Source organism: Scyliorhinus canicula, chromosome 13 (assembly GCF_902713615.1).
Source record: "Scyliorhinus canicula chromosome 13, sScyCan1.1, whole genome shotgun sequence".
In the NCBI taxonomy this organism is placed as follows: domain Eukaryota; kingdom Metazoa; phylum Chordata; class Chondrichthyes; order Carcharhiniformes; family Scyliorhinidae; genus Scyliorhinus; species Scyliorhinus canicula.
Window position 1 is genome coordinate 115,662,532 of NC_052158.1, and position 72,089 is coordinate 115,734,620.

Here is a 72,089-nt window from a genome sequence, read left to right on the forward strand (position 1 = left end):
GGGGTTATGGGGATAAGGCAGGGGCGTGGGCCTGGGTGGAGTGTTAGAGCAGACTTTATGGGCCAAATGGCTTTTTTCTGAGCTGCAGTGATTCTATAAACACTAATCAAAAACAAAATCAGATGTTACAAGGACAGCAATAAGTCTTGGGGTGCTTATGACCAAAATCTAAATTAAAACAAATAAACATTTTAGGCATGCCACATGTAAAATTGTATAATAATCTTGTGCAGATTTAAATAGTTTCACAAATTTAAAACAAATAACTAAGCTTATGTTCACATATATAATCACCTTTAATCATAAAAAATAAAATTAAAAATTATTTTAAAAGAATTAACAACAATAGTAATGCTTGTTTAAAAAAAGGAGCAAAAAAACTGTTTAAAAAGTCTACATACCTTCAAAGCACTTGTTAAATTAGTTGCTTGTTGTTTTCTATCTAAATCTATATTTTAAATGCCTACCCTCAATGAGCGTTCCCAAGCTGGCCCATGTCATAAGGGGGTGGGGCTGTATTTCTCCTGCACTGCGCTGGAGCCTGCGCAGACCAGGGTGCTTGAGGGTCCAGGCTGCCAGAGAGAAAGGAAGGTTGGACGCATGATTGGATCTCCAGTGAGTGTGCATATTCCTCTACTAAAATCGATGACCTGTGGCTTCCCAATGCAAGCAGGAAGTGACGGACCACTAGACTCCTGCTAATCTTGTTACTTGTTTGTTATTTTATTTTGATCTCAAACTGTTAATCTCTTTACCTCCCACAGTTCTGACACAAAACAGAAAGGAAAAACATCAGCAGGCAATGGGCCAAGGAGTAGCTTTCAGGCAGAGCAGTGCATCTTGACGCAGTAAAATCAGGTCAGTGGTGTGATGAACTTAAGATATTGTTATATCATATATTTTGTATTTATTTGTAATAATGGTATTAAAACCCCTGGGTTCAAATACCTGAAGGCTATAGGTCAGCTAAAGCTGTGATTAAGGAGTCATAAATGTGAAGAAATAATTGATTCTAACCATCTACTTGTTTACATATAGATGGCTAATGGAATATTATTTATATAAACGAGACTCCCTGGAGTGCTGGTAATTTATGAAGGATTGGTGTGTAGTTCTAGCTGAGCAGGCCATGGGACATCTTAGTGGGAAAATGATGATGTAATTAATGGAAAGAGCCAAGTCTGTCTGCAGTTTTGGCAGTTTTGCCATAGAATTTGAGTCTGATAAGACAGAAGAATTTTAAGGTTGTTCCTGAAAGGGTCTCTTTCCAAAGGTCTGCACAGAGAACAGCAAGTAACCATAATTTTCAACTTTATTAGAGCGTGGTCTTTGAACTGCATTGGGTTGCTTAGTTCGAATATATATAGTGGCAGGTGAAAACAGTGAGTTAAATATTTTCCTTTCATTTCAGAAATGTTTAGCTGTTTGTTGTAAAATGACTTTTTGATATTAATGTGGATAATTCTGTGTTTAAATGCAAGTTTATTTTAACATAAAAGATACCTATTGGTCATAGTCATCAGTCCTGGAATATCCTTTCCTCGGTTTGACAAATTGAAAATTATTTGGGTTTTCCCATCCAGTGTCCTGACAAAAATTGGGGCCTGGATTGGTGTCCGAACAATGGGAAAATAATGCTTTCACTCATATAAGAATCCAAAATAAATCTAAAGAACATTTCTTCTCAATGGCCATGGGTAGAATGTGGAATGGTGGCATGTTTGATGCAAAAAGCTGTGATGCTGTTCAAGAAAATGTAGTGATAAAAGGGAAAGAATGATATGCTGATTGGCTGAGATTATATTGATAGAATGGGAGTATAGAATCATAGGATTTACAGTGCATAAGGAAGCCATTCAGCCCATCGGGTCTGCATCGACTCTTGGAAAGAACACCCTCCTTAAGCCCACGCCTCCACCCTACCCCAATAACCCCACCTAACCGTTTGGAAACTAAGGAGCAAATTAGCATGGCCAACCCACCTAACCTGCACAACTTTGGACTGTGGGAGGAAACAGGAGCACTCGGAGAGAACCCATGCAGACACAGGGAGAAAGTGCAAACTCCACACAGACAGTCACCTGAGGCCAGAATTGAACCCGGGACCCTGGCGCTGTGAGGCAGCAGCGCTAACCACTGTGCCACCGTGCTGCCCATGTGAAGTATAAATACCAACATAGATTCATTTGGATGAATAGCCAGCTCCTACACTGTTAGTTTATGTTTTGGAAATGGCAAAAGAAGTGCAGAATGTAAATATAGAGGGTGGGATTCTCCGTTGCCTGCCGCCAATATTGTTATCGACGATCGGGCGGAGAATCCATTCTGACGGCCAAATTGGGGCCGGCGGCGGTTTGACGCCAGTTTGCGAGTGTCCGACTCCTCCAAAATGGCGTTATCGTGTCATGCACCGCACTCTGCCGCAGCAGTGTTGGCGTGTCATCAGCATGATGCTCTGCCCCTGATCGGCCGAGTTCCCGACCACATGGTTGACGTGTGGTCTGAGCGGTCGGGAACCAAGTGTGCCGGCTTCAGACTGTGTCCAGCGCCACCTTACTCGGCCAGGATCCATGCCGTTGGCTGGGGCAGCTTCCTCGAGGGCTGGGGGGACTGGTGGCGGGTGGCCAGGGGTTATCTTGTGGGGTCGCAGATGATGGGTCGGGTCCCCGCACGGCTGCCGCCATGTTGTACTGCATTGTACCACTGCAGGTTGCCGTGCTTATGCTCGACCAGGGACCCGGCCATTCTCTGGCTGTTTTTGGCACGGGAGCCGGAGGTTTCACCATGTGCCACTGCTAACCCCTCAACGGTCCCGGAATCGGTGAGAGTTCGACGTTGATTTTGGCATCGTGAAACGCCTGCAAATTCTCTGTTTCAGCCGGCACTGAGCCGCTAAATCGCAGAATCCAGCCCCATACTTTCACCTTATTCCCCAAAATATTAAGAAAAGCAAACTTGTTTTTTTTTCAGTAAAATAAAAGAGAGCTTGTTGTCTGATGGAAGAGTTTGAACCCCAAGTTTGTAATGGAAAAAAATGAAAAGAAATTTAAAGATTATTAAATAATCTGTTTTGTTATTATCTTTTTGAAAATCTGATTAATTTAATTTGGAGATTATTTTTCATTCCATTGCAAAGGGAACAGTATATGCTGCATACATACCACAGCAGAATTGTTGTGAAGAATATTTGGAGCAGTAGTAGTATTAGATATAACTGTGCAATTAACTTGCAATTTCCTCTTCCATAGCTAACCAATCCTTCTATTGCAGAAGGTGTTGGGATTTTATTTTCCACACTAGATGTCCAGGCAGGCCGCAAACTGAAAACTGAACTTGAGGTGATTCTTGCCTGCATTGATTCATAGTCAGTTGATCTTTCTGGAGGGTATGTAGTAAGAGTCATTGGAATGAAAGTCGTAGATGTGTCATCCTGTGGAACTAATGTAGGGTAATATGTTATAATAGCATTGGCGGGTGATTCCATTTCTTGTGCATCCAGTGATGAGGTCCAGGGCATTGTGTATGACCAAGGTGTACGAAGCACAAAAATTAACGATTGCTTGGATGTTACGGTGGGAGTTGTAAAAATCTTTGTCGATGGTGTACTCAGGATTTCTACAGCAGAAGTTGAAAATTCTGGAGTAGTGGTGTGTCCTGTTGTCCTTGTTGTATTTGGAGTCATGAATGGTGTAGTCACAATCGGAGTTGAAATATCTGTGGTAGTTGGGTCTGTTGTCCTTGTCGTACTTGGAGTCATGAATGGTGTAGTCACAATCGGAGTTGAGATATCTGTGGTAGTTGGTAGTTCTGTTGTCATTGTTGTGCCTGGTGTTGAGAATGGTGTAGTCACAATCGGAGTTGAGATATCTGTGGTAGTTGGTAATTCTGTTGTCATTATTGTACTTGGTGTTGAGAATGGTGTAGTCACAATCGGAGTTGAGATGACTGTGGTAGTTGGTAGTTCTGTTGTCATTGTTGTGCCTGGTGTTGAGAATGGTGTACTCACAATCGGAGTTGAGATATCTGTGGTAGTTGGTAGTTCTGTTGTCATTGTTGTGCCTGGTGTTGAGAATGATGTAGTCACAATCGGAGTTGAGATATCTGTGGTAGTTGGTAATTCTGTTGTCATTGTTGTGCCTGGTGTTGAGAATGGTGTACTCACAATCGGAGGTGAGATATCTGTGGTAGTTGGTAATTCTGTTGTCATTGTTGTGCCTGGTGTTGAGAATGGTGTACTCACAATCGGAGTTGAGATATCTGTGGTAGTTGGTAGTTCTGTTGTCATTGTTGTGCCTGGTGTTGAGAATGTTGTAGTCACAATCGGAGTTGAGATATCTGTGGTAGTTGGTAGTTCTGTTGTCATTGTTGTGCCTGGTGTTGAGAATGGTGTACTCACAATCGGAGTTGAGATATCTGTGGTAGTTGGTAATTCTGTTGTCCTTGTTGTACTTGGTGTTGAGAATGGTGTAGTCACAATCGGAGTTGAAATGTCAGATGTAGTTGGTAATTTTGTCGTCCTTGTTGTACTTGGTGTTGAGAATGGTGTAGTCACAATCGGAGTTGAAATGCCTGTGGTAGTTGGTGGTTCTGTTGTCCTTGTTGTACTTGGAGTCGTGAATGGTGTAGTCACAATCGGAGTTGAGATATCTGTGGTAGTTGGTGGTTTTGTTGTGAATTCAGTTGTAATTCTAGGAAGAGTTGTTGACGTGGTCATGGGTGAAGTTGAAGCCACTGGAGTGATGATATGCTCTGTTGTTATCCCTGTTGTTGTTGTGGAAATCGGAGTGGACCCCCAAATGAACATTGTAGAAGTTGAAATTTCTGTGGTGCTGAGCTGTTCTGTTGTCAATTCTGTTATAATTGTGGGGAATGCAATTGATTTGATAGTCCCCAAAGTTGAAATTTGTGGAGTAGTAGACTGCCGTGTTATAACTGTGCTAACAGCAGCAGATGTCAACACGGTCGGGGTAGAAGTTGAACCTTCTGCTGTTGTGCTTTTCTCAGTTGTGGTTAAGCAGATTAATTCATCTTCTCCTAAATTCTCAATAACCTGTCCAGTGGGATCACCAGGATGGTGACATTTAACCTCAGAAGATGATTTCACTTTAATCTTATTAGACTTCATCCAATTTTTGAGATACAATAATTGACAGTCACATACGAAAGGGTTATCCTTCAGATTGAGTCCACTTGAAATCAGAGACATCAAATTATCAAACGTTCCATTAGGTATATTAGATAATAGGTTGTTAGCAAGATTAAGCCTTTTCAACTGGGGCACATGTTTAAAAATGTCTTTTTCTAAGGTAGTCAGATCGTTTTCTTGCAATTGAAGATCACTCAATTTCTTAAGTCCATTGAAAGCTCCCTTTGTGAGATGAGTAATCTTGTTCTTGCTCAATATCAGTTTTTTCAGATTAGGCAGAGTATTGAACACATCATCAGGAATAGTGGTGAGTCTGTTTTCAGTCAATGAAAGTTCAGTGAGACCAGGCATTGATCCAAATAAACTGGCAGGAAGACTTGCGAGCATGTTAGAATACAGCCTCAATTTTGTTATTTTTGTCAAATTATGGAAAAATCCAAATGGAAGCTCTGTGATGTTGTTGTTCTCCAAATATAATTTCTCTAATTTAAGGAGTTTGGAAAAAATTCTCGTTGGGAGATGTGTTATGTTGTTATTTCCCAAAGAAAGCTCTGTTAATTCTGGGAGATTATCAAAAATACCTTCGGGGAGGTCAGTAATCTGATTTTGGTAAAGTCTGAGGACTTTGAGTTCGGAAAGTTTTGCAAATACTTCCCGAGAAAGATTGCTTATCTGATTTATTGCCAAGTGCAGTCTTTTAAGGTGCATAAGTTTGTCAAATATCTGATCAGGAAGGGTCTTTATTTGATTACCAAACAACCGCATGTCAGTTAAATTGGAAAGTTTATCAAATAATCCATTCTCTAAGTTATTGATCTTGTTATCAGACAGATAAAGAATATTCAGGTGGCCAAGTTTGTCAAAAATTCCTACACTCAATCTTTTCAATAAACTTTTTGTTACCTCAAGATGTATGAGATTAGTGAGAGCATCCAGAGCCCCAATTTGTATTGTACTTATTGGATTACTCAGAAATACAAGCTCTGTCAGTGATGCAGGATAAATTTGAAAGTCTCCTTGTCTTATTGCAGAAATGTTAGTTTGGAAAATCGTAATTCGAGTTGTATTGGATGGTATAATCGCTGGAATTTCTGTCATTGTGCTGGTACAGAACAAAGTTTCTTCTTTAAACTCACAGTCAGAAGTGGAAATGACAAAACCACCCAACTGTGCAACAAATAGCAAGGCCAAGAAATGTGTGCAAGTCATTTTCCTGTAAAACAAAATGATGAAAAGAATATTTAGAGAATAAATACTTTGGATTGAAAGACCAAACTGCTAATTGAATGAAGCATTATTTAAGACGTAAATCGGGACAGGATTCTTCGACCCCCGCCAGGTCAGAGAATCGGCGGGGGGGGGGCACGCGAATCGCACCACGTCTCCCCGAGCGGAGAATCGGCGGCATTGGGGCTGGTGTGGTCGGCGCGGCGCCGGTCGGGGGCCTTTCTATGTGGCCCCCTAGCGAGTCTCCAGCCCGGATGTGCCACGTGGCCGTATAGAAAAAACCTTGATTCCCGCCGATGCCGTTCTATCCTGCTCTGAGCCGGCAGGAGCTCGGCTTTGAAGGGTCAGGTGTGGGGGGAGGGGGGGGCGTGGGGTCCGACCTCGGGGGTTGGGCCTCCGATGTGGCCTGGCCTGCAATCGGGACTCACCGATCGACAGGCGGTCCTCTTTGTCTCCCGGCCTCCTTTCTTCCGTGCAGTGCCTGTACCCCTGCGCCATGTTGGGTCGGGGCCGGTGCGGACAATGGACACACTGCGCATGCGCGCATCCACCGGCGCCCATTCCACAGCCGGATCAGCAGCTGGAGTGGCGTGAATCTTGCTGGATCCCTGCAGGGGTCAGATTTGCTGATCCTGGGGCCGTTTTGACGGCGCCAAGAAACACAACGGCGTTTCCAACAGCGTCAACACTTAGCCTCAGGATCAGAGACTCCTGCCCCAGATTTCTATCAAGTTTAAGTAGTAAGTAATGCCATACATGATTATTTGAAAAGACTTGCCAGCTTTGGACTGCAAACTTTGGCTCAAATTGCCCACTATTACAGTGTTGTTACCAAAAAGGCAACCACATTGGACACGCAAGCAAAACCAGTCAACGTGTAATGCAGATATGCTATTAGCAATGTTATTTTGCATTTAGCACCCCAGCTGACACCTGCCCTTAAACATGTAGAGCTGATCATGCATTCAGCCACAAAAAGGGCCCTCCCCCCATCAGCACCGTTTAAACAGAGGTTTGCCAATAATTGAACAGTGTTCAGTTCTATTCACAACTCCTCAGATACTGAAGAAACCTACATCTGCACATAGCAGTGTGGAACCAGTCAGACTTGGGGTGATAAGTAACATGCAGTGTCAATAATGACCATTTCCTCTTGACATCCAACGGCATTGTTATATTTTTATGTTTTCTGAATATAATCTTATTAATTTCAGACCGGGATAGAAAACTAAACGCAGGTTCAAGAATGAAGATCACCACCACGGGTAATTTGGGATTGTGAATAAATGCTGGCCAAGCCAGCGATGCCCACTTCCCATGCAAGACTTAAAAAAGAAACAATTGACTACAAAGGTCGCTGTTGCAATTAATTTCTACAGGTTATAATTTGTTCAGGCTGAAGCAAGTGCAAACGGGGACCGGGCGCCATGGTTGCTGAGCCTCGACCCACATCCCGGCACGCACGTCCCCTCCCAGCTCCTCCTCCCACTTGTGCTTAAGCTCCTAAGCAGTGGCATAGTGGTATTGTCACTGGACTAGTAATTCAGTGACCCAGGCTAATGATCTGGGGACCTGGGTTCGAATCCCACCACGGCAGGTGGTGAAATTTAAACTTAATACAATATCTGAAATTTAAAAACTGTGAAACCATTGTCGATTGGCATAAAAACCAACATGGTTCTCTTTTGCGCTTTAGGGAAGGACATCTGCCACCTTTATCTGGACTACCTTACATGTGACGCCAGACCCACAGAAATGTCGTCTGAAATGGGCTGGCAAGCCACTCAGTTATACTCAGCCGCTCCAACAACTAAAAAAAAAGAGAAAGGAAACCGGACGGATCACCCAGCGTGGAATCAGGCACCGGAAACAACAACGGCAGACCAGCACTGTCGATCCTGGGGACTCGTGCCAAAGTTAAGGGAACGATCTCGCTGACCGAGTTAAGCATGAGCCTCACAGAATCATACTTTGTATGACAAAATTCGGCAGGAGCTAGGGAATGTGGATTGGGAGAAGCTGTTTTAGGGTAAATCCACATTTGAAATGTGGGAGTCTTTTAAGGAAAAGTTGATTCGAGTGCAGGACAGATATGTCCATGTGAAAATGAGGGATAGAAATGGCAAGGTTAGGGAACCATGGATGCCGGGTGGAATTGTGAGACTAGCTAAGATGAAAAAGGAAGCAGACATAAGATCGAGGCGACTCAAAACTGATGAAGCTTTGGAGGAATATCAGGAAAGTAGGACAAATCTCAAACGCGCAATACAGTGGGCTAAAAGGGGTCATGAAATACCTTTGGTTAACAGGGTTAAGGAAAATCCCAAAGCCTTTAATTCATTTATAAGGAGCAAGAGAGTAACTAGAGAAAGGATTTGCCCACTCAAAGACAAAATGGGGAATTTATGCATGGAGTCAGAGGAAATGAGTGAGAATCTTAATGAGTACTTTCCATCGGTATTCACCAAGGAGAGGGACATGACGGATGTTGAGGCTAGGAATGGATGTTTAAATACTCTAGGTCATGTTGGCATAAGGAAGGGGGACATTAAGGTGGACAAGTCCCCAGGACCGGATGGGATCTATCCCAGGTTACTGAGGGAAACGAGGGATGAAATAGCTGAGGCCTTAACAGATATCTTTGCAGCATCCTTGAGCACGGGTGAGGTCCTGGACGACTGGAGAAGTGCTAATGTTGTCCCTTTGTTTAAGAAGGGTAGCAGGGATAATCCAGGGAATTATAGACCGGTGAGTTTGATGTCAGTGGTAGGCAAACTGTTGGAGAAGATACTGAGGGATGGGATCTATTCACATTTGTAAGAAAATAGACTTATTGGTGATCGGCAGCATGGTTTTGTGCGGGTAAGGTCATGTCTTACAAACCTAATAGAATTCTTTGAGGAAGTGACAAAGTGAATTGATGAGGGAAGGGCTGTAGATGTCATGTACATGGACTTCAGTAAGGCTTTTCATAAAGTTTCCCATGGCAGGTTGATGGAAAAAGTGAAGTCGTATGGGGTTCAGGGTGTACAAGATAGATGGATAAAGAACTGGCTGGGCAACAGGAGACAGAGAGTAGTGGTGGAAGGGAGTGTCTCAAAATGGAGAAAGGTGACTAGTCGTGTTCCACAGGGATCCGTGCTCGGACCACTGTTGTTTGTGATATACATAAATGATCTGGACGAAGGTATAGGTGGTCTGATGAGCAAGTTTGCAAATGATACTAAGATTGGTGGAGTTGCAAAAAGCGAGGAGGACTGTCAGAGAATACAGCAAAATATAGATAGATTGGAGAGCTGTGCAATAAAATGGCAGATGGAGTTCAATCCAGGCAAATGCGAGGTGATGCATTTTGGAAGATCTAATTCAAGAGCGGACTATATGGTCAATGGAAGAGTCCTGGGGAAAATTGATGTACAGAGAGATCTGGGAGGTTAGGTATTGTACCCTGAAGGTGGCAACGCAGGTCAATAGAGTCGTCAAGAAGACATACAGCATGCTTGCCTTCATCGGACAGGGTATTGAGTACAAGAGTCGGCAGGTCATGTTACAGTTGTATAGGACTTTGGTTCAGCCACATTTGGAATGCTGCGTGCAGTTCTGGTCGCCACATTACCAGACGGATGTGGATGCTTTAGAGAGGGTGCAGAGGAGGTTCACCAGGATGTTGCCTGGTATGGAGGGTGCTAGCTATGCTTTGCAGGTAATTAAGTCTTTACAGGTCCAGATGGAGCAACTGGAGAGAGGGATAATCACAGGTTAAAGAGGTGTGAATTGTCTCTAGCTAGGACAGTAGGATTTTGCAAGCCCAGGCCCATAGAATCATAAAATTTACGATGCGGAATTGGCCATTTGGCCCATCGAGTCTGCACCGGCCCTTGGAAAGAGCACCCTACTTAAGCTCACACCTTCACCTGATTCCCGTAATCCAGCAATGCACCTTACCTTTTTGGATACTAAGGGCAATTTTAGCCTGGCCAATCTACCTAATCTCCACATCCTTGGACTATGGGAGGAAACCGGAGCACCCAGAGGAAACCCACACACACATGGGGAGAACATGCAGACTCCGCACAGACAGTGACCCAAGCTGGGAATCAAACCTGGGTCCCTGGAGCTCTGAAGAAACTGTGCTAACCACTGTGCTACCATATCTTAGTAAATTTGTTTTTTCAAAACTCCACCAGCTGCTCCATTGAGCACTGGGTTGACAGCGATCCCTGCTTGCCCTCCGCCATCTTCACCTGTGTCACACCACAGAAACTTTCCTGCTCCAGCTGCTCTCTCTCTCTCATGGTACTTCTTGCCCACTGATCTACACACCGGCCTTCAGGCATGGAGGCAGGCTACTGTGTATCTCACCCTCTGACCTCAGGTGCATTTGTCAGCAATCCTCTGGAGGTCCTGGCTGAGCCCTGCCAACATTCGGGTGTCACAGGTGAGGAAGTGCCAGCTTGTTCTGCCCACTGCCCATGAGATGTGCCAGTGTCAGGTGGGGGGGAGATTCAGAAGCATTGAGGTGTTCCAGCACGTCATCTGTGGGAGACAGTGGCACGGCCTCCATCACTTCCTCCTCCCTCATGGGGTCGACGGCCCCCAGGCTAATCCATGGGACTGAGGTGAGGCCGGAGGGAGGGAAGGCGGTGAGGCTGGAGTGAGCTCCGTAGGCTCCACCATCACCTGACACTGTCAGTCCTGGAGACCCGCTCTCATCTCAACCAGAGTCTCGATGACCTCAGCTATGTTTCATAGATAGAATTTACAGTGCAGAAGGAGGCTATTCGGCCCATCGAGTCTGCACCGGCTCCTGGAAAGAGCACCATACCCAAGGTCAACACCTCCACCCTATCCCCATAACCAAGTAACCCCACCCAACACTAAGGGCAATTTTGGACACTAAGGGCAATTTATCATGGCCAATCCACCTAACCTGCACATCTTTGGACTGTGTGAGGAAACCGGAGCACATTGAGGAAACCCACGCACACACGGGGAGGATGTGCAGACTCCGCACAGTGACCCAAGCTGGAATCGTACCTGGGACCCTGTAGCTGTGAAGCAATTGTGCTATCCACAATGCTACCGTGCTGCCCAAGGCTATGTAGTACAGAGATTGGGGGTCACGCCCCTCAGCAAGTGAGTCATTTTGCTCTGCACCACGGTCATGTACCTCAGGGCCTGGCCCAGGTCAGTCAGTGTTTGGCCAGTGCTCTCGATTGCACAGTGTGCCTTGGATTAAAATAAATGCCATCCAGCCTTGCCATACCTCCTTGTGCCTTAACATGTCCATCTTCGCTTTGTCATCCACACGGACTTGGTTTTTCTTCTATATTTGGCTGTGCATCACTGTCCACTCCCTAATCCATTCCCAATACTAAATTAATTAAATGCCCCACAAGGACGTTGGTCCATTCTGTTTCACGTGTGACTTGTCCGACTTGTACAGGTCCTACCTTACCCTGAAACAGACCCAGTGATCCAGAAAGCTGAAACCCTTCCTTCTGCTCCATCTCTTCAGCCACGCATTCATCTGCTCTATTCTCCTATTCCTGTACCAATTACCATGTGGCAAGAGGAGCAATCCAGGGATTGCAACCACTGAGGTGCTGCTTTCCAATCGCTACCTAGCTCCCTAAAGTTTTGTTGCAGGACCTAATCCCCGTTTTTAACTATGTCGACAGTACCAATGTGAACTATGACCTCTGACTGTTCACCCTCCCCCTTCAGAATGCCCTGCCACCATTCAGTATCAGCCTTGACCCTGGCACCAGAGAGGAAACATACCATCCTGGAGTCACGTCTATAGTTGCAGGAATCCCTGTTTGCACCCCTCACTATTGAGTCTCTGACCATTATCACTCTTCCACTCTTACTCCTCCCTCATTGTGCAGCTGAGACACCCACAGTGCTGTGCTTGGCTCTGGCTGCATTCCCCAGAGGAACTGTCACTCTCACCATTTTTGAACACAGGAAAACAGTCCATGAGAGGCATCTGGTGCTTTCTTGACTATGTACCCGCCCCCTTCTTCTGACTGGTGGGCATCCATTCCCTCATTCACTGCATATCCTTAAGCTGCGGGTTGACCACGTCTCAAAATGTGCTGTCCGCAAACCTCTCAACGTTGCAGATGTGCCTCCAGTCAACGCTCAAGGTCCAAAAGGTGGCTATCAGGCTGGTCAGACTGGTGGTACTCCCTCAAAATATGGTCATTCAGTCTGCAAGCAGTGACTAAGAATTCCCACATATTGCAGGTTGTGCAAAACAGGGGACTGAGCTCCCCAGTCATACTTTTAGTTGCAAGACTCTTAGCTTAAATTTATGCCAATTAAAAAATTATTTAAGTTATGTTTTAAAATGCTAGAACTCTGGCCTTTCCTTAACATAGTTTTAACAATTTCTGGACTTGCTCCAGACGTGTGGAGTACTGGACAGCCTTCTTTGAGGCAATGTTCAAAATGGTGGGGGTGAGGGTGGAGCCATGCCCGATAGTGGCGGTCTTCGGGGTCTCAGACCAGCCAGATCTATTCCTAGGGAGGAAGGCGGACACCCTTGCCTTTGCCTCCCTGATCGCCCGCCGTAGAATCCTGTTTGGCTGGCGATCAGCAGCACCGCCCAGAGCTGCAGACTGGCTGTCCGACCTCTCGAAATCTCTCCAAATGGAGAAAATTAAATTCGCCATCTGAGGGTCAGACGACGGCTTCCACAGAACATGGGAGACATTCACACGATTGTTCCGGCACCTGTTTGTGGCCAACGAGCAAGAGGAAGAATAGCCAGGTAGTGATAAATCAGGGGAAAGTAATCAAGATTCAGGGGAAAGTAGCCAAGGCATGAAAGGGAGAGATAGACCGGGAGGGAGGGAGAGGGGGTGGGGTGGGGTGGGGTGGGGGGGGGGGGGGGGGGACAGCTAAACCTGAGGAAAGAAAGGTGAACCACGGGGAGGGCGGGGGGCGGAAGGAGACAGCTAAACCTGAGGAAAGAAAGACGAACCGTGGGGGGGGGGGGGGGGGGGGGGGGGACAAGAGAGGAGAACCAGCGAGGTGGGTGGGGGGGAGGGGCAGGGAAATGGGAGCCGGAAGAAAGGCACGGGATACCAAAACGTGCATGACATCTCCAGGAGCGGGGAACGAGAAAAATAAAGACAGAGGACGGGAGGAGCAGCAGAAGCGGAGGTGAGCGCGAGACGGCAGAGAGATCCGTCCGGGAGAAGCAGGCGACAACAACACGACACACAGCCAAGTATCGCACACTGTAATTACCTCCCCGGCACCCAAATGTATATTTGCCTCCCCATCCCCCAACAACAGTCGCCTACTTACGTGGTGTAAATAATTTTGCCAGGTGTACAGAGCTGCCGCTGTTGAGCTGGTGCACAATACCCTACCAGTTATTCTATTTCATTTTTTTGTGGTATTTCTTTTTTTTTTACTATGTATTATTTTCTTCTCTTTGGTATGTTCGGGTGTGCCCTTCTCTTCTATATATGTGTGTATATATATATATATATACATATGTTTCTTATCTTGTGTACGTAACGGTAATTATACCTTGTTCAAAAACCCAATAAAAAACATTTATAAATAAAATGTACAAGATAATTTTGGCTGTAATGTAATTGTAACTAATAATTTATCTCAATGTCATGTCTAAATAAGTAACTTACCTCGTACCTTATTCACAACTGTTCCCTTCCCTTTATGTTGAGCTCCTTTTCTCTTGTGTCTGTTACAGCTGTAATACATTTGGCAGCTCAGAAGCCATGTGTTCTGTTCTCACTGTGACCCTCAATCGTTATGTTCCCTTTTGTCAACATCAAAATAAACTTTAGTGTAATATTTTCTCTGAAATTTTAATAAATATTGAATGAAAAATAAAAAACATAGTTTTAAAATAGAGAAAACAACTTACCCACTACCTACCAATTAGCTCTCTCTCACGTAGCCTCTACTCATGCAGCAGGGTTAGACAACTCTCTGAAGATGAACAAGTTAGAAAGCAGAGAAGCCAAAGAGCACCTCCTTCCCTTCCCCAACAAATTCTCACTTTCCTCAAATTCCCAAATATACTCACTCTGACTGTGTTTCACACAGATGATATCTCTTCCAACTGCTCGTGAGCCCACTTACTGACCAACTGCTCAATGGGACGTGCCTTGTTAGTGAGAAGTGTCTGCAAAAGGTGATTCAGGCAGACTTGTCATAAATTACTGTCAGCACTGAAAATAACAGCGCAAAACAAGTCTGAAATCTTTTGATAAGGTTGTTTACTTCATTTACAGCATATGCAGCCCCACAGCTTAGCTTGATAAACACTTTGGCAATTAAAGATATCACAAGTTAGTCTAATCATATACATCATTAGTTGCACCTTACAACTGGGTGCATGAACCACAGAACCATAAAATCATTAGATCATAAGAAATAGGAGCTCATTTAGGCCACTCAGATCTGGTCTGCTATTCAATGAGATCATGGCTGATCTGATTGTGGCGTTATCTTTTCCACCAACCCCCCATCACCCACGACACCTTTGTGGATCCAAAAACTATCCAACTCAACCTTGAACATATTCAATTCTAAAGACAAATGCCTCTCTGGGAGAATAAATTCCTCCTCATCTCTCTCAACTCAGAGAAACGTGTCCCCAGTTCTGGGCTTCCCCACGAGAGAAAACATTCTCTCAGGTGTACAAACTTATCAAATTCTTCCTCTCTAATGATTTTAAATAATAAAACCTTGATGGAAGATCAAAGCTCCCAAGATTGGCATGTAGAAGCTATGCTGTGATGTTTGGCAACGTCACACTGAGAACAGTCAGGTCGTCCAGCTTTGGGGTTTCATGTTAAACATTCATAACTAATGAGTTTAATATCCAGGATTTGTTTTGTATCTTTAACAACACCATTTTGCTACAGTTTATTATTCATTCTCATCATGTAGGTGTCACGGGAAAGGACAACACTTATAGCTTAAACATAGTTCCCATGAGATGGTGTTCTTGACCTTCATCTGTGGGCAAGAGGTTGGTGCTTGGTTGATCAGTATTACCATTGTGTTTTCTTTTCTCTAAATTTGGACAGAGGGTTAAATTATGTATTATTTCTGGTCTGTTTATATAGTAGTTCAATAAACAAAGACAAGGCAGGACCCATCAGTCCAATTGTGTTGTAATTCCAGGAGATAATGTCATCTGGAGGAACCCTGGCTCTGGGTTTCAGACTGAGTGACAAGGTTGGCTGATCCCAGGCTCAGCCAGAGCAAATACTCAAATTGATTCACAGTGTAGATACCTGGGGAGGCCACGCCCCGTGAACACTTTGCAAAGAATGCTGGGAAAACAAACAATGCTGAGAAAGCAAGCAGGTGCAAGGTTTGTCTGTTGATTGGAGCTGTAGCTCCCAGATAAGACCGATACTGCAAAGCCATTACCATATTAATGAGCCATCTCCGGGGACAAAAGAGTAACATTTAGGTAAACGATACTAAAGCAGACACTAAGCCAGAGGAGACTAGAACAAAGCAGGCCAACGGCCACCTAGGACCCTTTATTGGAGGAAATCGATACCAATGATCAAGATACGGTCCAATTAATTGGGACCAAGTTCAAGGCCCACCCAAAAGCGCGCAAAGCTCCTTTTGGGGCAGCATGGTGGTTAGCATAAATGCTTCACAGCTCCAGGGTCCCAGGTTCGATTCCCGGCTGGGTCACTGTCTGTGCGGAGTCTGCACGTCCTCCCCATGTGTGCATGGGTTTCCTCCGGGTGCTCCGGTTTCCTCCCACAGTCCAACGATGTGTGGGTTAGGTGGATTGGCCATGCTAAATTGCCCATAGAGTCCTAAAAAGTAAGGTTAAGGTTGTTGGGTTACGGGTATAGGGTGGATACGTGGGTTTGAGTAGGGTGATCATTGCTCGGCACAACATCGAGGGCCGAAGGGCCTGTTCTGTGCTGTACTGTTCTATGTTCTATATCTATGTCTATAAGAAGAAGCCCCCAAGAGAGAATAGCTCTCCTGGCCTTGGCTCTCAGCGAGGAGAGACCTGCCTAGCAGCTGCACCAGAACAAGTAAGTCCAAAGTCAACGCACGCTACGAGACAGACGCTTCTAGCTACTATTCTGTACCAGCTCGACCCCAGCAGCCTCAGAACCGGACAACGGCCATTGTTCCTCTGACTGAGTGGGCGCCTGAAGCTAAGTATAGGCTTTAGTAGTAGTGATAGATTAGTTGGTAGAGTTTTGTACATGAGTATATTTGAATGTGTGTGTAAATAAATGAGCATTGATTTCGAACTTACTAACTGTTGTATCGAGTCTTTGATCAGTATTCGGATTCGAACCTTGTGGCGGTATCGAAAGATACCTGGCGACGTAATAAGATTTAAGGAAGATGACCATATTAACCACCATAAACAGCCAATTTAAGAGAGAACACAACGAGCAAGAATGATCTGAGAGGTGAGTAGGAACTGCTAAATAAAATGTAAAGAATGATTTACATGGTTGACCCCAGAACTGAGAGAAAATAATGAACTGACTGCGGCTACTTTCTGCAGCAAAGTGAAGGTGGAGGGATGCCATGACGGAGGCCATCGAGATTATGAAAGGCTTTGAGAAAGTAAACACAGAGAAGATTTTTCCACTTGCATTTGAAGTCAGATCAAGGGGCATTCATTAAATGCAAGATAGTGTAAGTATCCTTTCTGTTTATTCTCTTTTGTTATCCTTTCTTTTATTTTGCTGTTATTATTTTTGATCCAGGGATGAATAGTGGATGCGCGTCTTTAAATTAAACTGCAGAGAGGAGTGAGGAATTCAGAAGTTACAAAAGAAAACACTCTGAAAGTTGTTGCTAGTTTGAACAGGAGACGTCAGACATTTCAGCACCAGAGAGAGAGAGATGGGGTGGGACTTGGTTTGATTAATTGGCTGGTGGCCAATGAATTGGCGAAAAGGCTGTACTCTGCATAGTAACAAGTAGTGATTGGATCCCAGAATAATTCTCAGATACCTCAGGGAGCAGTTGAGTCTTAGAAACACAAAGACAAGGACCTGCTCTCTCTCTCTATTTATCTCACTCCAGAAAGGTTGTGAGTACTGTATTTCTGAAGCTGCAGATAACCTGAATGAATGAATCCACAGGGAAATATTTACAGGCTGCAAATAAAGACAAGGGCTTGCTCTCTCTCACTCTCTAGAAAGGTTGTGAGGGCTATATTTCAGCATTAATCACAGAGACCTGGAGAAATCTACAGTAAAAAGTTTGAGGAGGAGTAAGGTGCTAGAAACAACCACCTGAAACAAAGACTATTTTTCCTTTTACTTATGATTTTCACCCCTCCTCTCCCTCTGTGTTTGTTTGTCTTCTGGGTTTGTAGAGGGGGAAGCAAGTTAAAGTGGAGAATTGGGAATTATATATTAGTTAACCAGTATTTTCTGCATATTTAATTATAATCCTTATTAAAAATTAAGAGTAATTGTGTTTACATTTTTAAAAATTGTATTTTACAATTTAACGTGGCCAGTCCACGTAACCTGCACATAATTGGGTTGTGGGGGTGAGACCCACGCAGACATGGGGAGAATGTGCAAACTCCATGCAAACAGTGACCCGGGGCTGGGATCAAATCCGGGTCATCAGCGCCGTGAGGCAGGAGTGCTAACCACTGCACCAATGTTTACATTTTCAAACCAGGTGACTGTAATTAATGGGCAGCCAAGGGTCAAAGACATCGGGATTTTGTTTCTAAGAATTATTGGTTGATTCAGTTGAGTTGGGACTCCGGGAAAAGTGGGGCTGTAATTGACGGCCCACTACCCACTAGCTGTCATAAGAATAATCACCAGTAATCCAACAGGGAATTGGAGGGAAACGTATTTGTCCAAATGTTCAAACACATTTTGCTGAAACAAAACCCGACAACGGCAGTAATAATCTGACATTCTAATCAGAGGGACATAACGCAGCTGGTGGTGTATGGTTTATTTTGCTGACCGTGTGCCATTAATATTTGTGTAGGCACCAAGATCTTTTGGATGGTATTTCTGTCAGTTCAGAAAAAAGGATGCATATGTGAGGTACAGGCAACTAAAAACAGAGAAAGCACTTGAGGAATACAAGGAAAATAGAAAAGAGCTCCAGCAGGGAGGTAGGAGGGCAAAAAGGATCACAAAATGTCCTTGGCAGAACCCTTAAGGAGAATCCCAAGCCATTTTATATGTATATTAGGAACAAGAGGGTAGGTAGAGAAAAAGTTGGTCCACTCAAGGACAAAGGAGGGAAATTATATGCAGAACCAGAGGAAGTAGGTGAAGTCCTTAATGAATCTTTTACATCGGAACTCACAAAGGAGAGGAACACGTTGATTAGTGGTATCTCCGAGGGATGTGTAAACACTTTAGAACAGGTTATTATTATGCGGAAGGAAGTGGTAGGTGTGTTAAAAAGCATTAAAAAATTCCCAGGGCCAGATGGCATCTATCCCAGAATACTGAGTGAGACAAGAGGTGAAATCGCTGGGCATCTGACAGAAATCTTTGTGTCCTCGTTGGCCACAGGTGAGATCACAGAGGATTGGAGGATATCCAATGCTGTACCATTATTTAAGAAGGGTTGCAAGGATAATCCGGGTAATTATAGGCCAGTGAGCGTCAGTGATAGTGAAATTGTTGGAAATGATTCTCAGAGGTAGGGGGCTGGATGCTCCGATTTGGAGACTATGGGTTGGATTCTCCGCAGCCCGGTGCCGCAATCATGGCCTCCGTGGGGGCGGAGAATCTACTTTCACACCGTGACCGGGCCTGGTGCTCTCCGGCGATTCTCCGGGCCCCGAAAACCGGCGTGACCGCGGAGTATGCCGCGCTGCCACGGGGGCCACGGCAGAGGCCCGCCCAGCAATCCTTCTCACCCGACCGGCCGAGTACCCGACGGCGTGGAACTAACCACCTATTGCCGATCAGAATGCTGGCAGTGTGAGGCCGCCCTGGTTGAGGGCGGGTGAATCGGAGACCAGGAAGGCCCTTCTTGGCAGCCGGTGATTAACTGTGCGGGGGTTGAGGCTCGTGTGCATGCGTAGACTCCGAACCGGAAGTCCCGTATCCGCAGCTAAAGCTGCAATATTCATTCCAGGTCCCTGCCAGCCCCCTGCAGGGCATGAAATTCGTCCAACTTTGTAGAAGGAATTTCTGAGGTAAAACTCCACCGTTTTTACGCTGGCGTGGGGATATAGTCTCATTTTGGGAGAATACAGCCCTACGCCCCCACGCTGGCACTGCCCCCAATTTCGGCATCATTGGGCTTTCTCCACACCGTCGCCAAATGCAATTTCGGTGTTGGGGATCGGAGAATACAGACACGGACCTATGCACATTTGCAAGTGAATGGTCTTATGAGCGACAAGCAGGATGGTTTTGTACGAGGGTGGCAATGTCGCACTAATATAATTACATTTTTTGAGGAGGTGACAAAAACGATGGACGAGGGAAGGGCTGTGGATGTTGTCTACGTGGACTTTAGTGAAGCATTTGGTAAGGTCCCTCATGTCAGGCTGGTGTAAAAGATTAGATGACATGGGGATCAGGGGTGAACTAGCTGGATGGATCCAGAATTGGCTTGGCCATAGAAGACAGAGGGTAGCAGTGGAAGGATGTTTTTCCTATTGGTGGTCTGTAACTCGTGGTGTTCCGCAGGGATCAGTACTGGGTGCTCCGCTCTCTGTAGTATATATAAAGACTTGGAAGAAAATGTAGGGGGTCTGACCAGCAAGTTTGCAGACGATACTAAGATTGCAGGATTTGCGGATAGTGATGAAGATTGTCAGAGAATATAACCGGATATAGAAAGGCTGCAAAATTGGGCAGAGAAATGGCAGATGGAATTTAGCCCAGACAAATGCGAGATGATGCATTTAGGTAGATCCAATTCAGGTGGGAGCTATAAAATAGATGACAGACCCATCAAGAGCATAGAGACACAGAGAGATCTGGGAATGCAGGTTCACAGATCTTTAAAAGTGGCAGCACAGGTGGAAAAGGTGGTAAAGAAAGCATATGTCATGTTGCCGTCATAGGACGGGGTATCATGTATAAAAGCTTAAAGATTATGTTCCAGTTATATAGAACGTTGGTTGGGCCACATTTGGAATACTGTGTCCAATTCTGGTCACCGCACTACCAGACTATGACCCCCACGCCGGCGTGAAAATGGTGGTGGAAAACGGGCGCAAAACGGCCACTAATTTCCCGTTTTGCTGGGGGCGAGCATGGAGGCAGCATGGAGGCACTGATACGGCCTGGGGAATTGCCGGGTCCATGGCCATGCATGCGCACGCCAGCGGCCTGCTGCGGCCGTGCCGTGCTTCATGGCAGATGCCGCTCGCAGACCCGGCCCGCGAAATAGTTGCCCACTTCAGCCAACCCGCGCGCCCCTGACAACCCCACCACAGTGCCCCCAGCCTCGAATATGTCCAGCCCTACCCGCGGAGCGACCCTCCCCCGACTGTGGCGGTGCTGGACTGAATCCGCAGCCACCACGCTGAGTTCCCAACGGGTGAGACCATGAGAGACCAATGCCATCGGGAACTCGGCCGGGGACGGAGCATCGTGTGACAGGCCTCAGCCACCATACAGAGGCCGTGGATACGGCATGCACCGTTTTTGTCAGGGAGCAGAGCATCATGAAAGCGGCGCTGCCCCCGATTTCGGTGTCATCGGGGATTCTCCGCCCCATCGCCGAATGCGATTTCAGCGTCAAGGATTGGAGAATTGTGAAGGGGCTGTTGTCAAGTGAAAATTAAACCCGAAACACTTCCTCATTGTTTCCCTCCCTACCCCCTCCTCTAACCAAAAATAAACAACCGTGGTTGTCGGGAAAGTATGTTTATCTCTTTAAAAGCTTACCTTGAAGGGTGACATCACAGCAAAGCAGTGACCTGATTGGCTGGTAAGGAAAGTGCTCCGATTAGCAGTTGCTGGGAGAAATTTAACTCTTTGTGTGTTGGTGAGTATTGTGATTGGTAAGTAAAATCTTTATTCCTTTCACTTATTAATTATTTGATACTATATTTGCAATCAGTTAAGGTAAAGGGTAAAAATGGCAGGAGATCCCAGACCAGTGTTATGCTCCTCGTGCGCAATGTGGGAGTTCAGGGACGCGGCCGATGCCCCTGACTCCTTTATGTGCGGGAAGTGTGTCCAGCTGCAGCTCCTGTTAGACCGCATGACGGCTCTGGTGCTGCGGATGGACTCACTTTGGAGCATCCACGATGCTGAGGAGGTCGTGGATAGCACATTCAGTGAGTTGGTCACACCGCAGATTAGAATTGGTGATGGAGACAGGGAATGGGTGACCAAAAGGGAGCCAATTGATGTGGTATATCTGGATTTCCAGAAAGACTTTGACAAGGTGCCATACAAAAGGTTGCTGCATAAGATAAAGATGCATGGCATTAAGGGTAAAGTAGTAGCATGGATAGAGGATTGGTTAATTAATAGAAAGCAAAGAGTGGGGATTAATGGGTGTTTCTCTGGTTGGCAATCAGTAGCTAGTGGTGTCCCTCAGGGATCCGTGTTGGGCCCACAATTGTTCACAATTTACATAGATGATTTGGAGTTGGGGACCAAGGGCAATGTGTCCAAGTTTGCAGATGACACTAAGATGAGTGGTAAAGCAAAAAGTGCAGAGGATACTGGAAGTCTGGAGAGGGATTTGGATAGGTTAAGTGAATGAGCTAGGGTCTGGCAGATGGAATACAATGTTGACAAATGTGAGGTTATCCATTTTGGTAGGAATAACAGCAAGCGGGATTATTAATTAAACGATAAAATATTAAAGCATGCCGCTGTGCAGAGAGACCTGGGTGTGCAAGTGCATGAGTCACAGAAAGTTGGTTTACAGGTGCAACAGGTGATTGAAGGCAAATGGAATTTTGTCCTTCATTGCTAGAGGGATGGAGTTTAAGACTAGGGAGGTTATGTTGCAATTGTACAGGGTGTTAGTGAGGCCATACCTGGTGTATTGTGTTCAGTTTTGGTCTCCTTACTTGAGAAAGGACATACTGGCACTGGAGGGTGTGCAGAGGAGATTCACTAGGTTAATCCCAGAGCTGAAGGGGTTGGACTATGAGAAGAGGTTGAGTAGACTGGGACTGTACTCGTTGGAATTTAGAAGGATGAGGGCGGATCTTATAGAAACATTTAAAATTATGAAGGGAATAGATAGGATAGATGCGGGCAGGTTGTTTCCACTGGCGGGTGAAAGCAGAACTAGGGGACATAGCCTCAAAATAAGGGGAAGTAGATTTAGGACTGAGTTTAGGAGGAACTTCTTCACCCAAAGGGTTGTGAATCTATGGAATTCCTTGCCCAGTGAAGCAGTTGAGGCTCCTTCATTACATGTTTTTAAGGTAAAGATAGATATTTTTTGAAGAATAAAGGGATTAAGGGTTATGGTGTTCGGGCCGGAAAGTGGAGCTGAGTCCACAAAAGATCAGCCATGATCTCATTGAAAAGCGGAGCAGGCTCGAGATGCCAGATGGCCTACTCCTGCTCCTAGTTCTTATGTTCTTATATATTTGCAGCATCCTTGAGCACGGGTGAGGTCTTGGACGACTGGAGAATTGCTAATATTGTGCCTTTGTTTAAGAAGGGTAGCAGGGATAATCCAGGGAATTATAGACCGGTGAGTTTGATGTCAGTGGTAGGCAAACTGTTGGAGAAGATACTGAGGGATAGGATCTATTCACATCTGGAAGAAAATAGACTTATCAGTGAAAGGCAGCATGGTTTTCTGCAGGGAAGGTTATGTCTTACAAATCTAATAGAATTCTTTGAGGAAGTGACAAAGTTAATTGATGAGGGAAGGGCTGTAGATGTCATATACATGGACTTTAGTAAGGCGTTTGATAAGGTTTCCCATGGCAGGTTGATGGAAAAAGTGAAGTCGAATGAGGTTCAGGGTGTACTAGCTAGATGGATAAAGTACTGGCTGGGCAACAGGAGACAGAGAGTAGTGGTGGAAGGGAGTGTCTCAAAATGGAGAAGGGTGACTAGTGGTGTTCCACAGGGATCCGTGCTCGGACCACTGTTGTTTGTGATCTACATAAATGACCTGGAAGAAGGTATAGGTGGTCTGATTACCAAGTTTGCAGATGATACTAAGATTGGTGGAGTTGCAGATAGCGAGGAGGACTGTCAGAGAATACAACAAAATATAGATAGATTGGAGAGTTGGGCAGATGGAGTTCAATCCAGGCAAATGCGAGGTGATGCATTTTGGAAGATCAAATTCAAGAGCGGACTATATGGTCAATGGAAGGGTCTTGGGGAAAATTGATGTACAGAGAGATCTGGGAGTTCAGGTCCATTGTACCCTGAAGGAGGCAACGCAGGTGGATAGAGTGGTCAAGAAGGCATACAGCATGCTTGCCTTCATCGACAAGGTATTGAGTACAAGAGTTGGCAGGTCATGTTACAGTTGTATAGGACTTTGGTTCGTCCACATTTGGAATACTGCGAGCAGTTCTGGTCGCCACATTACCAGAAGGATGTGGATGCTTTAGAGACGGTGCAGAGGAGGTTCACCAGGATGGTGCCTGGTATGGAGGGTGCTAGATATGAAGAAAGGTTGAGTAGATTAGGATTGTTTTTGTTGGAAAGACGGAGGTTGTGGGGGGACCTGATTGAGGTCTACATAATTATGAGAGGTATGGACAGAGTGGATAGCGACAAGCTTTTTCCAAGAATGGGGGTGTCAATTACAAGGGAGTCACGATTTCAAGGTGAGAGGGGGAAAGTTTAAGGTAGATATGCGTGGAAAGTTTTTTACGCAGAGGGTGGTGGGTGCCTGGAACGCTTTACCAGCAGAGGTTGTAGAGGCGGGGACGATAGCATCATTTAAGATGCATCTGGACAGGTATATGAACGGGCGGGAACAGAGGGAAGTAGACCTTGGAAAATAGGAGATAGGTTTAGATAAAGGATCTGGATCGGCGCCGGCTGGGAGGGCCGAAGTGCCTGTTCCTGTGCTGTAATTTTCTTTGTTCTTTGGTTGTTCTTTGTTCTAATCCAGCCCCCAGTTTCTGAAACCTCTTGATAAACTTGTTTACTTCATTTACAGACATTCTTTCATAGGTCTTAGTTTGATAAACACATTTGCGACTAAAGATATCACCCTTTACTCTAAGTATGTTCCTCTATGGTGGCACGGTGGTGTAGTGATTAGCTCTACTTCCTCAGACGCCGAGGACCCGGGTTCAATCCCAGCCCTGGGTCACTCTCTGTGTGGAGTTTGCACGTTCTCCCAGTGACTGCATGGGTCTCACCCCCACATTCCAAAGATGTACAGGTTAGGTGGATTGGTCACGCGAACTTGCCCCTTAATTGGAAAAAAATAATTGGGCACTCTAAATTTATAAAATAAATCAATGAATATGTTCACCTATGGCTTTTAAAAGTTGTCGTCTTTTCTCTCCCTCCTGCCCTCTTGATATTAACTGGTTTTGTTGATTGGTTCTGTGTATTTGTCACCTTCGTGTACATTGCCCATGATCATTTTTGCATGTGATTCTTTAAATATTGACACAGAAACAGGCTGTCGCGTGATGCACTATCAACTACGACGAGACAAGAGTAGAATGTAATCGAGGCTTTATTACAAAGAGATGTGCGGCCTCCTACAGCAGCTGCCGAAATGGCTGCTGTTCGGAGAGCACACACATTTGTACTCCACCTACTGGGTGGAGCCAGCAGGCAGGGATCTACCCCCGTACCTGTAGTACAGGGGCCTTACCGTAATACCAATATATACAAAATAATACAACAATGGTGACTACCACATTCACCCCCTGTTAAAAATGAGTCCAGTGGTGGTGGTGGAAAATTATATATATACAGATTGGTTTTAAAGTTACAGAGAAGGTTACGAATTTAGATGATCGGGCGCCTTGATCTGTCATTGAGAGCGTCGCAGAGCTGGTGGCGACTCAGGCGTCGGTTTGGTCGCCGGTGACTCTGGGAGTGTGTTGAAATCCTCTTCATCCCCGGGTGGGAGCAAGGGTAGGACGGATTGTCCAGGAGCAGGGGTTGCGGTGGGGTTCTCTGAGGGGAGGAAGGGAGGCGCCAGGGCAGAAGTGAGGTGTGTGGGGACCCAGCTGATGCCAGGTCCCTGAGGGAGACTGTGCCTTGGCGGCCGTCAGGGCACGCTACGTAGGCGTACTGCGGGTTCGCGTGGAGTAGCTGTACTCTCTCAACCAACAGGTCCGCCTTGTGGAGCTGCACGTGCTTGCGGAGGAGAACAGGTCCTGGAGCTGCCAGCCACGGTGGGAGCCAAACCCCGGAGGTGGGCTTCCTGGGGAACGCAAAGAGACGTTCATGGGGGGGGGTTCGTTAGTCGCGGTGCACAGGAGCGACCGAATGCAATGAAGTGCGTCGGGGAGGACCTCCTGCCAGCGGGAGGCCGGGAGATTTCTGGACCGTAGGGCCAGCTGGACGGCCCTCCAGACCGTCCCATTCTCCCGCTCCTCCTGCCCATTTCCCCTGGGGTTGTAGTTGGTCGTCCTGCGTGAGGCAATGCCCCTGTTGAGCAGGTTCTGGTGCAGCTCATCACTCATAAATGAGAATCCCCGTCGCTGTGGACGTAGGCGGGGAAACAGAACAAAGCGAAGATGGTGTTGAGGGCTTTGATGACAGTGGCAGACGTCATATCAGGGCATGGGATGGCGAAGGGGAATCGGGAGTACCGTTAAAGAGACCTCAGATCAATATCAGGTGCCCTGTGGTTTTATAAATCACACTCCAGGGATCATTCCCTGTGCCCAGTTTAAGCCAGTTTGCTGAGTAATTTATAGGTCTTAGGCTTGCTGTCATAAAAGAAAACATCTGAGAGGTAATCCCATATATAGGATCATTAAGGGCGAGTGAAAATATTAACTCAGCAAGCTGAGGAAGAGGAGTACAGCTCCAAGTAACCAAAAGTTAATTTTACTGTCCTGTCTGGAAATTCTTCACAAAGCAATTGAAATGTAGAGTTAGCGTTCGACTGGTCAGTGGCAGAAAAATCCTTGGAATTATTTTAAAATAAATTGGATAATAATAATCGCTTATTGTCACAAGTAGGCTTCAATTAAGTTACTGTGAAAAGCCCCTAGTCGCCACATTCCGGTGCCTGTTTGGGGATGCTGGTATGGGAATTTAACCCGCGCTGCTGGCCTTGCTCAGCATTACAAGCCAGCTGTTTAGCCCACTGTGCTAAACCAGCCCCTGCAACATAAGGCGATATTGAAATGTTTGAACTATCATGAGCCACATGGTCTTCTTCATCCATTGCATCGTGAACAGAAGGCATGAATGGGGCATATGAAAAGAAAGAGAGAAAGACGCAAGTTCACAGAGGAGAACCTTTGGGGAAGTTTGACATGGTGTAAAAGGGGAAAGATGGAATGTGACAGAGGCAATTGAACAGATGGTTTCAATCTGAGTGATGAAGAGTTCCAAGAGCTCCTCACACATGCAGTTAATTTCCCTGATACTGTCAATAAACCAAAATATGTGCAGTTAATTTCCAAATAAAAATCTTCCCAATTCCACGAACCAAGCTGAGTGGCCAATGTAGGTGGCACGGCAACACATCAGGTCACTCCTTTTCTAGCTTTGGCACTTCGCTAACAAAGGACTTCAGAAAAGATAGCGGGGTGCATTATCCACTTTCCCAGTCGGGTGCTCCTCGGCGGAGTCTCCGTTCCCGCCACCAGCCAATCTGCTTTCCCATTGTGGCCGCCCCATGCCGTTGGGAAACCCGCGGGTGTGGGTGTGCTGCCGGTGGAACGGTGAATCCTGCCGGCGGAGAATTCACCCCAGCATATATTTACATTCCCCTTAATGAGCCCACTCTTAGTCTGTGGTCTTAAAGCATCTTCTGTCCTTGGTAATGAATGTTTAATTTGTGTGACCCTTCAAATATTTCCTTTTTATCATTCAATCATGTAGCACATTTAAAGCAATTCTTAGAGCATTTCTTCTGGAACTGTGGTTATGGAAATCTCGGTCCCAGTTTGATGGAGCACATGCTGTACTGTACTCCTGGTCCCAAATAATGTGTGAGGATTTTAATCCAACTATGAAATTAACAATCTAAATCATCAACATGGCTGGTTTCAGATTTGAAAATCTTATGCTTTCAGTGCACTAAAACCAAAAGCGTGTGTTTTTACATCTGCTTCTGGATTTTGAAGTTTAAAAAGTTGAATGTGACCTGTTTAAAATGCTGCTCAATCCTAGTGCTGTTTGGCTGACAAAGTGTCAATGGGGTAGAGTTTCTATTTGTTTACAATAGTATATCAGCACAATCTAGTCGTCATATGTATATAGGCTGGTGTATGAAGGGTTAACAACTGAGTCATAGAATAAGATAACCATGAGATGGCAGCACTAGATTCATGTATAAATATGTGATTCTGAAAGATCCTCCCTCTCTTCGAACCAAGAGTGACTGGACAGCAGTTAGAGAGATATATACTTCAGTTTATTCTTATTGTTAAATACAGTTAATCCTTCTTCTGCTTTACTTTATTATCAGTGTAAGTTCTGAAGAGTGAACAAACTCGTTATTCTTTACCTCGTTATTCATTCAACCTATTTTGCTTTGAATTGAAGATTGGTAGTTTCTGTGAAATCTTTTTTTAAATAAACATTTTATTGAGGTATTTATGGTTTTATACCAACAACATAAGAAACAGTGTACGTACAAATATAAACATAGTACAAAAGCCGTCATCCTCCCTCACAGGTCCCACCTTTTCTAACACACTACTCTAAACTAAACTAAACCCCAACCCAACCGCCCCCCCCCCCTCTCACCACCCCCCCCCCCCCCCCCCCCCCCCCCCCCCCCAACCCCTTCTGCTGATGGTTAATTTTCCCCAACGAAGTCGACGAACGGCTGCCACCTCCGGCCGAACCCTAACAGTGACCCTCTCAGGGCAAACTTGATTTTCTCCAGACAGAGAAAGCTAGCCATGTCAGTTAGCCAGGTCTCCGACTTAGGGGGTTGGAGTCCCTCCAAACTAATAATATCCGTCTCCAGGCTACCAGGGAGGCAAAGACCAGAACATCTACCTCTTTCTCCTCCTGGATTCCCAGATCTTCCGACGCTCCGCAAATCGCCACCTCTGGACTCGGTGCCACCCTTGTTTTCAACACCTTGGACATAACATCTGCAAACCACTGCCAAAATCCCCTAACCTTCGGGCATGCCCAGAACATATGGACATGGTTCGCTGGTCCTCCGCACACCTTGCGCACCTATCTTCTACCCAAAAAAACCTGCTCATCCGGGCCACTGTCATGTGAGCCCGGTGAATGACTTTAAACTGTATCAGGCTGAGCCTGGCACATGTTGTGGACGCGTTGAGTCTACTCAACGCATCTGCCCATAGACCATCCTCTAGCTCTCCTCCTAACTCCTCTTCCCATTTGTGTTTCCGCTCCTCAGTCTGCATTTCCTCTGACCTCATGAATTCCTCATAAATGTCCGAAACCCTCCCTTCTCCCACCCACATTCTGGAAAATACCCTGTCCTGTATCCCCCTTGGTGGTAGGAGCGGGAAGATTGAGACCTGCCTGCATAGGAAGTCCCGCAGAATCGCCATTACCAATGCCCCCAAACTAGGGCCCTTGCATGATGCCGCCTCTAACGCTCACACATCGACCCCCCCCCCCCCCCCTCTATGGTCCACTTCCTAATCATTGCTACATTCGCCACGCAATCATAATTGCTAAAGTTCAGCAGCACCAGCCCGCCCTCCCCCCGGCTACACTCCAGCATCCCCTTTTTAACTCATGGGGATTTCTGTGAAATCTAACCATCAGATTATTCTGGAAGGAAAGCAATGAGTAACAATATATTACAAAAAGTATTATAACATGGTACCAGGTTTTGGCTTCAGCAAACTAGCTAGAATAGTATAGATATATCAGAAAAACAAGAAAACATAAACAGCTATTCAACTCGAGAAGCTTTGCAGCAAACAAAAACCTTCGAAGACAAATGCCTCGATGGACCACGCTCAAGCTCCTCGACACCTAAGGATAACTGGTAATTTGAATGCAAACTGGAAGATGATTAAACAGCAATTTCAAATATATCTGGAAGCAACTTATTTAACGAACACAACCGTTGCTCGCAAAATTACATTGCTTTTATCTATGGCTGGTCAAAACGCGATAGAATTATATAACGCTTTTCAATATTCTACTGCTCGGACAAAACAAAATTTGAAGTGATTCTTAGTAAATTCGACGACCACTGTAAGATTCGAACAAATGAGACATTTGAACGTTTCATCTTTCATAAAAGACTACAAAAAAACAGGGGAATCATTTAATAGTTTTGTCACAGATTAAAGAATTCTATCACTATCCTGTAATTTTTCAGCCCTCAGGATTCTTTAATTCTGGACCAAATTATGTTTGGTATCAATGATGAGCACCTCAGGGAAAGGCTTTTGAGACAAAAGGATTTGACGTTAGAAATAGCAATCGAAATCAAACAAAAAAGAAGATAACTTATCATCCGATACAGATACCGTCTCAATGGAGAACGCATTCTTTGTTGGAATAATTGAGAAATATGAAGAATCCAATGAAGTTAAACAAAATCCTCAACCAATTAATTCTGTAAATTCTGATAATGAATGGAACACAGTTGTAAAAGTTAATAACTGTCCAATTCTGTTTAAATTGGATACTGGCGCTTCAGCAAACCTGCTCTCAAGGCTGGATCTCAACAAGCTTCAACACGCACCTGAGATTCTTCCAGCTGCTTGTAGACTGAACGGAAAATTAATTTCTTCAACAGGATCATGCCACCTGAAGGTTTCAAATAAGAAGATTGAATAAAATTTCAAGATTTGAGATTGTCAAAACAGACAAATTGTCACTCTTAGGTGCACAAGTCTGTAAGGATTTACACCTAATACGTAGCATTTATACTGCAACTTCGTCTCAACCAATATTGGATGACGATATCCAGAGCATTTTGAATCAATATCCAGATGTTTTCAGAGACATGGGTACATTGCCATTCCAATATCAAATCCTCTTAAGGAAGGATGCCAAGCCAGTGGTACATCGACCTCGGAGAATTCCTGCTCCTTTACGAGAAAGGTTGAAGCAAGAATTAGAGTGACTTTAGAACCAAGGGATAATCTCATGAGTCACTAAGCCAACTGACTGGGTCAGTTCGATGGTCTGCATGAAGAAACCATCAGGTGATCTACGCATCTGTATTGATCCCAACAATCTCAATAAAAACATCAGGAGGGAATACTATCCCATTCCGAAACGAGAGGAGATCACCAGCGAGATGGCAAATGCACGCATATTCACAAAGTTAGATGCATCACAAGGATTTTGGCAAATGCAACTTGATGACTCAAGCAGACAACTCTGCACATTCAACGCACACTTTGAAAGATTTGGTTTCAATCATATGCCTTTCGGTATCATATCTGCATCTGAGATGTTCCACAGGATCATAGAACAAATGACGGAAGGAATAGAATGTGTTAGGGTATACGTTGATGACGCAAGAAGAAAATATTGAGCGACTAAAGCAAGTGTTTAAGCGCGTCAAGAAATATAGCCTCAAACTTAACCAATTTAAGTGTTCTTTCGGAACGTCAAGAACTCAAATTCTTGGGAGACACGATATCTAAACATGGTGTGCAACCAGATGATGAGAAAATTTCAGCTATTCAGGACATGAAAGTACCTGAAGATAAAAGCAGTGCTAAGATCCTGATGCAAGTCAGGATGGGATAGGCGCAGTACTCTTCCAGAGAGACGACAATTCATCTTGGGTTCGTGTGGCATATGCATCCAGAGCGATGACACTGACAGAATGTCGATAGGCCCAAATCGAGAAATAATGTCTGGAACTATTGACAGCGATACTCAAATTCCATGATTATGTCTATGGACTTCCCACTTTCACGGTAGAGACGGATCACAGACCGTTGGTACACATTATCAACAAGGATCTCAATGACATGACGCCACAACTGCAAAGAACCATGATGAAGCTACGTAGGCATGATTTTAATCTCATTTACACGTCAGGCAAAGTTTTAATCATAGCTGATGCACTATCACAAACAACATCACGCTCTGTTACGAATACACATGAACCATTCAAATTCATACGTGATGTGGAAGCTCAGGCACAGCTCTGTGCAGAAAACGTACGTACAACAAATCAAAAACTAAACTTTATCAGAACTGAAACAAAGAAGGATGCTGTGCTGCACTGTGTCATTCACCATCTTCAGAATGGGTGGCCGAAAGGGCAGTGCCCTCAGTACAAAAACGATCAGGCAGATCTGACGATCGTGGATGGACTACTTCTAATACTCGACCGGATAGGAATTCCACAATGTCTTCATTCCATGATACTTGATCAGATTCGTGAGGGTCACCTCTGGATTGAAAAGTGTTAAAGAAGAGAGAGGCAGGCAGTCTATTGGCCAGGAATAAACAAAGACATAGCTGACGTGGTAATCACCTGTGAGACGTGTCAGAAACATCAACCTGCACAATCCAAGGAGATTCTGAAACAACATGAGTTAGTCACCTCTCCTTGGGCCAAAGTAGGTATTGACCTATTTCACTCGACTAGCCCTGACTATGTCTTAATTATTGATTACTACTCCAACTCTCCACAGGTCATGAAGCTACCAGATTTAACGTCCAAATCAGTCATTAAAGCCTGCAAGGAAACGTTTTCAAGATGTGGGATATCCACCACTGCCATGTCAGACAATGGACCATGTGTTGACAGCAACGAATGGACTGAGTTTTCAAAACAGTACAATTTCACACATGTGACATCGAGTCCTCACTACTCACAGTCCAACAGTAAGGTAGAGAAGGGTGTTCACATCAACAAGCAATTGATGTAAAGCTGTGAATTCTGCATCAGACATCCATCTTGCGCTTTTATGTTTGGACTTTCACCAACACAAATGTTGATGAATCGGGATCTCAGAACTACACTACCATCCATACAGCTGCAGAATCCAGATCACTTGCTAGTGTTAAAGAAAATAGAAAGCAACGTACTCGTCAACAGACATATTATGACATGCATGCAACTCAAATGGAATCATTAAATCCAGACGACCTTGTTAGAATTAAAATACCGGATGGAGGTTGGTCTGCTCCTGTAACAATCATAAGACAAGCAGTACCACGTTCATACATTCTGAAAACAGCAGAAGGTACAATTCTAAGAAGAAATCAACGTGCACTACTAAAAATTCAACTACAAAACGATATTTTTCCTGATTTCAATTTCAATGAATCAATATTTCATGACACTTTACTCGATACCAGAAATAATTATGACATGCTCAAAACAGTCAAGACATCATCATCACCTCCTTGTCAACTCAGAAGATCGACAAGACGTTGAAAAAATACCAAAGATTGAACTTGTAAAATATTCACTGTTGCTTGTATAATCATTACTCATTTTGCTTTGTATAGATGTACATATCAGGTTTATTGTATTATAGTTATACATTTTTATTTGCTACACCTCAGAAAATATGTCGTGGCACAGCTGCTTGCCCTCCACCAGGCAGACAATCAGTGTTAGGGCAGCGGCGACTTTTTGGTCATAAGACCAGGCACGTGCTCCGGATATATCCTCAAAATCAGAGAATCCAGCCCCATGCTTTATATCAAAAGATTGTTTTTGAACTTACTGGTTGTAACCCCGAAAATACTTTGTAATAAAAAAGGTTAAAACCATTGTAATGATGCACGTTCACAGACTTCATTAGTAACATGAAAGGTATTTATTAATAAATGAACTGTACAGAGGCCAGCAGCCCACAGCTGCCCCAGTCTCTCCATGTCTTCTGACTGTCTTCTGCCCAAGAAAGGTGACCCTCTTCTGATGCGCTGCCATTAAAGTGGCAATTACCACAGCCATATTCCAGTGATGGGATGTCAGTCAAAGGTCGCGACATATTAGCATCAGTGTTCCTTCAACATTCTAAAATAATTGGCAATGGGTGGAATTCTCTCATCCTGCCCACACTGGGTTTGGTGGTGGGTGGGGATGGAGAATCCCGTGGGAGCCAAACAATTGGCAGCCCGCAATCGCCAAAACAGTTTGCAATTCTCCCAGTGGCAGGTTAATGGCAGGTCAGTTCTTCCACTGCCAGGTGGCATGAATACATCTGCATGAATTTGCATCTTGCACAGGTTCATTAAAAATCTGATTGCCAAAATCTCATCAGGCCTTCCAATCTTGCGTCACGCCAGTGGGGAATCTTGGCGTCAATCCCGTTTGAAAAAGAGTGCACAAGGAAGAACTAAGTTCACTTGAGACTTTGAGGTGAGTGGAACATACAGAGCCTACCTGCCATAATGTTGCACCACACCTGTTGCACCACTCCTCAGCACCGAATGCTATAGCAGACTGGTTTGCACTTCTAGCTCCATGCTGAGCTGTCTTTATGGACAGCACTGTGCTCTGGGCCTCATGGACCCTCGACTCCAATGGACTGGCGGGGTGTCAGGTAAGAGGTGTGTTGATGAAGACAAAGGGGGTTAATGTGGAAGGAGGACTGTGCAAAGGTGGGGAGGTGGAAGACTTTGAGAGTTGCATCAAGGTACAGACTTCTTCTTGAAGATGCTAGCCTTTTTTCCTCTGAGATCTGGGTATCTTATATGGTCTTGTGAGGGCACATAAGCTGGAGAGAGATTGATATCAGTGTGCTGAAGTGGTGTTTACTTATGGCTACCAGACCTTCAAACCCGCTAGCTTTGATGGCTGGACAAATCAGCTCCTGACCTGCCAGGTAATTCAGAAAGATGCTCACTCATGCATAATTAAAGAGGCTGCAAACACAGAATCAGATGTGAATTCACGTCATTTCAGCCATGGGAAGAGCCCGCCACCGCATTTAGAAAATAAAATGGTCTGCAAAGCCACACCAGGAACAATGAAAGAGGTGAATGTAGGTCATCATCTATCCTAATAGCAAATAATCCAGATGACCACCTGGGTACTTAACTGACTGTAGAAATCCCATTAGGCACAATCGCTTGGACAATAAGATGCTGGCTGAGAGAGGAATTCCCAAATAAGATCTAATCAAGGTAACTAACACTAGCCACAACTATATTTAGGTAACTTGACTGTCGGAGAGAGAAGGTCATGTGACAAGCCACTCCTTGTGTGTTTAAGCACCTGTTTTCTCTGCAGAATAATACAAGTAATTGTGACAAAGAAGGAACAAGACCCGAGTGGGTTCCTTGCCTTTCTCTCTCTCTCACTCTCTTTCTCTGTCTCTCTCGCCATCCAACTGGTATGTTGAACCTATCTTCTGAGTTTGACTATCCAGCTGTCACATGCAGAGGTTTTAAAAGTAGCCCAACCCAGCTCTGTAATTTTGAGAAGAACAGATAAATCATCTATCTACATCTTTAAGCTGCCTCAGGACCAGACGCAGGAGGACCACAGATTTCAACCTGCGGCCAGTGAATCACCTGCCTTAAAAATCAATATACTCATTTAATTTTACTGGACTCTAAATTATTTACTCTCCGAACTCTGAGGGGTGTGTGCATGTGTTTATGCATGCCTGCATGTGTTAATTTGTTGGGGTATTTTTATTACTTCACTTAGACTGGGTTAAGAATAATTAAAACATTTTAAAACTCAACAAAAACTGTCTATTTGTGCCTTTTATGGGCATTTTAGGAAAACAAAGGTGGTTTAATGGAGATTAGATTAGTATTGGCAAGCATTAGAAATAAGGTAGAGTTTTAAGTGGGTTTAATGCTTCTGCACCTTGACGAGTAAAACCTATGGTTTGGTTCATGCTGGACAAAGATGTTTTTACGCGTAGGGATTGCTTAAGTTCCAACTGTGCATCTATTTTGCTTAAAGAGAGCTATGGCATGAAGAATAAATAAGAAGCTTAATCATGTGGATGTTGCTTAGTGTTATAGAGTGTCACTTGGTGTTCTTAAAACCCTTTCTCCTACCTAATTGTTTTACTGGCATCTTTTGAGGGGTTTGAGCATATCCGAGTTTTGGATGAGCTTTTTCAGTCTATAAGAGGTGACATGTTTTACTAGTGCTCCTGGTTTTTTTAGTTATTACTGTCACAACAGTTCTGCTGAGTTACTGTTATTGTTAAACTTCATTATTTATTTGTATAAATAAGTTCCTTATTTTAAAAAATGCATTCAACTACTTACTTTGTGGTCTCTAAGTTACTTACTAAGTCGTTACCACACTTAACAACTGGGGCGCCGTAGGGTAGAGAAGCTTTTAAGTTTCAGTTTAGATCATTTGATTGAAGTTGGAGATAGGTAGTGAGAGAGAAGGCAATTCACATAGATCTACTAGAAGTAGTTGGTTATAGAAGATTAAAGACGGAACATCTCACTCAGCCTTGCTAGAAGAAAGGCCATACTATTGGAGTAATGGTTATGAAAACAGATCCTGGAAAACTAAAGTCCAGCCAGTTAAGGAAAGAGAAGTGTCTAAGTGGCCTGGAGTTCAGTAGCCAGAGACAAAGGTATTGTTCAGAAAAATTCGAGGAAGAGTAAATAAAGTATTCTGAGTTAAGGAGACACTCACAATTATTAAATTTAAAGTGGGACAGCAGACTTCAGAGGTGGATGAAATCTTTGATGTCTTTTTTATACAGTCTGGGAATTGAGAGTTAAAGTAATTGTGAGCAGTTTGCACAGCATTCAAGACAAATAAATCCTATCAGGGTTGGTGTAAATTCCTGGCCTAGATTCGCTATTAAAAATGAAGTGGGCGTTATGTTTAAAAGTGGCATTTTTAAAACCTCGACTGGATATCAGAATGCAAATCTCCAAGGGAAAACATTATTCTGAGAGAAGATCTTAAAGCGTGATTTTGAGAGAAGAGCTTTGAAATTCTCAGGTGATAATCATCTGGGGGGATTCTGAAGAGAAATCCATAGACACTAACGTGGGTTCAGAGTGGTGCGTGTTTTTGAACATAGTCATCTTCTGTGCTTAAAAAAGGACTTTTGAGTCAATGGGATCATTGAAGATCAAGATGCACTTTGCCATCCATGGTAATCAGTAAAACTGTGTGGAACAGTTAAGTTAAGGGGGAGTAAAGGAGCATTGTATAATAATACAACATTACATGTTTAAGAAATGATTTACTGGTTGTTAAAACTAAATAGCGGTCCTGTGGGCAGCATGGTGGCACAGTAATTATCACTGAATCAGCGATCCAGGTTCAATTCTGGACTGGCAATTCCACACTGGGTCACTGTCTGTATGGAGTTTGCACATTCTCCCTGTGTCTGTGTGAGTTTGCTCCGGTTTTCTCCCACAGTCCAAAGATGTGGAGGTTAGGTGGATTGGCCGTGGTAAAATTGCCCCTTAGTGTCTCTGTTCCATTTCTTCAGATAAGCTTTCAGGGTGTCTTTGAAGAGTTTCCTTATCCCTCCTCTTGTGTGGGATTCTTCTTTCAGCTGGGTGAAGACGATTTGCTTCAGAAGTCTGGACTCTGAGATCGAAGCATATGGGTGGCCGAGGGGAGTTGGCTTTGGCTGATAATGGCCTTGATGCTGGTGCTATTGACACCTTCAAGGACACTAATGTTAGCACGCCTGTCGTCCCAGCTGATTCAGAGCTAAAGTACATTTGCATTTTGCAATGTATTGTAAGCTGCGTTGTTTAAGTCTCCTGATGTAATGTTCATACTCAGAAGCATCAGTGATTACTTCAAATGCTTTAACAAAGTTTAATGCCTTAGTTGATATATGCAAGCCTCCTGTAAGCTAATGTGAACTATCTGTCGAACAGGTATTGCAGCAAATAAATCACCCACACCTAAGAGTGCACTGCCAAAGGACATCCCGAAATGATGACAAAGGAGATATATACCAGGACACTGCGTTTCAGCAGCTGCTGCTTTCCGATGTTGAGCTAGTCAATTAACAATTGTCAAAACCCTACCTTCCCCCGTCTTCCCTCCCTCCCTCCTCTTACCCCCCGTTCCCCCCTCTTTCCCCCCTCTTCCCCCCTTCTTCCCTCCGTCCCCTTTACAAATAGATGGGATCATTGTGTTTAAGTGAGAAAATATATTTATTGCAAGAAATTTGGAAACGTCAAGGCAGTTTTATGTTATTATTCAGCTGATTAAGTTAAACGTGAAGCTAAATGTTGACTGGTTTCAACGTTTTGTATTTATAAAATCATTAATAAATCATTAATAAACATGAATAAATGTTTTACATTAACTTGACAAGCTTCTACAAATGTCTAAAGTAAAAGCAAATTACTGTGGATGCTGGAATCTGAAATGAAAGAGAAAATGCTGGAAAATCTCAGCAAGTCGGGCAGCATCTGTAGGGAGAGGTGTCCCCAGAGAGGACAAAAGATGTGAAAGGCCAAACAGCAGGGAAACTAACATCAGAGGATGAACTGTAGGTTTGGGGGGAGTTCCCCTCTGTAGGTGTGGGTTCCCCTCCTCCCACACCTACAGTTCATCCTCTGATGTTAGTTTCCCTGCTGTTTGACCTTTCACATCTTTTGTCCTCTCTGGGGACTGCTATTAACACTCTTTCCCCTTGGTTTCTGTGGCTATTAGCACCAAGTTTCCCTGGGTTTCTGTGGCTATGACTCATCTTTCATTCTCACTCCACAGTATAAATATTTCCCACTCTCTCTGTCTGTTAGCTTTGACAAAGAGTCATCGGACTCGAAACATTAGCTCTTTTCTCTCCCTACAGATGCTGCCAGACTTGCTGAGATTTTCCAGCATTTTCCCTTTCGTTCTACAAATGTCTTACTGAAACTTCAGAACACATCAATTAATTGAGAGATTTATAAATGAATAACACAATTGATTGAAACTAGGCAGAAACATATTTAACACGGTGGCACACTTGTTAGTATCATTGCCTCACAACACCAGGAACCAACATTCAGACCTTGAGTGACTATGTGGTGTTTGTACATTTTTCTCATGCCTGCATAGGTTTCCCAGGAATAGAACCGTACAGTGCAGAAGGAGGCATTCAGCCGATCAAGTCTGTTCAGACCCTCTGAAAGAGTGCCCTACCTGGGTCCACTCCCCGCCCTAATCCCGGAAACCCAACCTGTACATTGTTGGACACTAAGGGACATCTTAGCGTGGCCAATCCACCTAACCTGCGCATCATTGGACTGTGGGAAGAAACCGAGCATCCGGAGTAAACCCACGCAGACATGCGGCGAACGTACAAAGTTCACACAGCCAGTCTCCCTAGGCCAGAATTGAACCTGGGCCCCTGGTGCTGTGAGGCAGCAGTGCTAACCACTGTGCCACCGCCGTTTCCTCCGGGTGCTTCGGTTTCCTCCCACAGTCCAAAGGGGTGCAGGTTAGCTAAATTGCTCCTAAGTGTCCAAAGTTTAGGTGGGGTTATGGGGATAATGCAGGGGCGTGGGCCTGGGTGGGGTGTTGTTTCAGAGTGTTAGAGCAGACTTTATGGGCCAAATTGCTTTTTTCTGAACTGCAGTGATTCTATAAACACTAATCTTAAACAAAATCAGATGTTACAAGGACAGCAATAAGTCTTGGGGTGCTTATGACCAAAATCTAAATTAAAACAAACAAACATTTTAAGCATGCCACATGTAACATTGTATAATAATCTCGTGCAGATTTAAATAGTTTCACAAATTTAAAACAAATAACTAAGCCTATGTTCACATATATAATCACCTTTAATCATAAAAAAATTAAAAATTACTTCAAAAGAATTAACAACAATAGTAATGCTTGTTTAAAAGAAAGAGCAAAAAAACTGTTTAAAAAGTCTACATACCTTCAAAGCACTTGTTAAATTAGTTGCCTGTTGTTTTCTATCTAAATCTATATTTTAAATGCCTACCCTCAATGGGCGTTCCCAAGCTGGCCTATGTCATAAGGGGGTGGGGCTGTACTTCTCCTGCGCTGCGCTGGAGCCTGCGCAGACCAGGGTGCTTGAGGGCCCAGGCTGCCAGAGAGAAAGGAAGGTTGGACGCATGATTGGAGCTCAAGTTAGTGCGCATATTTCTCTACTAAAATCGATGACCCGTGGCTTCCCAATGCAAGCAGGAAGTGATGGGCCACTAGACTCCTGCTAATCTTGTTACTTGTTTGTTATTTTATTTGATCTCAAATTGACTGTTAATCTCTTTACCTCCCACAGTCCTGACACTAAACAGAAAGGGAAAACAGATCAGGAGGCAATGGGCCAAGGAGTAACTTTCAGGCAGAGCACTGCATCTTGACGTAGTAAAATCAGGTCAGTGGTGTGATGAACGTAAGATATTGTTATATCATATATTTTGTATTTATTTGTAATAATGGTATTAAAAACCCTGGGTTCAAATACCTGCACGTTCTAGGTCTGCTAAAGCTGTGATTAAGGAGTCATAAATGTGAAGAAATAATTGATTCTAACCATCTACTTGTTTACATATAGATGGCTAATGGAATATTATTTATATAAACGAGACTCCCTGGAGTGCAGGTAATTTATGAGGGATTGGTGTGTAGTTCTAGCTGAGCAGGCCATGAGATATCTTAGTGGGAAAATGGTGATATAATTAATGGGAAGAGCCAAGTCTGTCTGCAGTTTTGGTCGTTTTGCCATTGGATTTGAGTCTGATAAGACAGAAGAAATTTAAGGTTGTTCCTGAAAGGGTCTCTCTACAAAGGTCTGCATAGAGAACAGCAAGTAACCATGAATTCCAACTTTATTGGAGCGTGTACTTTGAACTGCATTGGGTTGGTTAGTTGGAATATATATAGTGGCAGGTGAAAACAGTGAGTTAAAAATTTTCCTTTCATTTAAGAAATGTTTAGCTGTTTATTGTAAAATGATTTTTTGATGTCAATGTGGATAATTCTGTGTTTAAATTCAAGTTTGTTTTAACATAAAAAAATACCTATTGGTCATAGTCATCAGTCCTGAAATATCCTTTCCTCGGTTTGACAAATTGAAAATTATTTGGGTTTTCCCATCTAGTGTCCTGACAAAAATTGGGGCCTGGATTGGTGTCCTAACAATGGGAAAATAATGCTTTCACTCATGGAAGAATCCAAAATAAATCTAAAGAACATTTCTTCTCAATGGCCATGGGTAGAATGTGGAATGGTGGCATGTTTGATGCAAAAAGCTGTGATGCTGTTCAAGGAAATGTAGTGATAAAAGGGAAAGAAAGATATGCTGATTGGCTGAGATCATATTGATAGAATGGGAGTATAGAATCATAGGATTTACAGTGCATAAGGAGGCCATTCAGCCCATCAGGTCTGCACTGACCCTTGGAAAGAGCACCCTACTTAAGCACACGCCTCCACCGTATCCCAATAACCCCACCCAACTAAGGAGCAAATTAGCATGGCCAATCCACCTAACCTGCACAACTTTGGACTGTGGGAGGAAACAGGAGTACTCGGAGCGAACCCATGCAGGCACAGGGAAAAAGTGCAAACTCCACACAGACAGTCACCTGAGGCCGGAATTGAACCCGGGACCCTGGAGCTGTGAGGCAGCAGCGCTACCCACTGTGCCACCGTGCTGCCCATGTGAAGTATAAATACCAACATAGATTCATTTGGATGAATAGCCAGCTCCTACACTGTTAGTTTATGTTTTGGAAATGGCATAAGAAGTGCAGAATGTAAATATAGAGGGCAGGATTCTCCATTGCCCGGCACCGATATTGTAATCGACGATCGGGCGGAGAATCCATTCTGACGGCCAAATTGGGGCCGGCGGCGGTTTGACGCCAGTTTGCGAGTTTCTGACTCCTCCACAATGGCGTCATCGTGTCATGCACCACACTCCGTCGGGAACCAAGTGTGTCGGCTTCAGACTGTGTCCGGGATCCGTGCCGCTGGCTGGAGGAGCTTCCTCGAGGGCTGGGGGGACTGGTGGCGGGTGGCCAGGGGTTATCTTGTGGGGTCGCAGATGATGGGTTGGGTCCCCGCACGGCTGCCGCCATGTTGTACTGCATTGTACCACTGCAGGTTGCCGTGCTTATGCTCGACCAGGGACCCGGCCATTCTCTGGCCGTTTTTGGCACGGGAGCCGGAGGTTTCATCATGTGCCACTGCTAACCCCTCAACGGTCCCGGAATCGGTGAGAGTTCGGCGTTGATTTTGGCATCGTGAAACGCTCGCAAATTATACGTTTCAGCCGACACTGAGCCGCTGAATCGGAGAATCCAGCCCCATATCTTTCACCTTATTCCCCAAAATATTAAGAAAAGCAAACTTGCTTTTTTTTCAGTAAAATAATAGAGAGCTTGTTGTCTGATGGAAGAGTTTGAACCCCAAGTTTGTAATGGAAAAAAATGAAAAGAAATTTAAAGAGTATCAAATAATTTGCTTTGTTATTATCTTTTTGAAAATCTGATTAATTCAATTTGGAGATTATTTTTCATTCCATTGCAAAGGGAACAGTAAATGCTGTACACATACCACAGCAAATTATTGTGAAGAATATTTGGAGCAGTAGTAGTATTAGATATATCTGTGCAATTAACTTGTAATTTCCTCTTTCATAGCTAACCAATCCTTCTATTGCAGAAGGTGTTGGGATTTTATTTTCCACACTAGATGTCCAGGCAAGCCTCAAACTGAAAACTGAACTTGAGGTGATTCTTGCCTGCATTGATTCATAGTCAGTTGGTCTTTCTGGAGGGTATGTAGTAAGAGTCATTGGAATGAAAGTCGTAGATGTATCATCCTGTGGTACTAATGTAGGGTAATATGTTATAATAGCATTGGTGGGTGATTCCATGTCTTGTGCCTCCAGTGATGAGGGCCAGGGCATTGTGGATGGCCAAGGTGTACGAAGCTTGGATGTTACGGTGGCAGTTGTAAAAATCTTTGTCGATGGTGTACTCAGAATTTCTACAGCAGAAGTTGAAAATTCTGGAGTAGTGGTGTGTCCTGTTGTCCTTGTTGTACTCGGAGTCATGACTGGTGTAGTCACAATCGGAGCTGAAATATCTGTGGTAGTTAGGTCTGTTGTCCTTGTCGTACTTGGAGTCATGAATGGTGTAGTCACAATCAGAGTTAAAATGTCTGTGGTAGTTGGCCGTTCTGTTGTCCTTGTTGTGCTTGGTGTTGAGAATGGTGTAGTCACAATCGGAGTTGAGATGTCAGTGGTGGTTGGTAGTTCTCTTGTCGTTGTACCTGGTGTTGAGAATGGTGCAGTCACAATCAGAGTTGAGATGTCAGTGGTAGTTGGTCATTTTGTCATTCTTGTTGTACTTGGTGTTGAGAATGGTGTAGTCACAATTGGAAATGTCTGTGGTAGTTGGTGGTTCTGTTGTCCTTATTGTACTTGGAGTTGTGAATGGTGTCATCACAATCGGAGCTGAGATATCTGTGGTAGTTGGTGGTTTTGTTGTGAAGAGTTTTTGACGTGGTCATGGGTGATGTTGAAACCACTGGAGTGCTGATCTGCTCTGTTGTTTTCCCTGTTGTCATTGTGGAAATTGGAGTAGACTCCCAAATGGACATTGTAGAAGTTGACATTTCTGTGGTGCTGAGCTGTTCTGTTAAAATTGTGGGGAATGCAATTGATTTGATAGTCCCCAAAGTTGAAATTTGTGGAGTAGTAGACTGCCGTGTTATAACTGTGCTAACAGCAGCAGATGTCAACACGGTCGGGGTAGAAGTTGAACCTTCTGCTGTTGGGTTTTTCTCAGTTGTGGTTCAGCAGATTAATTCATCTTCTCCTAAATTCTCAATAACCCGTCCAGTGGGATCACCAGGATGGTGACATTTAATCTCAGAAGATGATTTCACTTTAATCTTATTAGACTTCATCCAATTTTTGAGATACAATAATTGACAGTCACATACGAAAGGGTTATCCTTCAGATTGAGTCCACTTGAAATCAGAGACATCAAATTATCAAACGTTCCATTAGGTATATTAGATAATTGGTTGTTAGCAAGATTAAGCCTTTTCAACTGGGGCACATGTTTAAAAATGTCTTTTTCTAAGGTAGTCAGATCGTTTTCTTGCAATTGAAGATCACTCAATATCTTAAGTCCATTGAAAGCTCCCTTTGTGAGATGAGTAATCTTGTTCTTGCTCAATATCAGTTTTTTCAGATTAGGCAGAGTATTGAACACATCATCAGGAATAGTGGTGAGTCTGTTTTCAGTCAATGAAAGTTCAGTGAGACCAGGCGCTGATCCAAATAAACTGGCAGGAAGACTTGCGAGCATGTTAGAATTCAGCCTCAATTTTGTTATTTTTGTCAAATTATGGAAAAATCCAAATGGAAGCTCTGTGATGTTGTTGTTCTCCAAATATAATTTCTCTAATTTAAGGAGTTTGGAAAAAATTCTCGTTGGGAGATGTGTTATGTTGTTATTTCCCAAAGAAAGCTCTGTTAATTCTGGGAGATTATCAAAAATACCTTCGGGGAGGTCAGTAATCTGATTTTGGTAAAGTCTGAGGACTTTGAGTTCGGAAAGTTTTGCAAATACTTCCCGAGAAAGAGTGCTTATCTGATTTATTGCCAAGTGCAGTCTTTTAAGGTGCATAAGTTTGTCAAATATCTGATCAGGAAGGGTCTTTATTTGATTACCAAATAACCGCATTTCAGTTAAATGGGAAAGTTTATCAAATAATCCATTCTCTAAGTTATTGATCTTGTTATCAGACAGATAAAGAATATTCAGGTGGCCAAGTTTGTCAAAAATTCCTACACTCAATCTTTTCAATAAACTTTTTGTTATCTCAAGATGTATGAGATTAGTGAGAGCATCCAGAGCCCCAATTTCTATTGTACTTATTGGATTACTCACAAATACAAGCTCTGTCAGTGATGCAGTATAAATTTGAAAGTCTCCTTGTCTTATTGCAGAAATGTTAGTTTGGAAAATCGTCATTCGAGTTGTATTGGATGGTATTACCGCTGGAATTTCTGTCATTGTGCTGGTACAGAACAAAGTTTCTTCTTTAAACTCACAGTCAGAAGTGGAAATGACAAAACCACCCAACTGTGTAACAAATAGCAAGGCCAAGAAATGTGTGCAAGTCATTTTCCTGTAAAACAAAATGATGAAAAGAATATTTAGAGAATAAATACTTTGGATTGAAAGACCAAACTGCTAATTGAATGAAGCATTATTTAAGACGTAAATCGGGACAGGATTCTCCGACCCCCGCCAGGTCAGAGAATCGGCGGGGGGGGGGCACGCGAATCGCACCACGCCTCCCCGAGCGGAGAATCGGCGGCATTGGGGCTGGTGTGGTCGGCGCGGCGCCGGTCGGGGGCCTTTCTATGTGGCCCCCTAGCGAGTCTCCAGCCCCGATGTGCCACGTGGCCGTATAGAAAAAACCTTGATTCCCGCCGATGCCGTTCTATCCTGCTCTGAGCCGGCAGGAGCTCGGCTTTGAAGGGTCAGGTGTGGGGGGAGGGGGGGAGCGGGGGTCCGACCTCGGGGGTTGGGCCTCCGATGTGGCCTGGCCTGCAATCGGGACTCACCGATCGACAGGCGGTCCTCTTTGTCTCCCGGCCTCCTTTCTTCCGTGCAGTGCCTGTACCCCTGCGCCATGTTGGGTCGGGGCCGGTGCGGACAATGGACACACTGCGCATGCGCGCATCCACCGGCGCCCATTCCACAGCCGGATCAGCAGCTGGAGTGGCGTGAACCTTGCTGGATCCCTGCAGGGGTCAGATTTGCTGATCCTGGGGCCGTTTTGACGGCGCCAAGAAACACAACGGCGTTTCCAACAGCGTCAACACTTAGCCTCAGGATCAGAGACTCCTGCCCCAGATTTCTATCAAGTTTAAGTAGTAAGTAATGCCATACATGATTATTTGAAAAGACTTGCCAGCTTTGGACTGCAAACTTTGGCTCAAATTGCCCACTATTACAGTGTTGTTACCAAAAAGGCAACCACATTGGACACGCAAGCAAAACCAGTCAACGTGTAATGCAGATATGCTATTAGCAATGTTATTTTGCATTTAGCACCCCAGCTGACACCTGCCCTTAAACATGTAGAGCTGATCATGCATTCAGCCACAAAAAGGGCCCTCCCTCCATCAGCACCGTTTAAACAGAGGTTTGCCAATAATTGAACAGTGTTCAGTTCTATTCACAATTCCTCAGATACTGAAGAAACCTACATCTGCACATAGCAGTGTGGAACCAGTCAGACTTGGGGTGATAAGTAACATGCAGTGTCAATAATGACCATTTCCTCTTGACATCCAACGGCATTGTTATATTTTTATGTTTTCTGAATATAATCTTATTAATTTCAGATCGGGATAGGAAGCTAAACGCAGGTTCAAGAATGAAGATCACCACCAAGGGTAATTTGGGATGGTGAATAAATGCTGGCCAAGCCAGCGATGCCCACTTCCCATGCAAGACTTAAAAAAGAAACAATTGACTACAAAGGTCGCTGTTGCAATTAATTTCTACAGGTTATAATTTGTTCAGGCTAAAACGGGGACCAGGCGCCATGGTTGCTGAGCCTCGACCCACATCCCGGCCCGCACGTCCCCTCCCAGCTCCTCCTCCCACTTGTGCTTAACCTCCTAAGCAGTGGCATAGTGGTATTGTCACTGGACTAGTAATTCAGTGACCCAGGCTAATGATCTGGGGACCTGGGTTCGAATCCCACCACGGCAGGTGGTGAAATTTAAACTTAATACAATATCTGAAATTAAAAAACTGTGAAACCATTGTCGATTGGCATAAAAACCAACATGGTTCTCTTTTGCGCTTTAGGGAAGGACATCTGCCATCTTTATCGGGACTACCTTACATGTGACGCCAGACCCACAGAAATGTCCTCTGAAATGGGCTGGCAAGCCACTCAGTTATACTCAGCCACTCCAACAACTAAAAAAAAAGAGAAAGGAAACCGGACGGATCACCCAGCGTGGAATCAGGCACCGGAAACAACAACGGCAGACCAGCACTGTCGATCCTGGGGACTCGTGCCAAAGTTAAGGGAACTATCTCGCTGACGAGTTAAGCATGAGCCCCACAGAATCATACTTTGTATAACAAAATTCGGGAGGAGCTAGGGAATGTGGATTGGGAGCAGCTGTTTAAGGGTAAATCCACATTTGAAATGTGGGAGTCTTTTAAGGAAAAGTTGATTCGAGTGCAGGAACAGATATGTCCATGTGAAAATGAGGGATAGAAATGGCAAGATTAGGGAACCATGGATGCTGGGTGGAATTGTGAGACGAGCTAAGATGAAAAAGGAAGCAGACATAAGATCGAGGCGACTGATGAAGCTTTGGAGGAATATCGGGAAAGTAGGACAAATCTCAAACGCGCAATACAGTGGGCTAAAAGGGGTCATGAAATACCTTTGGTTAACAGGATTAAGGAAAATCCCAAAGCCTTTTATTCATTTATAAGGAGCAAGAGAGTTACTAGAGAAAGTATTGGCCCACTCAAAGACAAAAGGAGGAATTTATGCATGGAGTCAGAGGAAATGAGTGAGATTCTTAATGAGTACTTTACATCGGTATTCACCAAGGAGAGGGACATGACGGATGTTGAGGCTAGGGATGGATGTTTAAATACTCTAGGTCATGTTGGCATAAGGAAGGGTGAGGTTTTTGGTATTCTAAAAGACATTAAGGTGGACAAGTCCCCAGGACTGAATGGGATCTATCCCAGGTTACTGAGGGAAACGAGGGATGAAATAGCTGGGGCCTTAACAGATATCTTTGCAGCATCCTTGAGCATGGGTGAGGTCCTGGAGGACTGGAGAATTGCTAATGTCCCTTTGTTTAAGAAGGGTAGCAGGGATAATCAAGGGAATTATAGACCTGTGAGTTTGACGTCAGTTGTAGGCAAACTGTGGGAGAAGATACTGAGGGATGGGATCTATTCGCATCTGGAAGAAAATAGACTTATCAGTGATAGGCAGCATGGTATTTTGCAGGGAAGGTCATGTCTTACAAATCTAATAGAATTCTTTGAGGATGTGACAAAGGGAATTGATGAGGGAAGGGCTGTAGATGTCATGTACATGGACTTCAGTGAGGCATTTGATAAAGTTCCACATGGCAGGTTGATGGAAAAAGTGAAGTCGTATGGGGTTCAGGGTGTACTAGCTAGATGGATAAAGAACTGGCTGGGCAACAGGAGACAGAGAGTAGTGGTGGAAGGGAGTGTCTAAAAATGGAGAAAGGTGACTAGTGGTGTTCCACAGGGATCCGTGCTCGGACCACTGTTGTTTGTGATCTACATAAATGATCTGGACAAAGGTATAAGTGGTCTGATGAGCAAGTTTGCAGATGATACTAAGATTGGTGGAGTTGCAAAAAGCGAGGAGGACTGTCAGAGAATACAGCAAAATATAGATAGATTGGAGAGTTGTGCAGTGAAATGGCAGATGGAGTTCAATCCAAGCAAATGCGAGGTGATGCATTTTGGAAGATCTAATTCAAGAGCGGACTATATGGTCAATGGAAGAGTCCTGGGGAAAATTGATGTCCAGAGAGATCTGGGAGTTTAGGTCCATTGTACCCTAAAGGTGGCAATGCAGGTTGATAGAGTTGTCAAGAAGGCATACAGCATGCTTGCCTTCATCGGAAGGGGTATTGAGTACAAGAGTCGGCAGGTGATGTTACAGATGTATAGGACTTTGGTTCGGCCACATTTGGAATACTGCGTGCAGTTCTGGTCGCCACATTACCAGAAGGATGTGGATGTTTTGGAGACGGTGCAGAGGAGGTTCACCAGGATGTTGCCTGGTATGGAGGGTGCTCGCTATGCATTGCAGGTAATTAAGTTTTTACAGGTCCAGATGGAGCAACTGGAGAGAGGGATAATCACAGGTTAAAGAGGTGTGAATTGTCTCTAGCTAGGACAGTAGTATTTTGCAAGCCCAGGCCCATAGAATCATAAAATTTACGACGCGGAATTGGCCATTTGGCCCATCGAGTCTGCACCAGCCCTTGGAAAGAGCACCCTACTTAAGCTCACACCTAAGGGCAATTTTAGCATGGCCAATCTACCTAACCTCCACATCTTTGGACTGTGGGAGGAAACCGGAGCACCCAGAGGAAACCCACACACACATGGGGAGAACATGCAGACTCCGCACAGACAGTGACCCAAGCTGGGATTCAAACCTGGGTCCCTGGAGCTCTGAATAAACTGTGCTAACCACTGTGCTACCATATCTTAGTAAATTTGTTGTTTCAAAACTCTACCAGCTGCTCCATTGAGCACTGGGTTGACAGCGTTGCCCCTTTGCCCACCGCCATCTTCACCTGTGTCACACCACAGAAACCTTCCTGCTCCAGCTGCTCTCTCTCTCTCATGGCACTTCTTGCCCACTGATCCATACACCAGCCTTCAGGCATGGAGGCAGGCTGCTGTGTATCTCGCCCTCTGACCTCAGGTGCATTTGTCAGCAGTCCTCTGGAGGCCCTGACCTGGCTGAGCCCTGCCACCATTCGGGTGTCACAGGTGAGGAAGTGCCAGCTTGTTCTGCCCACTGCCCATGAGATGTGCCAGTGTCAGGTGGGGGGGGATTCAGGAGCATTGAGGTGTTCCAGCACGTCATCTGTGGGAGACAGTGGTACGGCCTCCATCACTTCCTCCTGCCTCATGGGGTCGACGGCCCCCAGGCTATTCCATGGGACGGAGGTGAGGCCGGAGGGAGGGATGGAGGTGAGGCTGGAGTGAGCTCCGTAGGCTCCACCATCACCTGACACTTTCAGTCCTGGAGACTCGCTCTCATCTCAACCAGAGTCTCAATGACCTCAGCTATGTTTCATAGATAGAATTTACAGTGCACAAGGAGACCATTCGGCCCATCGAGTCTGCACCGGCTCCTGGAAAGAGCACCCTACCCATGGTCAACACCTCCACCCTATCCCCATAACCCAGAAACCCCACCCAACACTAAGGGCAATTTTGGACACTAAGGGCAATTTATCATGGCCAATCCACCTAACCTGCACATCTTTGGACTGTGTGAGGAAACCGGAGCACCCGGAGGAAACCCACGCACACACGGGGAGGATGTGCAGACTCCGCACAGTGACCCAAGCCGGAATCGAACCTGGGACCCTGGACCTGTGAAGCAATTGTGCTATCCACAATGCTACCGTGCTGCCCAAGGCTATGTAGTACAGAGATTGGGGGTCACGCCCCTCAGCAAGTGAGTCATTTTGCTCTGCACCACGGTCATGTACCTCAGGGCCTGGCCCAGGGCAGTCAGTGTTTGGCCAGTGCTCTCGATTGCACAGTGTGCCTTGGATTAAAATAAATGCCACCCAGCCTTGCCATACCTCCTTGTGCCTTAACATGTCTATCTTCGCTTTGTCATCCACACAGACTTGGTTTTTCTTCTATATTTGGCTGTGCATCACTGTCCACTCCCTAATCCATTCCCAATACTAAATTAATTTAATGCCCCACAAGGACGTTGGTCCATTCTGTTTGACGTGTGACTTGTCCGACTTGTACAGGTCCTACCTTACCCTGAAACAGACCCAGTGATCCAGAAAGCTGAAACCCTTCCTTCTGCACCATCTCTTCAGCCACGCATTCATCTGCTCTATCCTCCTATTCCTGTACCCATTACCATGTGGCAAAAGGAGCAATCCAGAGATTGCAAACCTTGAGGTGCTGCTTTTCAATCGCTACCTAGCTCCCTAAAGTTTTGTTGCAAGATCTAATCCCCGTTTTTAACTATGTCGACAGTACCAATGTGAACTATGACCTCTGACTGTTCACCCTCCCCCTTCAGAATGCCCTGCCACCGTTCAGTGTCAGCCTTGACCCTGGCACCAGAGAGGAAACATACCATCCTGAAGTCACGTCTACAATTGCAGGAATCCCTGTCTGCACCCCTCGCTATTGAGTCTCTGACCATTATCACTCTTTCACTCTTACTCCTGCCCCATTGTGCAGCTGAGACACCCACAGTGTTGTGCTTGGCTCTGGCTGCACTCCCCAGAGGAACTGTCACTCTCGCCATTTTTTAACACAGGAAAAAAAGTCCATGAGAGGCATCTGGTGCTTTCTTGACTATCTACCCAGCCCCTTCTTCTGACTGGTGGGCATCCAGTCCCTCATTCACTGCATATCCTTAAGCTGTGGGTTGGCCACATCTAAAAATGTGCTGTCCACAAACCTCTCAACGTTGCAGATGTGCCTCCAGCCAAGGTTCAAGGTCCAAAAGCTGGCTATCAGGCTGGTCAGACTGGTGGTACTCCCTCAAAATATGGTCATTCAGTCTGCAAGCAGTGATTAAGAATTCCCACATATTGCAGGTTATGCAAAACACGGGACTGAGCTCCCCAGTCATACTTTTAGTTGCAAGACTCTTAGCTTAAATTTATGCCAGGTAAAAAATTATTTAAGTTACGTTTTAAAATGCTAGAACTCTGGCCTTTCCTTAACATAGTTTTAACAATTTCTGGACTTGCCCCAGACTTGTGGAGTACTGGACAGCCTTCTTTGAGGCAATGTTCAAAGTGGTTGGGGTGGGGGTGGAGCCATGCCCGATAGTGGCGGTCTTCGGGGTCTCAGACCAGCCAGATCTATTCCTGGGGAGGAGGGCGGATGCCCTTGCCTTTGCCTCCCTGATCGCCTGCCGTAGAATGCTGTTTGGCTGGCAGTCAGCAGCACCACCCAGAGCTGCAGACTGGTTGTCCGACCTCTCGGAATCTCTCCAAATGGAGAAAATCAAATTCGCCATCAGAGGGTCAGACGACGGCTTCCACAGAATGTGGGAGGCATTCACGCGATTGTTCCGGGACCTGTTTGTGGCCAACAAGCAAGAGGAAGAATAGCCAGGTAGTGATAAATCAGGGGCAAGTAATCAAGATTCAGAGGAAAGTAGCCAAGGCATGAAAGGGAGAGATAGACTGGGAGGGAGGGAGGGGGTGGGGGAGGGACAGCTAAACCTGACGAAAGAAAGGGGAACTACGGGGGGGGGGGGGGGGGGGGGGGGGTTGGGGAGCGGGGGGGAGGAGACTACTAAACCTGAGGAAAGAGAGGCAAACCGTGGGTGGTGGGGGGGGGGGGGTGGGGGGACAAGAGAGGAGGACCAGTGAGGTGGGGGGAGGCGGGCAGGGAAATGGGAGCCGGAAGGAAGGCACGGGATACCAAAACCATCATGACATCTCCAGGAGCGGGGAACGAGGAAAATAAACAAAATGAAAATGAAATGAAAATCGCTTATTGTCACAAGTAGGCTTCAAATGAAGTTACTGTGAAAAGCCCCTAGTCGCCACATTCCGGTGCCTGTTCGGGGAGGCTGGTACAGGAATCGAACGGTGCTGCTGGCCTGCCTTGGTCGGCTTTCAAAGCAAGCGATTTAGCCCTGTGCTAAACAGCCCCTGTTTAGACAGAGGACGGGAGGAGCAGCAGAAGCGGAGGTGAGCGCGAGATGGCAGCGAGATCCGTCCGGGAGAAGCAGGCAACAACAACACGAAACACAGCCAAGTATCGCACACTGTAATTACCACCCTGGCACCCAAATGTATATTTGCCACCCCACCCTCCCCATCCCCCGACAACAGTCGCCTACTTACGTGGTGTAAATAATTTTGCCAGGTGTACAGAGCTGCCTCTGTCGAGCTGGTGCACAATACCCTGCCAGTTATTCTATTTCATTTTTTATTGTATTTCTTTTTTTTTTACTATGTATTATTTTCTTCTCTTTGGTATGTTGGGGTGTGCCCTTCTCTTCTATATATGTGTGTATATATATATATATATGTTTCTTATCTTGTGTACATAACGGTAATTATATCTTGTTCAAAAACCCAATAAAAAAAATTTATAAATAAAATGTACAAGATAATTTTGGCTGTAATGTAATTGTAGCTAATAATTTATCTGAATGTCATGTCTAAATAAGTAACTTACCTCGTACCTTATTCACAACTGTTTCCTTCCCTTTATGTTGAGCTCCTTTTCTCTTGTGTCTGTTACAGTTGTAATACATTTGGCAGCTCAGAAGCCATGTGTTCTGTTCTCACTGTGACCATCAATCGTTATGTTCCCTTTTGTCAACATCAAAATAAACTTTAGTGTAATATTTTCTCTGAAATTTTAATAAATATTGAATGAAGAATAAAAAACATAGTTTTAAAATAGAGAAAACAACTTACCCACAACCTGCCAATTAGCTCTCTCTCACGTAGCCTCTACTCATGCAGCAGGGTTAGACAACTCTCTGAAGATGAACAAGTTAGAAAGCAGAGAAGCCAAAGAGCACCTCCTTCCCTTCTGCAACAAATTCTCACTTTCCTCAAATTCCCAAATATACTCACTCTACTGAGTTTCACACAGATCTGATGTCTCTTCCAACTGCTCGTGAGCCCACTTACTGACCAATTGCTCAATGGGACGTGCCTTGTTAGTGAGGAATGTCTGCAATAGGTGATTCAGGCAGACTTGTCATAAATTACTGTCAGCACTGAGAATAACAGCGCAAAACAAGTCTGAAATCTTTCGATAAGGTTGTTTACTTCATTTACAGCATATGCAGCCCCACAGCTTAGCTTGATAAACACTTTGGCAATTAAAGATATCACAAGTTAGTCTAATCATATACATTATTAGTTGCACCTTACAACTGGGTGCATGACCACAGAACCATGAAATCATTAGATCATAAGGAATATGATCTCATTTAGGCCACTCAGATCTGGTCTGCTATTTAATGAAATCATGGCTGATCTGATTGTGGCGTTATCTTTTCCACCAACCCCCCATCACCCACGACACCTTTGTGGATCCAAAAACTATCCAACTCAACCTTGAACATATTCAATTCTAAAGACAAATGCTTCTCTGGGAGAATAAATTCCTCCTCATCTCTCTCTACTCAGAGAAAACGTGTCCCCAGTTCTCGGCTTCCCCACGAGAGAAAACATTCTCTCAGGTGTACAAACTTATCAAATTCTTCCTCTCTAATGATTTTAAATAATAAAACCTTGATGGAAGATCAAAGCTCCCAAGATTGGCATGTAGAAGCTATGCTGTGATGTTTGGCAACGTCACACTGAGAACAGTCAGGTCGTCCAGCTTTGGGGTTTCATGTTAAACATTCATAACTAATGAGTTTAATATCCAGGATTTGTTTTGTATCTTTAACAACACCATTTTGCTACAGTTTATTATTCATTCTCATCATGAAGGTGTCACGGGAAAGGACAACACTTATAGCTTAAACATAGTTCCCATGAGATGGTGTTCTTGACCTTCATCTGTGGGCAAGAGGTTGGTGCTTGGTTGATCAGTATTACCATTGTGTTTCTTTTCTCTAAATTTGGACAGAGGGTTAAATTATGTATTATTTCTGGTCTGTTTATATAGTAGTTCAATAAACAAAGACAAGACAGGACCCATCAGTCCAATTGTGTTGTAATTCCAGGAGATGTTGTCATCTGGAGGAGCCCTGGCTCTGGGTTTCAGACTGAGTGACAAGGTTGTCTGCCCCCAGGCTCAGCCAGAGCAAATACTCAAATTGATTCACAGTGTAGATACCTGGGGTGGCCACGCCCCGTGAACACTTTGCAAAGAATGCTGGGAAAACGGACAATGCTGAGAAAGCAAGCAGGTGCAAGGTTTGTCTGTTGATTGGAGCTGTAGCTCCCAGATAAGACTGATACTGCAAAGCCATTACCATATTAATGAGCCATCTCCGGGGACAAAAGAGAAACATTTAGGTAAACGATACTAAAGCAGACACCCCGGTGGCAGAGGAGACTAGAACAAAGCAGGCCAACGGCCACCTAGGACCCGCCCAACAATCAGGCACCCAGCCCTTTATTGGAGGAAATCGATACCGATGATCAGGATATGGTCCAATTAATTGGGACCAAGTTCCAGGCCCGCCCAAAAGCACGCAAAGCCCCCTTTGGGTATATGAAGAAGCCCCCAAGAGAGAATAGCTCTCCTGGCCTTGGCTCTCAGCGACGAGAGACCTGCCTAGCAGCTGCACCAGAACAAGTAAGTCCAAAGTCAACGCACGCTACGAGACAGACGCTCCTAGCTACTATTCCGTACCAGCTCGACCACAGCAGCCTCAGAACCGGACAACGGACATTGTTCCTCTGACTGAGTGGGCACCCGAAGCTAAGTATAGGCTTTAGTAGTAGTGATAGATTAGTTGGTAGAGTTTTGTACATGAGTATATTTGACTGTGTGTGTAAATAAATGAGCATTGATTTCGAACTTAGTAACTGTTGTATCGAGTCTTTGATCTGTATTCGGATTCGAACCTTGTGGCGGTATCGAAAGATACCTGGCGACTCTTGAGCAAACGTAATAAGATTTAAGGAAGATGACCATATTAACCACCATAAACAGACAATTTAAGAGAGAACACAACGAGCAAGAATGATCTCAGAGGTGAGTAGGAACTGCTAAATAAAATGTAAAGAATGATTTACATGGTTGACCCCAGAACTGAGAGAAAATAATGAACTGACTGCGGCTACTTTCTGCAGCAAAGTGAAGGTGGAGGGATGCCATGACGGAGGCCATCGAGATTATGAAAGGCTTTGAGAAAGTAAACACAGAGAAGATTTTTCCACTTGCATTTGAAGTCAGATCAAGGGGCATTCATTAAATGAAAGATAGTGTAAGTATCCTTTCTGTTTATTCTCTTTTTTATCCTTTCTTTTATTTTGCTGTTATTATTTTTGATCCAGGGCTGAATAGTGGATGCGCGTCTTTAAATTAAACTGCAGAGAGGAGTGAGTAATTCAGAATTTACAGAAGAAAACACACTGAAAGTTGTTGCTAGTTTGAACAGGAGACGTCAGACATTTCAGCACCAGAGAGAGAGAGAGATGGGGTGGGACTTGGTTTGATTAATTGGCTGGTGACCAATGAATTGGCCAAAAGGCTGTACTCTGCATGGTAACAAGTGGTGATTGGATCCCAGAATAGTTCTCAGATACCTCAGGGAGCAGTTGAGTCTTAGACACACAAAGACAAGGGCCTGCTCTCTCTCTCAATTTATCTCACTCCAGAAAGGTTGTGAGTACTGTATTTCTGAAGCTGCAGATAACCTGAATGAATGAATCCACAGGGAAACATTTACAGGCTGCAAATAAAGACAAGGGCTTGCTCTCTCTCACTCTCTAGAAAGGTTGTGAGGGCTGTATTTCAACATTAATCACAGAGACCTGGAGAAATCTACAGTAAAAAGTTTGATGAGGAGTAAGGTGCTAGAAACAACCACCTGAAACAAAGACTATTTTTCCTTTTACTTATGATTTTCACCCCTCCTCTCCCTCTGTGTTTGTTTGTCTTCTGGGTTTGTAGAGGGGGAAGCAAGTTAAAGTGGAGAATTGGGAATTATATATTAGTTAACCAGTATTTTCTGCATATTTAATTATAATTCTTATTAAAAATTAAGAGTAATTGTGTTTACATTTTTAAAAATTGTATTTTACAATTTAACGTGGCCAGTCCACGTAACCTGCACATAATTGGGTTGTGAGGGTGAGACCCACGCAGACATGGGGAGAATGTGCAACTCCACGCAGACAGTGACCAGGGCTGGGATCGAACACGGGTCATCAGCGCCGTGAGGCAGGAGTGCTAACCACTGCACCAATGTTTACATTTTCAAACCAGGTGACTGTAATTATTGGGCAGCCAAGGGCCAAAGACATCGGGATTTTGTTTCTAAGAATTATTGGTTGATTCAGTTGAGTTGGGACTCCGGGAAAAGTGGGGCTGGAATTGATGGCCCACTACCCACTAGCTGTCATAAGAATAATCACCAGTAATCCAACAGGGAATTGGAGGGAAACGTATTTGTCCAAATGTTCAAACGCATTTTGCTGAAACAAAACCCGACAACGGCAGTAATAATCTGACATTCTAATCAGAGGGACATAACGCAGCTGGTGGTGTATGGTTTATTTTGCTGACCGTGTGCCATTAATATTAAGATCTTTTGGATGGTATTTCTGTCAGTTCAGAAAAAAGGATGCATATGTGAGGTACAGGCAACTAAAAACAGAGAAAGCACTTGAGGAATACAAGGAAAAAAGAATAGAGCTCAAGCAGGGAGGTAGGAGGGCAAAAAGGGTCACAAAATGTCCTTGGCAGACCCCTTAAGGAGAATCCCAAGCCATTTTATATGTATATTAGGAACAAGAGGGTAGCTAGAGAAAAAGTTCGTCCACTCAAGGACAAAGGAGGGAAATTATATGCAGAACCAGAGGAAGTAGGTGAAGTCCTTAATGAATCTTTTGCATCGGAACTCGGGTATACTGGGAAGATCTCGCTTTTGCTCATGTTGAGTTTGTAGCCCGAGAAGTCTCTAAACTCTTTCAGGAGCGCAACGATTCCGTCCATGCTGCTCTGTGGGTCCGAGATGTAGAGGAGCAGGTCATCTGCATAGAGTGAGACTCTGTGCTCTCTGCCTCCCCTTCGGATCCCCCTCCAATTTTTTGCTGCCCTGAGCGCGATTGCTAGCGGTTCGATTGCTAGTGCGAACAGCAGCGGGGACAGTGGGCATCCTTGTCTGGTGCCCCTGTGCAGTTGAAAGTATCGGGAGTTGGTATTGTTGGTCCATACGCTCGCCATGGGAGCGTTGTATAGGAGCTTTACCCAGGACGTGAACTCTGTTCCAAGACCGAACCACTCCAGTACCTCTATGAGGTATTTCCATTCGACTCTGTCGAAGGCCTTTTCTGCGTCCAGGGAGACGATCACCTCTTGTGTTCTCTCCCCGGAGGGGGTCATTATCACGTTCAGCAGGCGCCTGATGTTCGAGGTAAGCTGTCTACCTTTGACGAAGCCCGTCTGGTCCTCTGTGACCACCTCAGGTACACAGTCTTCTAGCCTTTTGGCTAGGAGTTTGGCCAGTATTTTGGCGTCTGCGTTCAGCAGAGAGATGGGTCTGTATGACCCACATTCCGTTGGGTCTTTGTCTTTCTTAGGTCTTAGTGAGATTGAGGCCTGTGCTAACGTGGGTGGCAACGTGCCCCTAGCTAGCGAGTCTGTGAACATCTCCCGCAGGTGCGGGGCCAGCGCTGTCGTGAATTTTTTGTAGAAGTCCGCCGGGAATCCATCTGGTTCCAGCGCCTTCCCCGTCTGCATGGAGCTGATACTGTCCATGATCTTTCCCAGTGCTAGTGGTGCTTCCAGGTCCCGTTTTCTGCCCCCTCCCACGACTGGTATGTCCAGTCCATCAAGGAACTGGTTCATCCCAGCCTTCCCCGTTGGGGGCTCTGAGGTGTACAGCTCTTGGTAGAAGGCCTTGAAGGTTTTGTTAATCCTCTCTGGATCTGTTTCCAACGTGCCTCCGGTACCCCTGATTTGCGCAATTTCTCTGGTGGCTGTCTGCTTTCTCAGCTGGTGTGCCAACAGGCGGCTGGCTTTGTCTCCGTGTTCGTACAGGGTCCCGCACGCTTGGCGGAGTTGGTGCACTGCTTTCCTGGTGGAGAGCAGGTCAAAGTTCCTTTGTAGTTCTTTCCTCCCCGCCAGGAGCTCTACGGTCGGGGCCTCGGAGTATTTACGGTCTACCTCCAGTATGGAGTCGACCAGCTTCTGCCTAGCCATCCTTTCCTCCCTATCTCTTTGCGATTTGAAGGCAATGATTTCCCCTCTTAGTACGGCTTTAAGCGCTTCCCAGAACGTGGAGGGTGAGACCTCCCCGTTTTGGTTGTTCTCCGTGTACTCCGCTATGGCCCGCGCTATCCTTTTGCTGAAGGCCTTGTCAGCTAGTAAGGCACCGTCCAACCTCCATGTGGGGCGCTGGGCCCTTCCCGTCTCCAGCCGCACGTCCATGTAGTGTGGAGCGTGGTCTGATATCACAATTGCGGAGTATTCCACTTTGCCTATCCCTGGAAGCACCGTTTTCCCCACCACAAAGAAGTCAATTCTGGTGTACACATTGTGTACTGGGGAGAAGAAGGAGAATTATTTCTCCCCCGGGTGGGCGAACCTCCAGGGATCCACTGCTCCCATCTGCTCCATAAAGTGACTGAGTTCCCTTGCCATGCTTGAGGTTTTCCCCGTTTTGGGGTTTGATCTGTCCGTCTTTGGATCCTGTACACAGTTGAAGTCCCCCCCCCATGATTAGTCGATGCGTCGCTATGTCCGGGATTTCTGCCATGGTCTTTTTGATGAAACTCGTGTCGTCCCAGTTGGACGCGTACACGTTGGCTAGTACCCCCGGTGCCCCATCCAGGGCCCCGCTGACCATGACGTACCGTCCCCCCGGGTCCGTAACCGTCTTTGTCACCCTAAACATTGTCCTCTTGACGATCAATATAGCCACTCCCCTGGCCCTTGTCCCATAGCAGGAATGGTAGGTTTGTCCCACCCAACCCTTTCTTACCCGCAGTTGGTCCTGCTCCCTCAGGTGCGTCTCTTGGAGGAAGACTATGTCGCCCCTCATATTTCTGAGGTGGGTGAGGACTCTGGATCTCTTCACTGGGCCGTTAAGTCCCCTTACTTTCCAGGTGATTATCTTGGTGGGGGGCCTCTGCCCCTTCGTTCCTGTGGGATTAACCATACTTATCTGGTGGACGTGCCCCTGCCCTCCGGGGTTTCCCTTTGTTACGGGGCCGTCCAGGATGGCCGCTGTCGCTGCTCTCTCCATGCGGTCGGGTCTCTGCGCTCCGGGGTTTCCCCTTGTCCCGGGGGCACCAGCCATGGCCGTCCACTGTGTGTCCGCCACGCGGGTAGTCCCCTGCACTCTGGGGGCCCCCTTCGCTCACAGACCGTACTGGGTGGGTGCTTGCAGCGGTTCCCTGTTTTCTAGCCCTTGGTTGTGGTACTTTGTAGCCCTGTTTCTTTTCTGGCCTCTTTTGTCCCTCCTTCCCTGCATCCCCTCCCCGGTCTCTCGCTCCCTGTGTGCCCCCCCCCCCCCCCCCCCCAGGTCTCTCCCTTTTCCCTCCTCCCCCGTATACCCCTCCTTTGCCCCTCTATCCCCTATTCCTGTCCCCGTTTGCTATCCTGACTTTGACAGGTGTTTCCCCCCCTCCTCTGCCTGGCGCCTTCCCCCCTGTTGGGGGTGCGCCGCGGCCCTGCTTTGTTGCGTGCCCCCAGCGCTAGCTTTCCTGCTAGTACGGTGGCTCCCCTCTCGGGGGTTATTGTCTCACTTCTCCCCTGCCTGGCCTCTACGGTTTTCTGCCCGCTCTTCCCCCATCCTACCCTGCACCCCTCTCGCCTGCTCTCCCTTCTCCAATACTCTCGTTCCCTCGTGCTGGGGCCTGGCCTCCCACCTGATGTGGTCCCTCGGGCAGTGGTTTGTTCTTTGTTCTGGGTGTTCCTGCCGAGGGGGGGGGCTGGCATTGCCTCGCCCCTCCCCACCCCCCCCGTCGGCGTGTCATTGCCCCTTGCCAGGGGCCCCTCGTCCCTACCCCCCCTGGTTGTTTTCCAGCCCGTGCTCCTCGACGAACCTATTCGCCTCAGCGGGGGCTGTGAAGAAATATTCCCTGTTTTGGTATGTGACCCAGAGTTTCGCTGGGTACAGCATACCAAAACGCACTCTGCTCCTGTGAAGTGCTGCTTTCGCTCTTTTGAACTCAGCTCGTCTCCTAGTTATATCTGCCCCAAGATCCTCATAGATTCGGATGGCGTGCCCTTCCCATTTGCAAGCTCTATTTTCCTTGGCCCAGCGCAGGATTGTCTCCCTATCTCGGTACCGGTGCAGTTTGGCTATGACTGCTCTCGGGTGGTCTCCTGCCTTGGGCTTCGGGCGCAGCAACCGATGTGCTCTGTCCATTTCCGGTGGGGTGGGGTAAGTTTTCCTCCCCACTAAGTTGCCCAGCATCTCAGCCACGTATGCTGTGGGGTTTCTACCCTCGGTCCCCTCTGGCAGGCCCACTATCCTGACATTTTGCCTTCTCGAGCGGTTTTCCTAGTCATCTACCCTGCCCTTCAGCCTCCCCTGTGTTGCGCCCAGTCTCGCCACTTCCCTCTCCAGGGCTGTGACACGGTCGCTCATGTCGGTCGCTGCTTTCTGCAGCTCCTTAATAGTCACCTCCTAGGCTTCCAGTTTCTCCCCTTAGGCATCCAATTTCTCCTCCAGTCTGGTCAGAGCCTGCTGCACCCCTGACATGGCCCTGGCCACTGCTGCCTGCACTGCGGCCTCTATTTCTGCTTTCACCTCTGCCTTGATTGCCTGCAGCTGCTCCCTCAGTGCCTCGGCAAAGGCTGCCTTCCAATTCCAGCCCCCCTCTGGCCCCAGGGGAGAGGGCACCTGGCTGTCCAGCTCTTTTTGATGCGACGATACATCCGTTCCGCCGCTTCGTGCGCTGATTCGCTCGCCGCCGCTGAACCGCTCCTGCTGCCACCGCCGAACCGCTCCGCCGCCGAACCGCTCCGCCGCCGAGGATCCTCCGCCAACAGATTTGTTGGGGGGGGGGGGGGTGGTTCCCCTTCCCTGCCCTTGCCGCTGCGGAGAGAAAGGTCCCGACTTCGTTACCCTGCGGGAGCCCCTCTCCGTGCGACCGCTCCGTTCGCCGACCGGAAGTCGAATCTTGTCCGCATAGTTAGGGACCTACTGGGCGTAGTACGAAAAGAACCCCAGGCATCGTTTGAGGGCCTTGGGGCAGTGGGGGAGGGGGAGTTGCATGAGGGGGCGCATGCGAGCGGGGTCGGGCCCTTGAACTCTGTTCTGAACCATATATACCCGAGGATGGCTAATCGGTTCATGCTGAACACACACCTTTCCCTGTTGTAAGTTAGGTTGAGGAGAGTGGCGGTGTGGAGAAATTTGGAAAGGTTAGCGTCGTGGTCCTGCTGGTCATGGCCGCAGATGGGGACGTTGTCCAGGTACAGGAAAGTGACACACAGCCCGTACTGGTCAACCATTCGGTCCATCTCCCGTTGGAAGACCGAGACCCCGTTAGTGACGCCGAAGGAAACCGTAAGGAAATGGTAAAGGCGGCTGTCTGCTTCAAACGCAGTGTATGGGTGGTCCGCCTTACGGATGGGGAGCTGGTGGGAGGCAGATTTCAGGTCCACTGTCGAGAAGACCCGGTACTGTGCAATCTGATTGACCATATCAGATATGCGTGGGAGGGGGTACGCGTCGAGCTGCATGTACCAATTGATGGTCTGACTGTAGTCAACGACCATCCTGTTTTTCTCCCTGGTTTTCACCACTACCATTTGGGCTCTCCAGGGGCTGTTGCTGGCCTCGATGATGTCTTCCCGCAGCAGCCACTGGACCTCAGACCTGATGAAGGTCCTGTCCTGGGCACTGTACTGTCTGCTCCTGGTGGCGATGGGTTTGCAATCCGGTGTGAGGTTTGCAAACAGGGAAGGCGGGTCAACCTTAAGGGTCAGGAGGCCGCAGACAGGGGTGGTAGGGGCCCTGGAGGTTGCACTGGAAGTCCAGGCCGAGTAGCAAGGCAGCGCAGAGGTTGGGGAGGACGTAGAGCTGGAAGCTGCTGAACTCTACGCCCTGGATGGTGAGGGTGAGAGTGGCGATGCAGTACCCCCAGATCACCACGGAGTGGGATCCGGAGGCCAAGGAAATTCTTTGGTTGGCTGGGTGTACCACGAGGGAGCAGCGCCTTACCGTATTGGGGTGGATGAAGCTCTCAGTGCTCCCGGAGTCCAGAAGGCAGGATATCTTGTGCCCATTAACTTTCACCTTTGTCAATGATGTTGCGAGGTTGTGATCTCGCGACTGGTCGATCGTGACCAAGGCGAGACGCGGCTGGTCGTCGGCAGTTGCAGGTGATGAATGGCCCGATGAGGGGTCCTGAGGTGGGTAAGAAGTGGCGCCAACGGGCTGCACGTGTCCTAGGGCAGGCAAGATGGCGGTGCCCTCGGGCCGCACGTGTCCTGGGGCAAGCAAGATGGTGGTGCCCATTGGTTCTGAGGCAAGGCGGCGTCCACAGGCCGCACATGTCATGGGTGGAGCAAGGTGGCGGCTCCCATGGGCCACACGTGGTCTGATGAGAGGAAGATGGCGGTGCCCACTGTCCGCATGTGAGGGGTGCAGGGGCAATAGCAGCAATTGAGTGGGCCTGGCACACTGCAGTGAAATGTCCCTTCTTGCCACAGGCCTTGCAGAGCGCGTTCCACGTTGGGCAGTGCTACCGGGGGTGTTTTGTCTGTCCACAGAAGTAGCACTTGCGTCCCCCCGGGGTTGGTTGGCTGCCGCACAGTGCAGGCGTGAGATTGGCTGAGGGCGGTCGCTGATGGGGTCCACGATGGGGTGGCCGCTGACGGGATCCACGATGCACGGGGGTGTGGGACGTGCGGTCAGGGGCATAAGCCTGTACGTTGCGTGATGCGACCGTGAGCAAAGAGTGCTAGTTTCTTGGTCGCCGCGAGGTCAAGCCCTTCTAAGAGGCACTGGCAGATGTAGTCAGACCCTATGCCCATAATGAATGGGTCTCTCATTAGCAGGTTCGAATGTTCAGTGGCCGAAATTGCCTGGCAGTCACAGTCTCTCACCAGGGTGAGCAGGGCACGCCAGAAATCTTCAACAGACCGGGAAGTTGGTGCCGTGTTGACAGGAGGTGCCTGCGGAGGTCTTGTTGGTCTGCTGATCGTAAATCTCCTTCATCAGTGCCATGGCCTCTGCGTAGGTCGGAGCATCCTGGACGAGGGGAAAGATGTTGGAGCTCAGCCGCGTATACAGAATCTGGAGCTTCTGTGCTTCCGAGATTGGGTCTGGCGCAGACCTGATGTATGCTTCAAAGCAAGCCAGCCAATGTGCAAAGTCCTTTTTGGTGTTGTCTGCTTGAGGATGCAGCTGCAGGCAATCCGGGTAGACGCGGACGTACATCTCTGAAAAATCTCTGTGTAATAAAATGATGCACTATCAATTACAACGAGACGAGAGGCTTTATTACTCAGAGATGTGCGGCCTCCTACAGCAGCTGATGAACTGGCTGCTGTTCGGCGAGCACACACATTTATACTCCGCCTACTGGTCGGAGCTAGCAGGCAGATATCTACCCCCGTACCTGTAGTATAGGGGCCTTACCGTAATACCCATATATACAATATAATACAGTAAGAAGTCTTACAACACCAGGTTAAAGTCCAACAGGTTTGTTTCAAACACGAGCTTTCGGAGCGCAGCTCCTTCCTTAAGTGAATGTCAGCTGCGCTCCGAAAGCTCTTGTTTGAAACAAACCTGTTGGACTTTAACCTGGTGTTGTAAGACTTCTTACTGTGCTCACCCCAGTCCAACGCCGGCATCTCCACATCATACAATATAATACAACAGTGGTGACTACCACATCGCGCTAACTGAAAAAATGAAAATGAAAATCGCTTATTGTCACGAGTAGGCTTCAACGAAGTTACTGTGAAAAGCCCCTAGTCGCCACATTCTGGCGCCTGTCCGGGGAGGCTGGTACGGGAAGATGTGGTGCCATCCCTTGAACTTGCATTGACCTTTATTTGAACACTGCAGCAGGCCGGGGTCAGAGATGTCAGTGTAAGAGCAAGGTGGAGAATGGAAATGGCAAGACTTGGTATCTCGGGGGTGACATGCGTGTGATCATCCAATCTGTATTTCATCTCCTTTCATCTTTGATTAGACATTTTGCAGCCTTCTGGATGCAACATTCAGTGCAATAATTTCAGACTGTAGACTTGATCAGTTTTCTTCTTTTGCATGTTGCTGTCACAATCCTGTTTGCCCTGCTTTTACTTTTGGAGAGTGCCTGTTCATTCATCTGCCTTTCACACCCACCTTGGACAAATATTTTATTTCTTCATTACAACCATTATCACCCCATTGCCTTCAACACCATGGATTTTTGTCAGTTAATCTCTCCTGCCCTCTACCTCATCACAGAACTTCTCTTTTCTTCATCCTCTCCCTCCCTTCTTTCACTTGCTCAAAGTTTTGTTACATTTTTATCTTCCTTCAGTTCTGATGAAAGATTCTTGACTTGAAACTTTAGCTCTGATTCTGTCTCCACAGATGCTGCCAGACATGCTGAGAATGTTCAGCATTTTCTGTTTAAATTACGGATTTCCAGTATCCACGGTATTCTGTTACATTTCACAAAGGTTTATCTGAAAGAGAAAACTGCAAGTTGAAGGATACGCAACTGAACGGTGCAAGAAGCCATTTAAAATAAAATTCTGATTTTTAAAAAAATATATAAATTTAGAGTACCCAATTCATTTTTTCCAATTAAGGGGCAATTTAGTGTAGCCAATCCACCTACCCTGCACATCTTTGGGTTGTGGGGTGAAACCCACGCTAACATGGGGAGAATGTGCAAACTCCACACGGACAGTGACCCAGAACCGGGATCGAACCTGGGACCTCGGCGCCCTGAGCCAGCAGGGCTAACCCACTGCGCCACCGTGATGCCCTTTAAAATTCTGAACGGACACATAAAATATATCCAAGAAAATTCTCCATAAACCTATTGGCGGAACCGGCACCCAATTGTATATCTACCCCCCTCCTTCCCACCCCCCCCCCTCCCCCAACACACACACACAAACAGATGCCTACTTATGTGTGTAAATAATTTTGCCAAGTGTACAGAGTTGCTGTGGCTGGGCGCGTGCATTATACCCCATCAGTTACATTATTTGATTTTGTACTTCTCTCATGTTGTTATTGGGTTTTTTTTTCTTTTCTCCTCTCCCTTCGTGATTTGTGTGTGTCCTTCTCTTATATATCATATTCTGTGTACATAACAGCAAATACACTTTGTTCAAAAATCCAATAAAAAGCATTAAAAAATAAACCTATTGGTGGAAAATACAGGCACAAGTGGCGACATGGGCGCTAAATTCTGCAATAGTGCACAAGCGACATTCTCACCAGTCAAATCTCGCAGCCTGATCGCCCAGGAAGTTCAGGAACATCATTTAAATACATTGTCATTGCATTAGTGGGTTTCCCTGCTATATCGTACCCCTACTTTGGGATTTTCCCATAGGCAAGGTTTACAACAGGTCTGGAGCACTGTGAACAGGTGATGAGACAACACTGGAGGCCCACCGGTTGGTACAGCCCCCGGGGGTGTAGGACATGCCCCGGCAGTGCCCCGCCACTACCCTCTGGCAATTCCCTGGCAGAGCCAGGTGGCAGTGCCTGTGCAGAGTGGGGAGGTTCCTCTGAGGAGATCCATGGTGGGGGGGCTTACCATAGATCAGAGTACCCATGTTTGTGAGGGGGATTCGTTGTTCTGTTTTACTGGTGATCAGAACACCTTTAAAAAATCCCGACCTCTGGAAATATTGGGGAGCTAAATTGCTCCCTAATTGGAAAAAAATAATTGGGTACGCTAAATTTTTTTTTTTTTTAAAACGACATCTGGAAAGCAGACATTGCTGGCCCCACCCCATCAGCCTGACAGCATTGGGCACCCTTTCCAGGATGCCTTTTCTTCCAAGTGCTGGACAACATGACAAGAAAAGTGTGCTGCACATCACTTTGCCCACCTGCTCCAGTACATAGATACATAGAAGATAAGAGCAGGAGGAGGCCTTTTGGCCCTTCGAGCCTGCTCCGCCATTCATCACGATCATGGCTGATCATCCAACTCAATAGCCTAATCCTGCTTTCTCCCCATAGCCTTTGATCCCATTCTCCCCAAGTGCCATATCCAGCCGCCTCTTGAATATATTCAAAGTTTTAGCATCAACTACTTCCTGTGGTAATGAATTCCACAGGCTCACCACTCTTTGTGTGAAGAAATGTCTCCTTATCTCGGTCCGAAATGGTTTACCCTGAATCCTCAGACTGTGACCCCTGGTTCTGGACACACCCATCATTGGTAACATCTTCCCTGCACCTACCCTGTCTAGTCCTGTTAGAATTTTATAAGTCTCTATGAGATTCCCCCCCCCCCCCCCCTCATTCTTCTGAACTCCAGCGAGAACAATCCCAACCTAGTCAATCTCTCCTCATCTGACAGTCCCACTATTCCTGGAATGAAATAATGGAAAATTCCACCCAGCATTTTGTAACAGTCAAATAGAATTGCTAACAATAGCAATGATGTTAGTGAAAATCAGTGGGTATATATAGTTTGAGTGGCCATTAACTCAAACCCAGCAATGGAGACACAAATCATGTTGTCAAATCTGTCATTTTACTGTAATCAGCCCTGTACAGACTTTATGTTGCTGCTTAACATTACATTCTTGGAATTGCAAGTGTTGTGAAAGATATGCACATTATATGTAGATACATTCATTCATTTACAGAAAATGTTATTGCAACTTGTCTCAATTTTACTTGAATTTGTAACTTCTATTTTGAACATAATAAAAGAAATTAATAATAACAATAATCTTTATTGACACAAGTAGGCTTACATTAACACTGCAATGAAGTTGCTGTGAAAAGCCCCTAGTCGCCACATTCCGGCAACTGTTCGGGTACACTCAGAGAGAATTCAGAATGTCCAAATTACCTAGCAGCACATCTTTTGGGACTTGTGGGAGGAAACCGGAGCACCCGGAGAAAACCCACGCAGACACAGGGAGAACATGCAGACTCCGCACAGTGACCCAAGCCGGGAATCAAACCTGGGGCACTGGAGCTGCGAAGCAACAGTGTTAACCATTCACGGCGCCGAGGTCCCAGGTTCGATCCTGGCTCTGGGTCACTGTCCGTGTGGAGTTTGCACATTCTCCCCGTGTTTGCGTGGGTTTCAACCCCACAACCCAAAAATATGCAGCATAGTTGAATTGGCCACGCTAAATTGCCCCTTAATTGAAAAATAAATGAATTGGGTACTCTAAATTTATTTTTAAAAAACAGTGCTAACCACTGTGCTACCATGCTGCTCCACGAATTCACCCTAAATATCAGATACTAATACACCTCTTGTGTTAAATATCACATATACCAAAAGGATCTACTTTAGTTTAATGTTTTACTGACATTGAAATCATAAAGGAATACAGAAATACAAGAAGTCAAACCAGCAGAATTATATCAAGTGGTTATTAATCACATTGTCTCCTTATCTTACATATCAAAAATAATGATAGTTGTACAGGGCGTCATTTATTGCCAAAGAACAGATAGAACATTTCCTTCAAGAAGCTGGTCGTTCACTACAAAGCACGCCTCCCTTAGGACAAAGGCTTGCCTCGTTTTTCGTGCTTTGCTACCGCTGATAATCTCTTTTCACAAAATGGAGTCTCGTAATCGAAACTGGAAACATCCACCATCAGCTGTGCTGGTCTATAAGTAATACAAATAAAAACATGCTTTGCTAATGGTGCTGAAAAGCAACATTTGTCAGCATTAGTAACCTGCATTTACTCTGATTCTCAAACCATTTTAGGAACGAGCATTTAGCAATTTGATTGATCTTAGCAGGTTGAATTTGGAGAACAACAAACTCAAAGAGATGCCTGTTGGAGTGTTCGATAAACTAAATTACCTCAAAATATTTATACTGCCAAATATCTCATCTGAAGGAGGTAGACTTACATGTCAATATCGGGAAGAGTGTTGGTGACATTCCCAAGCTTCCAATCTGATTGGAGAACCACCCAAATTAAATGCTAGTCAAATCAAGTTGTGTTGCACAATTGCTTTGCTCCAAAAGAAAGTTATTCTGATGCTGGTTGGTGATCTCCTTAATTGTGCTATCCAATTATCTTGCAGGAAGTAATACCGCTTTTAGCAGTAAGCATTATAAATGTAGCCAAGGACACTTGGAGAAGCAATATTAAAGAGGGTCAGAAACAGATGAAAGCACATAATTGAAACAAGGAAGCAGAAATAATGAATGTAGAGTGAGAAGACAAAGCAGAAACATAACAGGAAAAGAAATAAAGAGTGGTAAAAGTTGAATAACTGTGGAAAATACAAATAAGAAACATCAAGCTACATTCAAGAAATTAGTTTTGCACTGGCGATATATTTCACCCTCAACCTGTGGAGGTGTAAGTAAGCCTGGGTATTGCAAGTAAGTCTGGTACAGGTTTTTTGTGTAACCCGAACATTTTCAGGTTAATTTAAGTTATATAAATTGTAATGAATGATTAATATGCCATTTTATGCTAATACTGAGATTATTTTTTTTAAATAAATTGAGAATACCAATTATTATTTGTTTTCCCAACTAAAGAGCAATTTTGCATGGCCAATCCACCTACACTGCATATCTTTGGGTTGTGGGGATGAAACCCATTCAAACACAGGGAAAATGTGCAAACTCCACACGGACAGTGACCCTGGGCCGGAATTTGAACCCGGGTCCTCAGCGGCCTTAGTCCCAGTCCTAACCACTGCGCCACGTGCCACCCTAGATATGAAGTCATTTCTATGCTGTTAACCATTTACAACAATGTTACCCAAAACGGTATCAAAACAGAGTCACTGACAAGCAACAGATAATTTCATTACACTGCAAGGATCATTCTGTTAATCATCTCATGTCCCTTGTTTTCCTTTTCAATTTCTGCTATTCTGCTATTTCAATTTCTGTACCTGGACAGTTAATGGGACCAATGACTTCAAGATAGACTTCACCTCTAATCCTACAAAAAGAAATTCCAGCAGGATGTGCTGTTTGGTCTGACATCAGTGATGACACATCTTGATGGACTGGGCTGTCGGCCAATAGACTATTTCAGATTGTTGGGCCTTATCAATGGATCGTGCTGATTAGTCAGGTTTTCCTCTGTGAGACTGTTTTTCCAGTTTTAGTTTTGTTTTGAACTCAGATCTGAAGGGGGCTCTTTTGAGTTTCTCTCTCCCGGAAAGGGTACTATTTTCTCCTCAGTAAAGATGGAGGACAGTCTACTGAGACTGGAAACAAAGTAAGAGTAAAACCCAGGCTGACAACTTGGTGTGAAGGGAGACAATAAAAATCTTAAGGAAGTCTAGAAAAGCTCTCAGCTGAAAGCAGGGTCAGTGATTTAAAAACCCTTTTTAAAATCACATGTGGGGAATTCTGTTCTTATCTCGGAGAGGTTGGTGGTTATTCTGGTGACGTTGGAAATAAATATACTTGCCTAAAGCTATTTTATGGAGTGATGGCCCAGATCAATAAAAGTTAAAGTGACTCCCAGAGGGAATCCTATAGCCTGGGAGTTCTGACTTAATGCACTGCCAGAAGATCCTCATTTACGATCCAACCAGTGGTTTTGATCACTCTGCATCCTGGGAGGACAGCCTGCTGTTGCAACGACTTCAACATCTGAAGCCAAACACTCATCTTCCATTTCATATTAATCCTCTTATTATTTTAACCCCTTCCTCTCCCTCTGAGTGTGCCTATCTTGTGTATATTTAGGTAGAGGCAATAATCCCATGAATGCAAGCCTGAGATGTGGCCTCTTAGTGCACTGATCAGTGCTTCTTCAAAGAGTCAAAAAAGGTGGCAGGACAGGTGCAGAGAGTAGTTAATAAAGTAAATAGTAGAGTACAAGAGCAAGGAAATTATGCTGAACCTGTATAAGACACTAACTAGTCAGACCTCAGCTGGAATATTGTGTATAGTTTTGGGCAAAACAGTTTTGGAAGAATGTGAATGCAATGGAGAGACTGCAGAGGAGGTTTCCTAGAATGGTTCCAGGGCTGGCAAACTTCAGTTTTGAAGGTAGATTGGAAATGTTGGGACGGTTCTCCTTGGAGAAGATTAAGAGGAGATGTGATAGCAAATCATGAGGGGGCTGGACAGAATCAACAGGAAGAAACCGTTCCCACTCATAAAAGGATCGAGAATGTGTGCCCCCCCCCCCCCCCCCCGCTATCTAAGTTCTCGAAGGGATGAAGATCGGTATGGACCTAAACAGGACGAGGAACCTCGTCAGTACGTTCATTTCGATTGTCTGTACGCTCCCCGCCAGGGAACGTGGGAGTGTGTCCTAACTCTGTAAGTCCTTTTAGACTTCCTCTACCAGTCTGGTCAGGTTCCACTTGTGGATCTGTGACGAGTCTCTGGCTATTTGGATCCCCAGGTATCGGAATCTGTTTTGGGCCGTTTTGAACAGGAGTCCCTCCAGCTCTGTCCCTTCCCTGTTTGGGTTCACTGGGAATACCTCGCTTTTGCCCAGGTTACGTTTATAACCTGAGAAGGTTCTGAACTCTTTTAGGATTCGCATGATTGCTTTCAGTCCTTCCTGTGGCTTTGAGACGTATAGGAGCAGGTCATCTACATAGAGCAAAACTCTGTGCTCTCTGTCTCCTCTTTGGATGCCCTTCCAGTTTTTTCAAACCTCATAGGGGTTCGATTGCTAATGCAAACAGGAGTGTGGATAGTGCCTTGCCTTGTGCCTCTTTGTAGCTGGAAGTATTCAGAGCTGGTGTTGTTAGTTTAAACGCTCGCCTTGGAAGCTTTGTACAGGAGTCTCACCCAGGCATTGAATCCTGCTCCTAGCCCAAACCGGTCCAGTACCTTGAGGAGGTTCTTCCATTCAACTCTGTCTTTTCTGCCTCAAAGGAGAAGATCACCTCTCGTGTTCTCTCCCGGGGGGGCGGTCATTATTACGTTCATCAGATGCCTGATGTTTGCAGTGAGTTGCCTACCCTTGACAAAGCCCGTCTGGTCTTCAATGACCACCTCCGGTACAGCATTCCCCAAACTTTTGGCCAGGACCTTTGCATCAACATTCAGCAGTGAAATGGGTCTATATGATTCCCATTCCGTTGGGTCTTTGTCTTTTTCGGGTATCAGTGAGATTGTGGCCTGCCCTAGCTTGGGAGGCAAAGTGCCCCTTGCCAGCTAGTCTGCGAACATGTTGCTTAGATGTGGGGCCAGGGCCGGTGCAAATCTTGTGTAGAAGTCCACCAGGAACCCATCCGGTCCCACCGCCTTCCCCGCCTGCATGGAGCTGATGCTCTCCATAACTTCTCCAGGGTCTATTGGTGCTTCCAGCTCCCCCCGAATGTCCTCGTCCACAACCGGCATTTCCAGTCCATCAAGGAACTGTTTCATCCCCATGTCCCCATCAGGGAGCTCGGTGTACAGTCCTCGGTAGAAAGTCTCAAATGCTTGAGTGACCTCTTTTGGTTCCTCTACCAGTCTGCCTCTGTCATCCTTTACCTGTGCTAATTCCCTCGTGGCTGATGAGCCAGTAGGCGGCCAGCCTTTTCTCCATGTTCGTAAAAGGTTCCCCGTGTCTGGCGTAGTTGGTACACTGCTTTCCAAGTGGATAGCAGGCTAAAGTCCATTTATAGCTTTTACCACCGGCAGCAGCTCTACAGTCGGGAATTCAGAGTCCTTTCTGTCTACCTCCCAAGATGTAGTCAATTAGGTGTTGCCTGGCCTCCCTCTCCTCCCTATCTCTGTGTGCCTTTTAGGCTATTATTTCCGCTCAAATCACAGCCTTCAGAGCCTCCCAGAATGTGGAAGGTGAGACTTCCCCGTTCCGGTTGTTAGTCACGTAGTCGCCTAGGGCCTGTGATATTTTTTGGCAGAAGTCCTTGCCGGCCAGAAGTTCCGTGTCCAGCCTCATGTGGAGGTTGCCCAGCGTGTGGGCGATGTAGGCCGTTGGGTCCCTTCCCTCCACCCCCTCTGGCAATCCCACAATACAGACGTTCTGCCGTCTGGACCTGTTTTCCTTGTCCTCTACCTTTCCCGTCAGGTTCCCTTGGGCCGCCACCAACCTCTTCACCTCGGTCTCCAGAGCTACAATCCTATCACTCTGGTCGGTTACCGTCCTTTCCGGGTCTTTCCCAGGCCGTCTATCATGCGCTGGAGTGCGGCCATCACTTCTGTCACCACCCCTTTCATCACCACTTGAA

At 45.8% G+C, this 72,089-nt stretch overlaps 1 protein-coding gene across 1 annotated transcript; it reads right to left on the reverse strand.

The window, feature by feature from the left end:
* Window positions 1–2,955: 2,955 nt before the first annotated feature.
* Window positions 2,956–52,915, reverse strand: LOC119975642. Its single transcript, XM_038815423.1, has 7 exons — window positions 52,561–52,915; window positions 52,323–52,452; window positions 43,144–44,486; window positions 41,894–42,613; window positions 30,167–30,231; window positions 8,107–8,183; window positions 2,956–6,359 (listed from the first exon to the last, which is right to left on the reverse strand). Exons 3-7 carry the CDS (start codon window positions 44,480–44,482, stop codon window positions 3,077–3,079), a joined length of 5,484 nt encoding a protein of 1,827 aa, XP_038671351.1. The 5' UTR covers window positions 44,483–44,486; window positions 52,323–52,452; window positions 52,561–52,915; the 3' UTR covers window positions 2,956–3,076.
* Window positions 52,916–72,089: the final 19,174 nt, after the last annotated feature.

Coding starts and splice junctions, on each gene's coding strand:
- LOC119975642 (XM_038815423.1), bottom strand. CDS start 44,482: ATGACTTGCACACATTTCTTGGCCTTGCTATTTGTTACACAGTTGGGT. Junction 30,232..41,893: donor CTTCACAATAATTTGCTGTG/GTATGTGTACAG, acceptor TGAAACCTTCAG/GTGGCATGATCCTGTTGAAG. Junction 6,360..8,106: donor CTGTGGGTCTGGCGTCACAT/GTAAGGTAGTCC, acceptor TTTGTTTTACAG/GAAAATGACTTGCACACATT.